This window comes from Anabrus simplex, chromosome 5, assembly GCF_040414725.1.
Source record: "Anabrus simplex isolate iqAnaSimp1 chromosome 5, ASM4041472v1, whole genome shotgun sequence".
NCBI classification, from domain to species: Eukaryota; Metazoa; Arthropoda; class Insecta; order Orthoptera; family Tettigoniidae; genus Anabrus; species Anabrus simplex.
Window position 1 is genome coordinate 124,406,282 of NC_090269.1, and position 72,089 is coordinate 124,478,370.

Genomic DNA, 72,089 nt, shown 5'->3' on the forward strand with positions numbered 1-72,089 from the left:
AGATAGTAGCAATTTGGAAGAAGGTCAGAGGGACCGATTATTGTATGTGGTGAGAGAACACAAGGAAGTATTTTCATCAAAACCTGGCAAAACACATGTGTATGAACACTCATTTTCAGTGTTGGATAAAAGTATATTCGCTGGACCGAGATATCCGATTCCACATAAATATGCTAAAGCAGTAGACAATCAAATTGAAGCTATGTTAGAGGATGGTATTATTGAAGTTTCGAGTAGTCAGTGTGTCAATCTTTTATTGAGTAAAGCGACAGGTCTTAGTTGTAGTAAGATTATTAGTGACAAGTATATTCAGGAATTAGGTACACCTAGGAGGTTATTATCTGACAGCGGATCTCAATTTACATCGAAGAAGTGGAAGGCTGTGATGACAGAGTTAGATATCACAGATGTTTTTTTCTCAATTAGGAATCCGCAAGGGAATATGTGTGAACGCACGATGAAGGAATTAGGTAGGATGTTTAGATCATTAGTTCATGACAAGCACACTGCGTGAGTTGGTTCTCTAGCGTTGATTGAGAAATGGATTAACATGGTTCAGCATGATAGTACGAAATTCACCCCATTAGAGGTTCATTTTGGCAGCAATCCAAGGAATGAGCTGACAAAAGTACTAGGTATTACACAGGAACCTCAGCGGAATTCTCAGATATATGTCAGATTAGCGAGAGAGAATTTGATTAAAGCGGCTGAGAAGCGTAGCAGACAGCAGAAACGTCAGGTGTTAGACGAATTTCAGGTAGGAGATTCTGTTCTGTTACGTGTTCCCATGCTCTCGTCCAGTGAAGAGAAAGTGACGAAGAAATTCTTTTTGTAGTATCAGGGTCCATTCCAGATTCATTGTCGGGTTGGTCCTTGTGCATACAGATTGAAAGATGGTAATCGTGTCATAATATTCGCTCTCTGAGGCGATATATTTCTGCGAATTAAGTGTAATGTCTCCCAGGTGTTGTTTTGACAACATTAAATGTACTTGAGTTAGAAAACGTGAATTCATGTATAGGTTGTGAACCTAGACCTGACACCATTGTAGAAGCCATGAGTAACTTGGGATTTCCTTTTGAAACTGCAGAAGGAAATTAATGCAATGATTTTCTAAGTAGTAATATTTTTTGCAATGAAAACAAGAAATTGCTTGCGGCCATCTATGAGAGGTAAGCCACGTGTGATTACGTGTGTGTGTGGTGTATATATTATTATAACCTGGAACTGCCGAACACTTTGATGGTGAAGTGCAAAGATAGTGTTATTTACCTGTTGTTGTAAATATTATGAATGTCGCTGACAAACTTTCGCAAGAAAATTGGCAGGAATTATTACTAATGTTATCTGGTATCGTTGAAACAGACACTCTACAGTGAGATACAAGATTTAATTATGTATGTTTTTATTAAGTGTGTGTCAGATGTAATGATGTATATATCAACCGTTTTGGTGTAGTGTGTTATTTTCATATATGTTATATTTGTAAATAACAGGAGGGCGTATGTAACCGTCCAGGCTTCTCCAGCCCTACTAATTTAATATAATATCATTTTACGCGATATCATTTGATATCAAGTTTATCCGCCATCGGCAATTATTTGTAAGAACATATTTATTCAACGTCAATCATTTGTAATCAAGGTTTTTGGAATCATATTGTATATATAATAACATCGGTTTAGTATTTAAATTATTATATTATGTAGGATAAGAATTCATTATGTTGTAAATACGGTCAAATATGTTGAGACATAGTTGTTTTCATTTCATCTCATGTTTGTGTATACGGAGGGTTATTCTTGAAGCTTGGGATTTTGCGTGAGTCATGGGTTTATTTTATGACCAAGGCTAGTAAACAGCGACCCGTGCGCGAGGCTTGCAAGCTGGTCAGCTATATCATCGCCATGCCTTCTGGACTTGTCGAGGAAGAAGAGAAAGGGAGTTGATGCTTCGATCTATCGAATCAGATACTTCGTTGTATATGAGTTTTGAGATTAAGCTGTTACCAAGAGTGGGGGTGAGCCCGGATATATACTGATTCTCAACACGAGAACGGGACCTTACAGCCTTACAGCCTTACGACCTTACAACCTTACAACCTAACTACGTGTACTCCATCACTACTACTTCTACTGTGAACATCTACTTTGTACGACGTGATTTGATTTTTGAAACAGTGTGTGGTCGCTCCGCGACATAGTTATTTTTGTACAATGTGCTGTCGCTTCGATACAGTACTTAGGTGCGGTTATGTTATCGGATCTACGAGAAACGAAACAAGCTTATGGCTTGTGTGATATTCAGTAAATATTGTGGACGAAGAACTATGATTAGTTCAAGTCTACGGAATTTTGGTACAAGTCTGTACCGTATAAATAGTATAGCTCAGTTGGACTGAGATTTCTACTACTATGGAAAAATTCATATCTCTGAATTTTCTCCTCATACGATCAAAGCTGATCAGTTTTTACAAGCATAGGGCCAATGTCTAATTTAAAGACTAGGCAAGTAGGGAGTGTTAGTCCAGATAGCCCGTACCATATCAGAGAAGGAAGGAAGGATGTCCATGGAGCAAAGTCTACATCGAGAAGAAGAGAACGAGTAACCACGGAAACCAGATGACGTCAACGAAAGCTGCAATTGGTGAGCTTCAATTAGATAAAGCAAGCAATAAGTAAATTCAGTAAATTAAATTCTAAATTCCTCCACGCTTTAAGGAAACTTTTCCGATTCATCTCATTTTTTTGTATAATAAATTCATTTGTATTTTATATTGCGTTAATTTTTTTCTTAAACGATACTTAATGGTTAATTATTTAAAATCCTACCCCTGTGATTTAAGTATAAGTCTCTATGCTAGTAAATATAAATTTTGGTTTACAGTTTTATTTAAAGTGTAACCATGGCGCCCAAACATTACATAGAGAAATGGGGAACCATGAAATGTTGATTGTTTCTATTTGCTTGGCAATTTGCGGGCAAGTCACAAATAGTTTATTTAATATTCATGTGTCCCAAGATAATAACTTTCATCTCCCCAAGAGTTTTGAAGAGAGGGAACAGTTACAATTGTTGAAATGCAACCATAATCTACAATTGCCCTGATCCAAATTCCTGTAATTTGCCAGATGTGTGAGTTTATCACCTCACGCCTTGAGAATAATTGAGATAATAGGCATGCTCTCCGAATTTTGTTGCTTAATACAGCAACTGGCGCTCAACAAATTTAAAGTATATTTTGTGAAGGAAATGAATAGCAAGTGTAGTGGTAGAAGTAGTAACAATGCTGCTAATAGAAAACATGGACGTACGCGCAGACGGGAAGGTAACAAGTTGACTAGCCTTCTGTATGGTCATTAATAAAGTGCAGTGACAAACTCTTGAAAAAGTGCGCGTCTACTTACCTGAACCAGTATTCAGTAACAGCCAATTGTATGTTGAACTATCTCGGGTAAGATCGTTTGAAAATATTAAGATCGAGATACGCCCGAATGGTCGAAGAACAGAGAATACTGTATGGAGAAGTGTTATACACTACATAACGAATGAATAAATTATTATTTACCGGTATTAAATGTTTATAAGGGTAGGCAAAACAATATGACTACGACAGGCATATCAAGAGGGGTTATCTGACCTGTAGAGCAGCACAGGTCCACTCGTTCTCTTTAAATTATTTCAACAAAAATGGACTTTGACATCTTAGCTCGAACATAATAACGTTTCAGACTTAACAGTCACTGGAGAGGTAATATGAAATTTGGTTCTTTGGTGTATGTCCAAACCTTGTTCCGTTTCTCTACGGGGTCAGATATTGCACCCATATCACGAATTAATGTAAAAATATACGGAATTATTTTATTCAACATTTGGTCGATAGACAGGTAATACTGCGTAGGCTTCACTCAGGCGGCATGTGAGGTCCAATATAATTTTGGGGACCGAAACTTGACCTACAACATGAGTCTTAAGGCACGTTCTGGGACACGGCAAAGTAATTGCACTTGCTAACAGCCCTCTTATAACCTGAGGACACCAACAACTGCATACTTCTGTTGTCACTTTCTCACGGGAATCAGAATGTCCATAGTCATAAAACCGCACCTTCGCACTAACAAAGAGTCAGTGAAAGAGAGAGACAAAGAATAGTATGGAACAAGGATAAAATGATACCAAACACCCCTTCACAACTAGTGGTTGAGTCCATCGAGAACGCTTTAAAATACGCATTTGGTACCAACACCTCAAATAATTTAGTCATTCTTGGATATCTGGACAATGTAAAAGCAGAAGCAGGGTGATCCTGACAGCAGGAGAAAATAGCGGATTTTCCTTTTGTAATTATTTACTTGTATAATAAGTTAAATTAAGAAAGTGCGTCGGCGAAAAACAGATCCCCCCCGCGCTCTGAGTCACGTGTTGTCAGTTTACGCTCAACTACAGTGCATCGTCAAGAGAAAATAGTGCTACGGACGCTTACAAGTCAACTGATAACTCTACGATCGATTTTGTTGTGTCTTCAGAAATACCTGTAAGAATAGGTGTACGACGTGTATGATAAAATTATTTCTGCTGATGAAAGCCACGCGCAAATGCGGATGGATACAAATACGCAAAACCCCTGAGGGCAGGAAGCTGAGCCCAGTGGTGGCCCAGAACATATAAAATAGACCCGCTTACTGCATTCTTCCTCAGAACCTCGGTGTTGTTCAAGAGTCTCATTGTTGCTTCAGTGCGCAGAGTGTGTTGAATCAATTCATTGTGATTCGCCAACACTAAATCTTTTCAGCAGTTGAATAAGTTACATATAAATTTTAAATTTGGCTGTGCTATAACATAAATTATGATTGGAACATTAACTTCGAATTTGCTGTGATAACTCCTAGACAGTGATGGGAACATTCATTTTCAATCGTTCAGGCTGGCAAGGAACGTAAGACTATTAGAGCACAGTGCTCAAAGGAGAGGAGGTATTTAATCAGAATAGGAATTCTAGTGGGACAATAAACGTTACATTTTCTGCTACTTGCTTTACGTCGCACCGACACAGATAGGTCTTACGGCGACGATGGGACAGGAAAGGGCTAGGAGTGGGAAGGAAGCGGCCGTGGCCTTAATTAAGGTACAGTCCCAGCATTTGCCTGGTGTGAAAAGTGGAAACCACGGAAAAACCATCTCCAGGGCTGCCGACAGTGGAGTTCGAACCTACTGTCTCCCGAATACTGGATATTGGCCGCACTCAAGCGGCTGCAGCAATCGAGCTCGGTATAAATATTACAAACATAACTGTAAGAGGTTATCAATTCCATATTTTATCGCACAAACTTTAACACTCTCAAATGCGACAGCTTTTCATGTTGCAAGGACTCACAGACAAATATAACTCAGATTTAGTACTAAGCCGGCGGACGAGAGCAAAATACGGAAGGAAAGACTCGGTTACTAGGATTGTTTGGTCAAGCCCAGGTAGCTGCCAGAAGAGGAATGTGTAATTTACAGGCAATTAATTCAGTCTAGCAGAATTCCCGGAATTGTGAGGTGGCCGACCTCGAAATATAAGCAAACAAGCAGGAACCTCGTGAAGGGGGTAGGTAAAGCCGAGATACCGTTACTTTGGGGATAGGACTTGCCCAGCTCTACAGAAGTGCGGCGGAATATTTTCGTAATGTATTCCTGATCAGTGTATTAGTGATATTTTATGGGAAGCCCAATAATGTCAGTTACAGTGTTAATCTAAGGTATAAAATTTGTAATTATTGTATAAGCACCAAGATCCAGTCACGTGTGTGAGAAAAATAAGTGTACATCTCAATTTTGTCTGGATACAGCAAGTTTATAACCGCGTCTTCCATCTTCAGAGACATGGCTTAAACTAAAATAATTACTGGGACGATGGAGGGAACAGCCTGCAAATCTACAATCAGTAAGTGAATATACCAATCTAAGATGTTGTTTATTTTAATCATGTAGATACAGTTTGTTTAGTACGCGAGCTGTCTAAGATTTTAGATCTGTAGTTGAATGGTCACTTAAGGTTAGTCATGTAGCATTTACGTCGCAGTCGTCACCTTGTAGATAGTCTTGTTTACCGTTCACACACAAGCATAATGATAATTGTATTGTATTGGAGATATTTTTCCACGCCAGCATTTAACTCAGATTTTGTACTACAAGTAACGCCCGACTCGTTGGCTGAATGGTCAGCGTACTCGCCTTCGGTTCAGAGGGACCCGGGTTCGATTCCTGGACGGGTCGGGGATTTTAACCTTCATTGGTTAATTCCATTGGCCCGGGGGCTGGGTGGTTGTGCTGTCCCAACATCCCTGCAACTCACACACCACAGATAACACTATCCCCCACCACAACAACACGCAGTTACCTACGCATGGCATAGCCTATGCTGCCCACCCTCATCGGAGGGTCTGCCTTACAAGGGCTGCTCTCGGCTAGAAATAGCCACAAAAAATTATTGTTATTACTACGAGTAACGTATATTTCATGATGGTGATTTCTTCATTGGGTGATTTATTAAAATATGGTAAGTCCTAGGAATTTTTATTCTCGTGGTGTAATGAAGTAAATGATGGTAATGATAATTTTATTTTCGTGCAGGGAAATAAATGTTTTTGATGTTGTGAATTCATTTGTGTGGCATGTTCTCCCGCTGCTTGCGATTGTGATATTCATGTTAGCATATTGAGATTGTTTGTTGTCCTTTTAATAAGAATAAAAGTAAAGAAGCTATTGTTGCTACATCCAACTGTGTCCGTTATCGGGAAGAATTATGAACATTCGTCGTCAATTTATCCTGAGAGAAATAAAAGAAATATTTCTAGGTCAGCGGTTTAGCTCAGAAACATGTGATCTAAGGTGAGAGTAAAGAAGGAAATAACTTGTACGCCAGCGGTTAAGCTGTGAGATAAGTGATAATACGAATAAAGGTATAATGCGCGGAGCTCTGAATGTGATGAAATAGCGCAAATTGTTTATGTACTCGAGGTAATTAGTGTAATTTAATGTCTTCAACGATATGATTAAGGATAAATAATAAGTGGAGAATTTGGAAGTTAAGAAAATTCTCAATACTACGATGTAAAAGGCTGTGACGTTATACTTTGGGTATGGTATGTCGTATTTGGGTAAGTATGTACACTCAGAATAATCTGGCTATACACCAGAGTGGAAATGGTAAGTCGAAATACGAACAAAACAAACACGATCATAGAAGAATATAACTAAGTCATGAACTTGGACACTAGTCCGACTAACGCAGTAACATAAACAAACAGCAGTCTATGCAAGTATGGCATGCTACGAAAAGGATTTACAGCTCTCAAGAAAATCCATACGTATACAAGTACTCAGATTCCAGTTTCAAAGTGAAGGGTTTTAGCAGAGCGCATAGGGAAGCATTTTACTGTGTCCATTTTTTTTTCAGAGGGACCCGAGGTAAGTACAGATAATTAAAGGACATGGAAATGCGTGTGATAAAAATCAGGGAAAAAGAAGGAACAGTTTTTTCATAATAATAATAATAATATATTACCACAAACACCAAGAAGGATTTTTACAAGCCAAAGAAAGTGGAACAGATAATTAAAGAAACCAACAATATTTTAAAGATTAGACACTTCCGATCTTCAAAAAATAAATGGGACGACCATTTAAGAACACTATTTGCTATTTAAAAACAGCTAGACTCGAAACAAGATGAATTTTACAATAGTTTTCATTGGGAGTATCCTACAAAACGGTAAACAGATCTTACCCATTAATACAAAAAATTTTGGGGGAATTTTAAAAGGCATTAGGCCACTGTACAATCGCAAAAATAGAAGAAAAGAAAAAACCCGGGACAGGAACGTGGGGAAAAAGGGAAGGACGTGCAAAAGAACAGTACCTAAGGCTGGCAACAGGAAATGGGAAAGATGGAACCTACAAGCATTAATAGAATTGAAAATTTCGAACAGAAGCTAGGCGTTAATATGAATACAATTAGTCCTATTCTTGCGTTTGTTCACCAAGTCTTTTAGAATCCAATGGTTCATATCACAGTAATTATACACGTAATAGAAAGCCAAATTTTGAAAAAGGATCGTAATGCAGTTCCAAGAAAAACACCACTGTCAACAGATCAGACTAGCAATATTTTTAGCGTGAACAGTCATTAGCAGCCGTTTCGGCATGATGAAATAAAGAAGTGCAACTTTAAAAAGAAATTCAAGTATGGCAAAGGGAATATAAATTTAAAGTTCGCTCACCCGTCCAGCAGTCCTTGAGCTTCAATCATGAACAATAAACAGCATTTAAAAAGAAACATTGCACACGGACCAGCCGCTAGTGCAAATAAAAGAAAGTCCTCCCTCCACACAAGTCGTCTTCTTCATCCAACTCGCCGATCAAGCCCAGAGCAGGCCTTATTTATATTCCGATGGAAACGTCCAGAAAAGACGAGAGCAGAATGTACACATTGCACAGCGAGGCGGTAGGGGAGGAAAGGAGGGAGGGCAACAGCAGGAACAGTACGAACTGGACGGGCGAAGAGAGCACACACACAGAGGTTAGTAGCAGCATGTCGAGCGTAGCAGACGTAGAATCACGTAGAATAGTAGAAAAATTTGGAGCACGTTATAAGGCCTAAGTTTGAATGATCAGCCAGCACAACTATTTATCCAACATTTTGTTGCGTGATGGATAAATAAGGCAATCTGACATGTGCAGCGTGCATGAGATAGTGTTTTATAATTATATCAAATAGTCTCCATTTTTGACATTTTAGATAGGTTGGGATGTGGCTGAAATGCACTATAATTGGGGTTGTATTAACGTCATCCGAGAGATTTCTCTTGCGCCGTGTTTGATTTTGAGTATTACCCTTCATTCTGCCATGAAATGATATTAGAGTTTTCATAGAGCAGTTGACAGCCATGAAAAACTTAAATATAGGTCATGGTCGCCGCTGATTTCAATGAAGGTATCCACGGACATTGAAATCAACACGCGGTGTAGAATTATGTAAATTACTGTTTACTTAAATTTTGTGTCGGGTTCGACTATGTGCATGAATCGGCGTGTATATAAATTAGTGTAGAATATTTGCATATTCTTGTTCTATATTTTTTATGTATTTTCTTTATTTGCTTTAATTTAGCATAGGTGGTGACTGACTGTGATTTGAGTTGTAGATAGATTTTCTTTGATTAAGACGGAATAATTTTCGCTGTATTTGTTTGAAGGTCAGGGTAATGAGAGCTCGCGTCAACGAAACTAAACATCTCAGAGTCATGTTTTGATTAGATATTAAACGGCAAGCATAATCATTTAGTCATCACTGAACAGCGCACCTTATGATATTTTTTCAATTATGTGTTGAAGTGATTAGAGTTGATTCAGAGATAGTGAATATGTGAGAGATATTTTTTTCATGTCTAGATACGCTAAACTTGGGTCCCTGAGAGACCGAATATGATTAACACTTGTCAGGTGGAAATGTTTTAAATGTTCAGTTGATTAGATACTCAAATCTAACTTGAGGTAATTCACCTCCTACCTCATGATTTTACACAGTGATGTCAACATTAAAATTGTAAACTTAATATAACCATTTGTTGACACTTTTAGTTCTGAGTAACTTTGAAATGTCAGATGGAGACATTCAGCCATCAAAGATCAGTAAATAAATGTAAAGATCGATGTAATTTTATTTTAGATGTGACTGATAAAGGGGATTATTTAATCCCAGGAATTATTGAATGTTCTGAGTTATAGAATTGTTCATTTAACGCTATTTATACTTAATAAAATGTAAAGAATAATTTTGATTTTTAAGTGAACAATTTCACTAAGAGTTTTCATGCAAGATTCAGATGAGTGTGTAGTCTTTGAGTTAAAGTTACAGGTACGATTGGTGTGTGTGTCATTCATTTGTAAATGACGTGATTATATTGAGAATATTTGCATTTGATTAACTACTTTTGAGTGCACTTAATTAGTGAGATAAGTCATTTTAGCCATCAGTATTCTACTTTGAATTAATCTGATACAGAATCATTCGTCTTTGTTTATGTTTGTGGTTGTTTTCACCGTCACTTACACTGGTCACATACACGCTCACTTCCCTTAATTATTATTTTCTTATGTCATAAAATTTATAATCAGCAAATTTTTTATAATAAATTATATACGTATTTTTAACCTCAGTCTGAGCCAGTCGTTCATTTATGTCAATAGTGTAGTTTAGCCTAGTAAACTTACATCGCTATCGCGAGAGCACCCCGACAGTCCAGCGAACGTCACCACCCCTGAGGAAGAGGGCATCAGCGGTGAGTATTTTTATTTCAGTGCAGCCGAGGCAGAACCCAGGATGAAGAGATCGATAGCTGCAGTCGCTAAGGGCGGCCAGTATCCAGTAATCGGGAGATATTGGGTTCGAGCCCCATTGTCGGCAGGCCTGAAGATGGTTCCCCATGGTTTCCCACTTTCACACCAGGCAAATGCTGGGGCTGTACCTTAATTAAGGCCACGGCCGCTTCCTTCTAATTCCTAGGCCTTTTCTATCCCATCGTCACCATATGACCTATCCGTGTCGGTGCGACGTAAAGCAAATAGCAAAAAAAGAACCCAGAATGAAGAGATCGCCGTCGAAATCATCGGGTGAAGGGTGCAATATGAAGGGACACGAATCTACAGTAAGTAGCGAGTTCCTCATCGGAGGGTCTGCCTTACAAGGGCTGCACTCGGCTAGAAATAGCCACACGAAATTATTATTATTAGTAGCGAGTTTACGACCGGATGCCCTTCCTCATGACAGTCTCACCAGAGGAATGATAATTATTTGTTTTACGACCCTATCACATCAAAGCAATTAACGAGATGAAATGAATTACGTGATACATGATAGTAGGAAAGAGACGATGAAATCTGTTCTTGGCGCATAACATACTCCTCTAAAATAGCACCAAGGGCTCTACTCAACCCCCGTGGTGTAGGGGTAGCGTGGCTGCCTCTTACCATGAGGCCCCGGGTTCGATTCCCGGCCAGGTCAGGGATTTTCACCTGGACCTGAGGGCTGGTTCGAGGTCTACTGCCTACGTGATTAGAATTGAGGAGCTATCTGACGGTGAGATAGCGGCCCCGGTCTAGAAAGCCAAGAATAACGACCGAGAGGATTCATCGTGCCGATCACACGACACCTCGTAATCTGCAGGCCTTCGGGCTGAGCAGCGGTCGCTTGGTAGGACAAGGCCCTTCAATGGCTGTAGTGCCATGGGGATTTGGTTTTGGCTCTACTCAAGGTTTAACGTCCCCGTGCGATGGACGAATCACCATCTATAGCTTCATTATGCCCTCACTCAGTATGAACTATGCTGAGATACTTGGATCTCATTGCAGGCTTTTCACTCTGGTCATTAGAAATTGTGTAGCACCACCTCTCTTCCCCTACCTGCCAACATTCTGATGCTGAACATTTTTCAACGAACAGGACTCGAACCGGCTAGCAACGGTGTCACCATATAGACTTGCCGCCGTCACAGTCATAGTCAGAAGGCGGGCTAAATTGGATTCTTTAGTGTGCCAAAAATCTTCCAATATGGGTCTCTCGCATTTAAGAAGAAATGTACTGCTACTTTAAGCATAATAACTTTACCAGGGATGAAATATAATTAGAATAATGGTGTTATTCCTTCCCAGCAGGAGTCAAACGTTGACCTAGAAAGTGACATTTTTCCAGCTTCATAATTTCCAATAATTCTTTCAGCAGACAACATATTGATCTCAATATTACAATCATTAGCAGGACTAGGAGAGCATGGCAGGGTGCAAGACTACTCCCTGCGAAGCTCATTACTGCCTCCCGACACAGGGTTGAGGAGAAATCTTATCTTCACATTACAAATTACCAGCTTTCTTCGTTATATCCGGAATATAATTATGATCAACTCTGCAACGCTCCCTCCAACTTTTTAATGAACACTTGCAACATGTATTTATGATGACACTTTATTGAGTTTGCTGAATTCGTTCGCGGATAATATATACGAGCACGAGGAATGCATTCATAATCAGAGTATATCATGTAATTTTAAAGAAACAGATGGGGTAAAGCTCTGATAATAAGAATTTCAGTCGCGCTGAACATTGCTTGTTAAAAGTAACATCAAGCTGTTACTATGTCATCAAGTATCTTTTGAAAACACTATTCTGGAATTTTGTTTTGTGATTGCAGGTGAAGAAGGTTTGGATTTTCAACACGCACTCAATTTAGCATCATAAAACGTTAATATTATCTCCACGTTTAGATCGAAAGCTGCAACACTCGGAGAACTAATGCTCAATCCATGGTATCTGAGATTGGATTTTGACGTAAACATGTCTTATGGCTTGTTACCGTATTTTTGTGGTAGGTAGAGGTGAAAGAAGGTGCGGGGGTGAACGGGTCTCAGGCTACGAAATTAAAGTTAATTTAAAATTTAACAAGGTTATATTTTCTTTCCAAAATTCAGAAATAACACGAATGGCAGGTACAGAGTAGCAAGGCAACAAAAGTACAATTACAGTATTTACAGGATTTGGGCTTCGAGCCCCGCACTCGCAATTCTTGGGCAACTAGCCCAACTTTACCTCAAAACAAGATTTAACAGAGGGGCAGAAAACCCCATTCATGCCCAGGAGCACTTGCTCTAAATTACACAGAAAAGCCTCCTCGAGGCATACAACACTCAATTTTCGAGAAAGAGCCACTCGCTCTCAACTTTAAGCCTATCAAAGGCCACACCAAACTCCACCTTCAAGTTGTCTTTTAAGGACATATACAAAGGGGTAAAACACCCAACCTACTGAGGCCTATTAAGTGAGAAAAGGGTTAATTACATGCCCTCAAAAATAACAATTTGAGAGGAGGCGATCTGCACTCCTAATACATTTTGTTTAAAACCTAATCTGGCTCTAGGCCGCTAATGCAAGGGCTAATCCCATACTACAGAGGTGACTTTAGAAAAGAACAATTTACATTACATTAAGGAAGAATCGGTTGTGAGAAATAAGTTCACCTCAAAACAATATGAGTGGGAGCTCGAGAGGGTTAAGCACTCTCTATCCCAATATGTAACTTTAAAAGAGAATAGATGCTAAGGGTCGTTACATTTTAAAGAAAGTTACATGGTGGAAACGCTTCGGACCCGCCCCGAGAGTTAAACTGCTGAGCTAGCAAGAAAAGAAGTTATTATACGGCCATTACCTGTTTGTTAAACTGTTGTCCGAAGAAAGAGGCGCTTCCCGCCCCCTGCTATGTACTTTACACACTGAAAGATGGTACTGAAGTGGCCCGGAGACCCTAAAATCAGCAGTTTATATACTCTCGCGGAAAGTTCGAGGCGTTTGAGGAATGAGAACACCCTCCCACAAAAACTTTATTGGCTAGGGTTAAGCAATATATCCCCTCTGGGGAAGATACACCTGATTGGTTATAAATTAATTAAAGAAATTCGGGATTGGCTAAATTCAAAACAAGGGGAAAGAAAGGGTTATACAGCCAACTTAAACAATAACAGAAAGAAATTTAACAAGAAACAAACTTTTGAAATAAAAATTTCTCCAAAAACAGTTCTTTCACTTCGCACTAGGGTGCACTATTGTAGTTCTTCAGTAGTGTCCTCTAGAAGAGAAAGTTCACACTTCTTACTACAGGTAAAACAAAAATACATCGAAAACGACCCAGTTCAGAAACTTCAAAATTTCCAAGTAGTGACATCTTCTGAGAAACTTGAAAATTAACACCTTAAATAAAGTTCAGACTTCCTCCAGTAGGGGAGTTTCAACTGGCGCAAAATTTGAATTAGCGGCGTGGGGGTGTACCGCCCGGTACATGGCTTATAACTGTTAGGTTCCTCAATCTATCGATACTAATTTATGAAAAAGAATACATTTAGAAAATACCTGGAAAAGGAAACATATAACATAATTTTCCTTGGAAAATAAATAAATAATTTCACTGAAAGAGAAAACGCATAACTTGATTATACCCGAAAAAGAAGTAAATTAACTGGAAGAGAAAACGTATAACAGAGATTTAACTAAAAAGAAATAACTTATTTCACTTGAACAGAAAACGTACACTAGAATTATACTTGAAAAAAAAAATAATTTAATTCATTGGAAAAGAAAACATATAACACCATTATACCTGAAAAAGAAATAACTTAATTCATTGGAAAATAAGACATATAACAGAGTTATACCTAAAAATGACTTAATTCTCTGGAAGCGAAAACCTAACGGAGTTATACATGAAGAAGAAGTAACTTCATTCCCTGGAAGAGAAAACACAGAACTTAATTATACCCGAAAAAGAAATAACTTAATTGACTGGAAGAGAAATCATATAACAGAGTTAAACCTAAAAAAAGAGATAACTCAATTCACTTGAAGAGAAAACATATAACAGAGTTATACCTAGAAAGGAGTTACTTAATTCACTGGAAGAGAAAATATATAACAATATTAGACCTAAAAGAAACAATCACTTAATTCACTGGAAGAGAAAACATATAACGGATGTATACCTGAAAGAGAAATAACTCAATTCACTGGAAGAGAAAGCATATAACAGAGTTATATCTGAAAAAGAAATAACTCAATTCACTGGAAGAGAATACATATAACAGATGTATACATGAAAAAGAAACAACTCAATTCACTGGAAGATAAAACATATAACAGACTTATACCTGAGAAAGAAACAACTCAGTTCACTAGAAGAGAAAACATATAACAGAGCTATACATGAAAAAGAAATAACTCAATTCACTGGAAGAGAAAACATATAACAGACTATATATGAAAAAGAAATAACTCAGTTCAGTGGAAGAGAAAAATAAGAGAGTTATATCTGAAAAAGAAATAACTCAATTCACGGGAAGAGAAAATATATAACAGAGTTATACCCGAGAAAGAAGTAACTTAATTTACTGGAAGAGAAAACATATAACTGAGTTATACCTGACAAAGAAATAACTTAATTCACTGGAAGAAAAATTCATTAATTAAAGTACACAAACAGAAGAACCTAACAGTTAAAAAATAACTGCGTTCAAACTGAAAAGAAATTATTTCAAGCATCACAAATGATGGCTTATGGGGTCATCTGAAAATCTGCGTCACGAAATAAGGATATGATATAATGAGACGCGATGTTACCTAGCAACCGTACAGGCTGTGGTGATGTATCGATGGATGGCCATGATTGAGAGACGTATAGAACCCTCTTTTATTAAAAACGCCTCATCTCGTCAGACTCTAGAAAACATTTTATTATATTCATGGTTGTTTCATAGGCACCGAGTCAGTTTCCCGCTTTTGATGCACTGAATCCCACAATTGTCGACTCCAAATTCTATACAGTTTGTCTCTCGAAAATGATTCGTTAGTTTATTACGAGTACAATGCAATTGTGAAAATTAAATATTCATTGCATTTTCCCACAACAGTGACTTGCGTGCCCTCGGCAGTTCTATTGACAGTAGATACAAACCTGTATCGTAGATCCTTGCTACCGGAAAAAATACAGAATACAACCCTTTCAAAAAATCAGCATTTATTCGATTTCAAGATAAAGCCATGCAGCAAAAACTACGATTATTAGAAAAACTGTCAATTGCGCCAGTGTAATGTGTCATACATCCACACGTGACTGAGCATGGCAGAGGCGGAACATAAACCTCCTCCTTCACAAAGCGCCTAAGAAAAATGCAGCAAGGTGTGAGGTCAGGTGAATGGGAGGCCACACGAGAAGTGCGTTATCGTCGTCGTTTCCCGCTGTGCGACCAATCCGGCGTTACGGGTGGTTTTTATCATGTGCTTGGACTCCATCTTGCTGAAGATGGAGAACTCGTGGTCATCGTGAATTCGCAGGATGAGCCATTGTTGCATTAGATCGAGATAAGAGCCGCCAGTGCCTGTTTCCTCGGTAAAAATAAAAAGAATGGGCCGCAGAAATCGGAGAGTCACGGATGTGTTTAACAATGGCATGCGAGCTCAGTACCGTATATATGGCCAATATGCCTATTTATCAGGTCTATCTAATGGAAAGTTGCTTAATAAGAAGAGTATTAGCGAATCTGTCCTTATCCTCATCCATGAGCTCTTGGAAAACGGAACAGACTTCTTTACGGAGCACAGAGCCGTTCGGCGTGAGTGCTTTCAGTGGTTCATGTGTGTGTGTGGTTTTGCCCGCAGACGTTGCCTAGAATACTAAATGATTCGCTGAGACGTACGTAGTAGTGATGGGATAATCGAATACAAAACCATCGCTTGTTCGATTATTTCATTTAAATCGATTATTCGATTACTTTTGACATTCGATTATCTTTCGAGTATTCTTTCGAATGAATTAGGCAATCAAATAGTGAATATTTTTTTCATCGGATTATTTTTCGATTATTCATTCTGAGCCGAATTCGAAATAATGAGACAGTTGAATACTGTAGTGAATACTTTCGAAATAATGTTATTGAGACAGTTAATTCACTAATTTAGTTTCAACATTTTGAGATACGTTTGGAAAAAGGCGTATTTCTGTTATATGCTTTCTCTTCCAGTGAAGTGAGTTATTTTTCTTTCAGGTATACATACGTTATATGTTTTCTCTTCCAGTGAATTAAGTTCGCTTATTTCAATTGATTATCCATCCGACACACTTAAACCGAAGAATTGATTCACGACGCATCCAAATATTTTATGCGATACAACTGAACGATATTTCTGAAACGCATTCGATTATTTTATTCGATTATTTATTCTATTATCTAAGTAATCAGATGGAGGTTATTCGAATAATAAAAGAATTCGATTATACCATCACTACAACTGAACTATATTTGAAACTCATTCGATTATTTCATTCGATTATTTATTCGATTATCTAAATAATCGGATGGAGGTTATTCGAATATTAAGAGTATTCGATTATGCTATCACTACAACTGAATGATATTTGAAACTCATTCGATTATTTAAATATTCGATTATTCCATCACTAATGCGTAGGTTCCTACTGGACCGACTAGTAGATATCTGGAGACTCCGCTGGTACACTTCTCTCACTCACTCCATCGTATCCACCGATGGTATAGGCCGTCCACTTCTTTTCTCTTTAGAGAGACATTCAGCACTCTCTAATCTGCTAAACTAATCGTAAATAATCTTCCTCGATGGGAAGTTAAGAATGCCAACGTATTTGACTAAGGCGCAATTGTCTACTACGCGCACAACAGATTTGCAATGAGATTCGCATAACTATTATCGATCTGAACTATCAAAACCCCTAAAATTTACGCTACTCACCTACATAGCTGTAGAACGACTAACCCGATGAGTGCTACGCCCACCTATAGACTGACTGACGCGGCCGGTCCAGCACCGCGACGCCCGTCTATAGACGGTGCGCGAGATTTTTTTAGTTCCTCAGTTATCTCTTCAGTGCTAGTTTGATCTCTGACATGTTCTGCCACCAGTTGGGCATTATGTAGAACTAATTGATTAGAGATTATAGCTTCGGGAAGTAACTTACAGAGGTTTTAGTAGACGTCTGTGGAGTTCATCTGTGATGTAAACAAACATGGCGGAACAACAATCTAGTTGCTCTTGCAGCGATGTTATTTAGGATCACAGTATCTTTCAGTTTATAACCACAGCGAAAAGTGATGATGGAGATGATGATTTTAATGAATTATTAAGCGGCCGAAAATATTGTATGTGAGAGAGAAACAGAGCCTCCTTCTAAAGGAAAGAAGAGAAACCACGGTGAGTACAAAAGCTATTATATCACTATTTTCGTGGCGGACGGATTACTTTATTCACCAGACTTTCAAGTAATTTTGACAGGCTCTGAGGGCCAAGTAGTGTTTGATGACAACCCGAAAAACATTGATGTTTTAAAGACTTTTGTGCCAGCGGATTTGGTGCAGATAGTTGAACAAATCGGCATCACAAACAACCAGTAGAATATACTTAACTGTCACCACATTCCAGGTTTAGAAAGTATTTTAAAATATCAACTTATATACTTCTAGGGCGATACATGTATTAGTTGCCTTCAGATTTTAGGAAAAAATATTATTTTGAGCTCTTCACTTTGTATAAAGATAATGCACGCATGTACACTTAAGTATAATTTTGTTTTCTCTCAAAGTAATATTGAAGATACGTGTAGGATTTTCCATTTGCATTTCAATTTATAAAGAACAAATATTTATAAACATGTTAATCTAATCACCTCACTGATAAGTTAAAATTGAGGCTTCTACAATTTTTTTTTTTTACATTCGAATGGAAAAACTCAGTACTGAGGTACCAAACAGTAAACTGGTAACTCAGCACTTAAAAGGCTAGGTGACACTTGCGCTTATTCAAATACACTGTTTGGATTCTAACCCACTTATAAAACTTCCTACGGAAACTTGCTTGCTTGCTTACTTACTTACTTACTTACTTACTTACTTACTTACTTACTTACTTACTTACTTACTTACTTACTTACTTACTTACTGGTCGGCGCTACAGTCCGTGTAGCCTATGTCCTTGGCCTCCTTAATCACCTGTCTCCATTTGTCCCAGTCCTCGGCTTTCCTTATCCAGCATTTAACTCCCATCTTTCTAAGGTCGTCCTGAACATCATCAATCCATCTCTTCCTGGGTCTTCTTCCTTTCGGTTTTCCTACAAAGACTTCTTGACAGTACTGGTTTCTGCCATTCTCTGAACATGACCAGCCCACCTAATTCTTTCCTGATTAATTTTAACAACAATATCTGATTGGCCAAACAATCCTTGCAGCTCTGCATTTGTCCTAATTCTCCATCCATCCTGATCTCTAACTGTTCCAGACATCTTTCTCAATATCTTCCTTTCCCACCGTAACAGCCACTGTTCTTCTCTAGCAGTCATCACCCAGCATTCTAAGCCATACATCACTATAGGTCTTAATACTGTTTTGTATATTTATAATTTCCGTATTCCTACTGACATTCCTCGCTTTAAACATATTTTGCAAGGCTTAAAATCATCGGTTCCCACTTATTATCCTTTTCTGTAATTCCACAGAGGTTTTATTGTCTGCAGTTATTATTCGGTCTAGATATTTCAAAAGTTTAACTCTTTGATATTCCTTCCCATCTATTCACACTGTGGTCCTTCCTCTTGCTCCCTCTGTACCTCGCATCTTCATATACTTTGTTTCATTTATATTCACTTCTAGCCCTAAGTCCCGTACGTTCTCTTCAAACAAAGCATAGTTCTCGTCAAGAGCTCTTTCGCTTCGTGCAATAATTGCCACATCATCAGCATATGTTATCACTTGTACAAATCTGGGTTGATGGGTGGTTGGCATATTACATTTTCCAGAGGTAAATTAAATAGGAGTGTGAAGAGGACATCCCCCTGTCTCAGCCCCTTTTAACTAAGAACGCCTCTGACAGATCCTGTTCCACTCTCACCTTGCGTTCTGTTGTTTTCAAGATCATTTCTCTCAACCTAACCAATTTCCTTGGGATTCCAAACTCTCTAATAATTTTATAAATTTTGCCTCTATCTAGACCGTCATATGCCTGTTTGAAATCAACATACAGCGACGGAAACTGCGCTGCACAATATCACTGAATTTATTCCTGCACACTCTGCCACAGCAAATGTCTTCTCTACAGCTGTCACTATTCATTCGCGGGAAATTTAAAAAATCTTCGAGAGTTTCTGTATCAATTGCCATTTGCTGCATTGCTTTATCTTTAAAAAGGAATACATGCTGAACATTTGAATGTGTTACGTGTTTTATAACAACTCTGAATGATCTATATCACCATAGCTCAGTTCAAACTCGGAAGGTTGTCTGTTCAGATCCCACTGATGTCTGGTTGGCCTTTTTGCTCTCTACTTAACATCTTTGATGTCCGGCTCCATGGCTAAATGATTAGCGTGGTGGCCTTATGTCCACAGAATCCCGGGTTCGATTCCCGGTTTTATCTTTCATTGGTTAATTCCGATGGTTCGAGGGCTGGGTGTGGGTGCCGTCTTCATCATCATAATTCATCATTGGTTGGGCCCCATCCTCACAGACGCGCAGGTCGCCTAAACGGCGTCAACTCAGAAGACCTGCACCAGGCCTCTTTGGAGGCCACACCCCATTATTATGATTATTATTATTATCATTGTTGTTACTATTATTATTATTATTATTATTATTATTATTATTATTATTATTATTATTATTATTACTATTATTCCTTCGTTATGCCCATTCAAAAAGCGTATTTGAACTTGTTCGCTGGCCTAATGGTTTTCGCTTTCTTATCCACCCAAAATCTCTTCATGAAGGCATAGTGTTGCATCTTGCGTTCAACGGACAACTTCCGAGCAGTTTCCTTTCGAGATTTATCCACGATTTTCATTTTGTTAAGTACTAAATGTTCTGAACATGACCTAAAACGTTGCAAATTTATTTTGAGTATAATCCGGTCGTGATATTAATTTCTTTTTCAATATCATTACAAACCTGAGATGATTTAGGTACTTACAGTATATAAAATGACTACTCCCTCTGAGATCACAACGAATATTTTAGCGTTAACAATGTTTCTTGCTAGTGGCTTTACGTCGCACCGACACAGATATGTCTTATGGCAATGGAGGGATAGGAAAGCCTAGGAGTTGGAAGGAAGCGGCCGTGGCCTTATTAAGGTACAGCCCCAGCATTTGCCTGGCCTCAAAACGGGAACCACGAAAGACCATCTTCAGGGCTGCAGACAGTAGGATTCGAACCCAATATCTCCCGGATGCAAGCTCACAGCCGCGCGCTCCTAACGGCACGGCCAACTCGCTCGGTCGTTAACAATGTACCGGATAGCGTATTTCTGTAGGGGATCACTGTTGTGTAGTGAAATGAATCCGTCTCCAAGTTTCAACTTGGCTAGTCGTCCATGATAAGATGACTCGTTGTCTTAAAATCTCGTGACATCGAAAAAATTAAAGAAACAATCCGAAAGAGTTTCTCAAACGACAAGTTTCGAACATCAGAGTAGATTTTATTGCATACCTACTAAAGATGAGGTTAATTATATCACCTTCAAAGCAAGGTTCAGAAGACGAAGCTCATTTAATATTGTAAAGCAGTGGCACAGTCTTTCCTCTGTTCACGAGATACCAAGTTCAATTATGGGTGAGGTCGGAGAAAATTGAAGATGTTCAAATGTGACACTTCGTATCACTAGTCTCAAGTACGTTAAGAAAACTCCAGTGGTACAAATCCCAGCTCCTTGGCTGAGGGTCATTGTCATGCATTTCAGTTCAGAGGACCCTGGATTCGATTTATCTCTGGATCCCTACAACTCGTAGGCCTACACAACACACAACTCTATCCTCCACCAAACAGTTTTCCATACACGGAAAAAGCCGGCCACCTTACAACGGCTTCAACAGGCCAACAATAGCCACACGAATTTTGTATTCTTCTTCTCTTTATACCACTTTTCCCACAATTGTGGGGTCGCGGGTGCGAACTGTGTCTCACGTGTGGATTTTGCCCTGTTTTATGGCCGGGTGCCCTTCCTGACGCCAACCATATATGGAGGATGTAATCACTATTTCGTGTTTCTGTGGTGGTTGGTAGTGTAGTGTGTTGTGTGAATCTGAAGAGGAAGGTGTTGGGACAAGCACAAACACCCAGTCCCCGATCCAGAAGAATTAATCAGAGGCAATTAAAATCCCAGACCCGGCCGGGAATCGAAACCGGGACCCTCTGAACCGAAGGCCTCAATGCTGACCATTCAGCGAATGAGCCATACGAATTTTTTATTAGCGGCGCAAAATTCTGACATATTCGTGACTCTTAAAATCCATGACAATTAATGTGAAGTTAAGAAAGGTGCATTGTATTTATAACACTAAATGAGTTAAGTGACAAAACAAATTTTCCAGTTATTGCTACAAGAAGTATTTACTCTAAATCATTGAAATATCAGCTTGTGTTACGAAAATTACCCGTCGGGTAGTCGTTAAGTAGATATGTTTCTACACGGAATACAGATTACTACTTTTCGGGCCATAAGCCAACATGACCATACCACATGGCCTACCTAGCACATCTGGACAAAAATGGCGCTGCAACCTTCGATATCTGTCTGTCTGGTAGGTCATCAGCCCAGAGGCTCTTTGGATCCTCAAATAGCACCACCAAAGGTTATGCGGTTATAAGGAAACCGCAAAAACCAATGGCAGCACCGAAATGAGGCGTACTAGGCAAGACAAGGAGTGAGGTAGGTTGCCATTGCTTTCCTCACTGGGTCAGAAAGTGCTATTGCAGCACGACTGACCCTATGAGCAACACTTTTCATAACACTCAGATGCACTAGTCGTGCTCTGAATGTCATTACTCAGCGCCACCCATACCCCAGCAGCTTCCATATTGTCACAGCCATGGATGAGACTGGGACTTCGGTGGAAGCTACACTTTACTCTGGCCTGTGCCAAGAGATGGATACAAAAGTACTGCATCCATCAAGAAATGGCAGCAGGCAACTTCGATATCTAAGACTGCAATTACTGTAGTCAACCTATTAGTATCCATGACTCACTTCAACATGCACCAGTGATGCTGTATTGCGGCTTGATTGTGAGCATTGTGGAGATTGAGTGAGGCACGTCTGGCAGTCATTATTTGGATGGCCGAATACCTTAATCGTGTTATCGTCAAGCACTTCTGATCAAAGCGACCGCGGCTCGAACCATGGCCAATTAAAGTGGATTTCATTTGTTATGATAAGCCACCTCCTGTAGCTTTTATTCCACGTAAAGATTAAGGTCCCAAGGCTATAATAATTATATCAATAATCACATAAATCAGTTTCCGAAAGCAAGACGCCACTTGAATGGCAATTTCAATGTTCAGTTCTTACTAACGGATTGTCCCGTTCCATGGGTAAATGGTTAGCGTGCTGGCCTTTGGTCATAGGAGTCCCGAGTTCGATTCCCGGCAGGGTGGGGAATTTTAAGCATAATTTGGTTAATTTTGGTGGTACGGGGGCTGGGTGTATGTGTCGTCTTCATCATCATAATGTCATCCTCATCACGACAAGCAGGTCTCCAACGGGCGTCAATTCAAAATACCTGCATCTGGCGAGCCGAACTTGTCCTCGGACACTCTCGACATTAAAAGCCATACGCCATTTCATTTTACCAACTGATTAAATACAGTCAGCGCTCCTATCAGTGAAACCGAAACCCTCTATAGACGGATTAGATAATTTAGCCGAATGGTCACTCGGAGCTATCTGTAGACAGATGGGGTGGAATGCTATTTGTATGTATTTATCGTATGGCTTTTAGTGCGAGATTGTGCGAGGACGGGGACTCGCCTGGTGCAGGTCCTTTCCTATTTGACTCCCATAGGCGACCTTTGCGCAGTGTTGCCAGGTCTACAAAAAATCCGTACATTGTACGTAAACATTTCGTGATATTTAATGAAAATTTCGGTACTTTCTCGAGCACCGAAATGTTATAATAAAACTGACTTAAAGAATGCAAAAGTCATGTGACGGTATGAGAGAAATATACAATTCCACTCACCCGTATCCTCTGGCCACTCTACACGTCTTCTTCTTCTTCTTCTTCTTCTTCTTCTTCTTCTTCTTCTTCTTCTTCTTCTTCTTCTTCCCCTCATTTCTCCTGCTGATTCATCAGGCAAAGAACATGACTGTGTGAACATTTTAAGTCGTAGGAGAATGCAGATTTTGTATTATATATGCTGGTCGGGAATTTCCCTTCGAATGATGCAGTCAAGTGGGAGTTTTGAATTCAATAAGAGGGGAGAGATTACGTAATTCGAGCCGAAAATGAATGCAGGGAAGTACCTATGGAGTAATATTGTCGATGAAACGTCACGCAGTGAGAAGAGCAAAGAGTTTTCGGCACAAATATATTGAAAATGAAAACCTACAACCTGTTTTCCAGTCATTGGCGGGGTCAGGGATGTAATAAATTAAACATATATAGGCTGTTATTACAATGGGGTCGCCACTCCCAAGGTGATTTATTAATGAGTGATAAATGCTATGAAATGATAATAGAGAATGCTGCTGGAATGAAAGATGACAGGGAAAACCGGAATACCCGGAGAAAAACCTGCCCCGCCTCCGCTTTGTCCAGCACAAATCTCACATGGAGTCACCGGGATTTGAACCACGGTATCGATCGGCACAAATATATTATGTGCCATTAATCATTGTTATTCATTTTCCTTAAAAAAGATTCGAAGGAATTTCGGGAGATTTTTCTGTTTTTAGGGTTTTCTGGTGTGTTTCAAAAGGAAATCGGGAAATTTTGTGAAATTTCGGGAGACCTGGAAACACTGCCTGTTCATCTGGATGTGGAATGATGATGATGATGATGATGATGATGCTGATGATCTAGGGAAATAGTGAAACCCAGTGTCGGCACTTAGCCTACTCCTATCGAACAACATCAAAGTTTCTGCTCATGGCTTAACGTCTCCATCCAACAAACGAATCACCATCAACAGCGTCATATGCCCTTACTCCATATGAACACTGTGGTTAGATTTCGAATTGAATGCAGGCATTTGGCAAGCAATCTAGTGATTAAAAATTGTATACCACCGTCACGAGTTAACCCTCTGCATTTGAAAAGCCTCGCAGAATTTCGTCTGCCTTAAGTAAAATACGGACCAACCATGGCACGTTCGCAAATACTCTCAATAAGTGGGATAAATTACGATCTAAAAAATGTGACTGCGGAGCTGACAAGTAGACCATCTGCCACATTATGCGGGACTGAGGCCAGGACCTGTAATGAAGACTTCACGGACTTCCTGGTGGCAACTGATGATGTCATAAAATATGTCACCAATTTAGGTATATTAGTGTAGTATTTTAAATATAAAAAAGTATCGTTCATTTTGCATGCCTAATTGTAATCTGTAGCCACACGATAAATGACACATAAGTGTATACATCTCCTACCCTGCCGGCCAACATTCATATGATATTAGTAAACTAATATACCGGGCGACATGGCCGTGCGCTTAGAAGTGCGCAGCTGTAAGCTTGCATCCGGGAGATAGTGGGTTCAAACCCTGTCACCAGCTAAGGATATGGTTTTCCGTGGTTTCCAATTTTTAGCCCAGACAAACGTTTCGGCTGTACCTTAATTAAGGCCACTAAGGTTTCCTTCCACTCCTAGGCCTTTCGTGTCCCATCGTCCCCATAAGGCCTATCTGTTTCGGTGCGAGGTAAAGCGAATTTTAAAAAAGTAAACGAATAAGCTTGAATAGAGTTTCTGAGAGTAGGGCACATTATAATATGAAGACAAAGTCGCAATTTTTAGAGGAAACTTTTTTACAATTTATTTTACGTTACACCGACACAGATAGGTCTTATGGTGACGATGGGATGGAAAAGGCCTAGCAGTGTGAAGGAATCGGCCGGGACCGTAATTAAGGTACAGCCCCAGCATTTGCCTGGTGTAAAAATGGAAAATCACAGGGAACCATATTCAGAGCTGCTGACAATTGGGTTCGAAAACACCATCTCTCGCATGCAGGCACAGAGCTGCGCGCCCCTAACCGAACGGCCAACTCGCTCCGTAAGAGGAAACATTGAGGCAAGTAATCGTTTATAGAAAGAGGAGTTAGGGACTTGAATAATTTCAATAATTCTTTGGAAGCATTTCAGAATCTGTTAGGTAAACAACTGAAAAGGTAATCTGCTTCCAGGGCGACAGCCTTAAATACAGAGGTAGTTGATTGATTGAGTTATTTTACGTACCGACATTAACGACATGGCATCCTATGGACTTTTTCTTCTTCAGAAGTCTGCTGAACTCGGTCTGAATCGAGCCCTCGAAGTTGAATACAAGAGGCTGGCATGCGGTTGGCGTCGGCCTTCTTAGCAATGTGACGAATGGATAATAATGGGGATGGGAAGTCCATTTTGCTCTAGATGTCTCTTATCCCTGGCCATGAATTCTTCAACGCAGGAGGCAAGGGAAGTCAGCAGCGGTAACCTGACGTTGTTACATAACCATGTGCAATCCGTGCAGCTCTACTAGTGTTTATAGCTACATAAATAACTTGAACCCGCAGTGCATATTATGTCGAGCGGCAAGCAAGCTGGCGGGGGCGTATAAATCAAGAGCAACATGCATAAGCGTGAAGATGCATTATTTTACTGATAAAATGTGCGTGTGTTTTTTGTGGGCCGTGTTGGGTTAAATGTGTGGAAAACTGAGCCATCACTCGTCAAGTTTATAAGAGCGCTGTTTTATAGTCTTAGTTCAGCAGTAGAGGACAAAGGGACAAACATTATACGTTCGAGCTTAGAAACAGTGGAATTAAATACTGAACTTCCTAGGCACACGCACTTTGTCACAACGCGTGGGCATATATCGCATTAAAACCAAGACAAAGAAGAGTTTACTATTCATGTAAAATGACCGCATAGGATTGTAGTCATGATTTTTGTTAAATTTGGCAATTTATTTGTGTTGGTTTGCATTCATTTCTTTGATTGCTGAATTTCGACAGGGAGAGCAAAAATCTCTAAGATACGTGCTTAATGATATCAGTCAAAGACATACAGTGATACAAGAATGATAGAAATGGGAGTCGATGGAGATCAGAAGGAAAAGAGCACGATCATGTGCCTGGTTTCCACAAAATATAATATCAAGTTACGGTTGCTGAGGGCATTTCGTCTCAGCCAAATGCAATGAATAGCCGGTTGATACCAAGTGCAAGTGATACCAACTCCGTATAAGACAATACTTCGCTGACAGCCACGATCCTGTTTGTTGTGGTAACCACCGAGTCCGCGGGCAGCGTTGTGTGCTGACGTGTGTGAGCAGACTTGCACCATGACTAGCGAATGAGTAAAGTCATTGCACTGATCACGAATGCTCAATTCACCTAATTCCAAAACGAGGTCGTTCCGTATCGAGCGATTTAGCCGTGCGGTTAGGATCGCGCAACTCTGATCTTGAATTCGGGAGTTGATGGGTTCGAACTCCAATATAACCAGCTCTGAAGATGGTTTTCCGTGGTTTCCCATTTTCACCCCAGGAAAATACAGGGGCCGTGCCTTAATTAAGGCCACGGCTGCTTCCTTCCCCACCCCTTTCCTATCCCATCGTCACCATAAGACCTATCTGGGTCGGTGCGACATAAAACAAATTTAGAAAATATCCTTCCGTGTTGTAAAATCGTTCAGAACGATGGGATGTGTAAGCTCTTTTAGAGGACGGATATTGAATCATATTTTATAGCATAGTGATAAGAACTAGGTTAAGGTTACGAAGTAAAATCTAAATTACACCAATCGTTCGTCCACTTTATATTTTATAGCAAATGCAGACGGTAAAAGTTAAAAGTCTGCATTAATCATTTTGAGGACTCCGGTGATGACAACATTGCGTTGTGTAACTCCACTTTCCTATTGATCATCTTCTAATACAAAGGGTGGTGCTTTTCGAACCGCTCATAGGTAAAATTCCGTCGTTTCCTTGTAGACTTCGTTTCCATAAACAGCTAATATTGGACATGTGAAGAAGATATTGCATGGCACTTTCAAAACATCAACGACATTGTGTTTTTCCAAACTCGAGCTTTCACAGACAGAAGAAATTTATTAGTAAATAACTATTTCAGCATGGGCTGAAGGAAACAGTGTGTGAAAACATTTATTTGGAATATGTATGGTTGTGAAAGCTGAACACTTGCAAGAAGACAAGAAATAGGGTTATAATAATAATAATGATAATAATAATAATAATAATAATAATAATAATAATAATAATAATAATAATAATAATAATAATAATAATAATAATAATAATAACAATCATAATAATAATAATAATATAATACTGTATATACCAATACTTGAAAAAACACCTACTTTCTAAGAGACATAAAGAAAAACTAACTGGATCTCAACCCTTTAACATCAGAATATACAATCTTCTCAAAGAACTAAACTTCAGCCTTCCACCCGTTTTATTTCCACACAACTCACTAGATACCCCTCCATGGAAAGCTCATTCGCCTCCAATCAACTGGGAATTGAACAACAATCTTAAAGCTCAAACTGACACAGCGAAATCCGAACAGTTATTTAACGAAATTTGTAATAGACACTCATCATATTGTGCAATTTATACTGATGGATCAAAATTCAGTGAGAGAAATGGCTGTGCAGTGAAATATAAAGACTATAGTAAGCTATACACATTACCAGATCTTTTCACAGTTTTTACAAGTGAACTGTATGCTCTTAAACAGGCCATGATTCATATATCAAAAGCAAGCTACAATAACTCATTCATAATATTCTCTGATTCCAAAAGTTCATTAACTTCAATACAAAATCCATCAACAACACACCTCCTTGTTAAAGAAATTATAATGCTGTACCAAAAGATCAAGATTGCAGGAAAAAATGTAATTTTTATATGGATACCATCTCACAGAGGAATACCAGGCAACGAATCAGCTGATCAAGCAGCAAAAGAGGCTACTAGTCTTCCAATCAACGACCGTCAAATTGCCACGCCACATTCTGATATCATCGCTTATATCAAAATCAAACTACACGAACAATGGAAAATGAACTGGCTTAAAACTTCCACTAGCAACCTCCAAAAAATTAAAATGATATCTACGAGAACATATCCTCTCCAAAACCTCACCAGACATGAACAAGTCTTAATCTCCCGACTAAGGATAGGATACACGAAGATCAACCACAACTATACCTAGAAAAGAAACAACCTCCTACCTGCAGTAAATTTAACTGCTCTCTCACTGTCAAGCATATCATCTCAGAATGTCAACTGTATGACCATTGGCGCCAACACCACAACAACATCCCTAAGGAAATGGAACTGACACTGGCTTCTCCAGCACTGAGTCATCAAGTCATCAACTTCATCAAGGACACTGGCTTGCACTCCAAAATCTAATTACATTATACTTATTTATTTTTTCCTTTACATTTTATAATTACAATATTATTATTATTACTATTATTCTGTAATCATATGTAATAGTCGCGGTAAGACCTCGGAGTTAAAGCGACTATAAACAACCCTAATAAAATAAAAAAAGAATTAAGAAGATCAGAAGAAATTACAATAAAATTGCTCTATTTCTTATTAATACACTACAACGGAATTTTCTCTTCTTTTCTTTCCAGGTAACATGTAAATAATAGGATAAAATATCCATAATACCTCAAAAAGGCAAAATAGGCAAAGGAAGCTAATATAGCCAAAAAAGGCAAAATTAAATCTAGTCCCACCACTCCCGAACGTACGGAAACATGTTTATCTCTGTTTGAGATTTCGATATACTCGCCCAGATAAAACAGGCATTTCGCCCAGGCTATAATAATCCAAAGACTGGACAATGGACTTACTAAAAGTAGATTTAAATATGCTTCCTCACCAAAAGTCAAGAATAATTGGATAATCGAAATTGCAAATGGCCTTCAAGATATCAGCATAACAGTTGAAATTATATGGAAGAGGCCTAGCATTAGAACGTTGGTGAACAAAAATCATTTTGCTGAAAATCCCAAGATGAGAAGCACCGGGAGGGTGGAGAGGTGGTGGGGAGAGAAGAAAATATTAATCTGCTAAATAAGTTCAATAGCGTTTCCTTAGTTGGGCACAACGTGCTTTGTTTTGTTATGTTGTGTGAATATGCAGTTTTAGGACAAACACAAACACCCAGTCCGCGAATCATAGGAATTAACAAGACGCAACAAAATCCCCGACTCGACCAGGAATAGAACCTGGAGTCGTCTGAACCGAAGGACTCAACGTGCGTACAAAGGAATATTAAGAAGTAGTATACGGAGCTGCGCATGTGAACATTAAAAACAGTGCTTTGTAACCCATTGCTTCACAAATAGGAAAGTTTCATATGAAGATAAATCAATTTGCAGTCCTAATTATTTAAACAGTCATACAGAAAAGGTTAAATGGTTATTCTATGGCCTTCATGATTGTGGAATAAATATTCAAGTGTGCTTTCCTTCTCAGTACGAAAGTCTGATAATACTGATATTCTTTGCACTATCTTGCACCATTTTATATTTTGAAATGTGTGTAATTTATTCCATATTTTTATAATGTTTAGCCCTGAAGTATACACATACTTAGCCATTTTACTACATATACGTCCTAGTCATGCTAATGACTAACACAAACCAGTTCTCTACAACACCTATGACTTGAAAATGCGAAGTAGGCATACTTTATGCTTGTATGGCCTGCGCATTCCCCAGACATGAATACAATCGAACGTGAATGAGACATTTATCAAACTTGATCTGCTACTATACAGGAGTTCAACAATACTGTTGTAGTGAAGTGGGACCGTTGGCATGATGAGTCACCTGTTGCAGAATTTGAAGTTGCAAGAACTCACGGGGGTAAATTTCTCATTTTTAATGCATCATGATCATCTTGACGGTCATTCCTATTATCTGCCATCCGCGGAGGCCGGGGTTCTATTCCACGAATTGCCAAAAACATAAGATTGGCCGGCGGGCTTGTATACAGATCACCTCCTTTGCTGGTGTAATTTGTTCCCGTCAAGAAATCAAAACCTTTAGAAACGATAAACTACCGGAGTGGATGGAGCATGGTCCTTTCATGAAGTTTCTTGTAAACAATGCTGTTTGAGGTCCGATCTTACCGCGAATCGGGTGTCATGATAAAGTGGCAAATTAAATCCCAGAATTTTCTTTATAATATTATTCCCAATTATGATGGTGTATATTTTACAATAATGGTAGATTATTATTTTATACTAATGTACCTATATATCCATACTTTATCTCCACTCGATCCCATTCTATATTCATGAAATAAATTTAAATAGCAAATATTACCTGTTTACGTATTTTAGTAGCCAACGGCCGTAGCCGTGTTGAAACACCGGACCCCGTGAGATCTCCGAAGTTAAGCAACATTGGGCGTGGTCGAGATTTTGATGGGTTGCCATGCGCTGTTGGTGGGGGGTAAGGGAATGGAGGACTGGCCAACCTACCGTACGTAAACTCCGGCCCAGGCACACTCCTCCGGAGGTTCGGAGCTGCCTTCGGACAGAATACACTCTTACCTTACGTACTTTAGTAATCACTGTATTAAAACATAATTCTTCCCTCTTAGTGTATATAGTCGCAGTGTCATACGCGATACTTTTTGGCGTTACAAAATTTCAAACCACTCGTAAGAAACATACGCTATTTTACAATACCTTTATGAAGATTTATGTTCGAATTTTCTTCCTCTGAAGTCAGTACATAGGTCTGTGGAGAACAAATATACGTAAGAGTATTTGCTAACTCACAAATAACTAATATGATCTTCCTGAATGAAAAATCAAACGGCTCTGCTGGGTGATCTGTTTATTGCGGAAGGTATCAAAGGTATGATTACGGTTGTTAATTACAACTACGTCCGACTCCATGGCTAAATGGTTAGCATGCTGGCCTTTGGTCACAGGGGTACCGGGTTCGATTCCAGGCAGGGTCGGGAATTTTAACCATAAATGCTTAACTTCGCTGGCACGGGGGCTGGGTTTATGAGTCGTCTTTATCATCATTTCATCATCATCACGACGTGCAGGTCGCCTACGGGAGTCAAATCAAAAGACCTGCATCTGGAGAACCGAACTTGTCCTCGGACACTCCCGGCACTGAAAACCATCCCCCATTTCTTTTCAATTACAACTACGTAGCCATACTTTGGACAGTTTCCACATCGTATGATCCTAGAGCCCGGATGTTCATGACATGTCATATTTTATTTCTTTATGTTATTTGCATGGAAATTACAAGTCAAGCATTGTTTTATCTACGGCGAATAAAATTATGCATTTTCACGTGTCGTATAAAGTCATATTTTGGCACTTTTAACGTTTTGTCATTTTCCGGTAAATATTTATATCAAGGTGAAATTTTCCCGTGAAATTTCATATTTTGCCATCTTTTTATTACATTTCCGCATATCTGCTTTCAGTCGTGTCAAAGACGGACTTTTCACATCTCCTAATTGTTGTCTGTAAATTCATACAGTTATCTATCTTAGAAATATAAAATTATGTGAATTAGTAGGGTAAGCTGTAATACTATAAAAAGAGACAGAAAGGTGAGCCTCAATTGAATTCTAATCATTTGAAGTATTTAAGATATGGCCCAATAACATCCTGCGATATTGAGCGGTGTTTTTCCCGTTACAAGTCAATGTTGCTTGAAAATACACGATCGTTCCTATTTGAAAGCTTTTAAAATATATCTAATTTTCTATTGTAATTCTTTCTGATCGCCCATCAAAATGTTGCATGTATTTCATTCTGTGCGAAGTCGAGAGTTATCTCTGGAATGAGTAGTTAAATAAATTAAAATATATTTAAAATACTCTTATTATGTTTTATTAGTTAATGTTTTAGATTTTAAAAGTATTTTTTCAATATAATGTTAATTTAAAAAGCGGCAATATTATGATTTTAAAAATGTGACGAAAACATTTAAGTCATATTTATTGTCATATTTTAATACTATTTTAGGTCATAAATGCTTGCATATTTCTAACAAAGGTCATAAACATACGGACCTCATTTGATCACTATGTTTTTTGTGCAGTTGATATTTTCGTAGGGAAATTGATCTGAAAGGTGTCCAAGATAGGATGATTTGTCCTGCATGGTAATTAGTCTACAATATGGAAAAAAGGATTAGAAAGATGATGGCCTTCTCTGGCTGATAATGAGTTGATAGAAAACATATTGTGGCACAGAACAGAAAGTGAATTTAAGATGATGTGTATTTGTAAAACACCTGACACCATCAAACAGAATATTACATAGCAATATGGACTGGGGCTGTGTCGTTCAAGAGGCAGCTACTGCATTTTGTTCGTGCACAAAGAGAGATTCCATGTTTTCAAACAAACTCATCACTTCATTAAGGCACTAAAACCTTTTGTGATAATATGCTCCTATGCTTTATAGCAAAAGTGTACACATAGAGTTTGTATAATCAGCCCAACACTCCATCAGCCAGTCTATAGATCGATATGCGGTGGCAGTCGAGATATTTCCCCCAAATAGATTTTGTTTGTCCTGTGGTGAACTGATATCAGGTATAAGTCTCACCGTGAAGTGTATGAATGGAAGTGTAAAAGGAACTAATCAGCGAAGTTATTTTGCTTCTTTAATCCAGTACAGGCTTCTACTAGCTATATATATATAGGCTATATAATAAATTATATATATATATATATATATATATATATATATATATATATATATATTTCCCTTTCCTGAGTTCTTACCAAAGTAGGTTTAAAATTTTTTTACAATGCTCTCTTTTAATATTTAAGTGCATTCCCTTTTTCACGAATTCTTTAAAAGGAACCGATCCCACTTTATTATTATCATCTCCTAAAGGCGGTGCTTTGTCACTGAAAGCATTTCTTAATAATTTTTACATATGGTAACCTCCAGCACATCTTTAATGAACCCTTTATGCTGTCTCCTCTTTTTTCTTTGCTAACCAAAATTTTGCCTTCATACATACCGGTTATGCAGCTGCTATGTCTCAACAATTGGCCAAAATGTTTTGTATTTCCTCCTTTGGATATTAGCTATGAAACTTCTTTGTTAATTTGTTCTTGTTCCTGTTGGGTAATTATGTTTTAACTCTATTATCACACTACTATAAGTGTCCATTCTTTAGCAAAACTAGATATATTTTGGAACAACACTTAAACTGTAGTACAGTAATGTTAGTCAAACCTATTTTTAGGATACTTCACAAGATCTGTTGTTTGAATGATTTTTTTTAGTTTATGCAATTTATTTTAGAACAAGTTGAAGAATAGTTTTTCCTTTTCCCCCCAGTTTGGTTAATTTGTGTGTGTAATCACTCACTTCACAAATTTTGTATTATATGTTTTACTATTTAAGGTGACTAGTAATAACCTACAGCCCTTATATGCCAGACAAAATAGGGCTTCTTCATACATAATAAATAAATAAATAAATAAATAAATAAATAAATAAATAAATAAATAAATAAATAAATAAATGATCATTGCCAAAAGGATATTTCTAATTGCGATGTATTTGTTAGTACTAATTTACTTCTTTTCTAAAAAGAAATCTGTTTCCTTTCTCGTAAGTGTTTGCCACAACTAAATTGGCACTGCACAACTATTTCTCTCATTGAATTTTGATCCATCAGTATAAATTGCACAATATGATGACGATCTATTACAAATTTCATTAAATAACTGTTGGGATTTCGCTGTGTCAGTGAGCTTTAAGACTGTTGTTCAATTCCCAGTTGATTGGAGGCAAATGAGCTTTCCATAGAGGGGTATCTAGTGAGTTGTGTGGAAATAAAACGGGTGGAAGGCTGAGGTTTAGTTCTTTGAGAAGATTGTATATTCTGATGTTAAAGGGTTGAGATGCAGTTAGTTTTCCTTTATGTCTCTTTGAAGTAGGTGTTTTTAAATTGGTGACTTGTGCCAGCTGTCTTGAGTGCGTATGTCATACTCAGCGGTTTACGTCTGATTTCAAGTGGTGGTTCGTTGGCTTCAATCTCTATACTAGCTATGGGGTTGGTGCGATGGGCTCCTAGGGCAATTCGAAGAGCTAAAGATTGGATGGTGTCAAGGATCCTATGCGTAAAAGGTCTGGCAGAACAATATACTGTACTGCCATAATCCAGTTTGGCTCTGATTGTGGCTCTGTATGTGTTCATTAGGACATGGTAGTCTGCTCCCCAGTTTTTTACTGAGATAATTTTCATGATATTCATTCTTCTTTGACACTCGTCTTTAAGATTTTTAAGGTATGGGGTCCAGGTGAGCTTGTTATCAAATAGGTCCTAGAATTTTGATAGTTTTAACTGATTCCATTTTATGGCCTTCCATATATAATTAAGGGTTAAGGATGGTATGTTTATTTTTGGAGAAGAGAATACATTTGGTTTTAGTTTTAGAATATTTGAACCCTGTGGTTTTAGTCCAGTTTTCAATATTTACAATTGATTCTTGTAATAGGAGTTGAGTCGTCGTAATGCTTTTCCCTGGGCAGAAGATTATCAAATCGTCAGCAAAAAGGCAACACTTAACTGGTGATTGGATGTTAGAGATTATACCTTTAATTGCCACAAGAAACAGTGTTGCACTGATAACTGATCCTTGTGGGACTTCATTGTTGATTACTACTTCCTTTGACAGCATTCCATTTACTCTAACTTCAATTTGTCGCATTTGGAGAAAATTGTAAATGAAATATAGGATATTTCCAGTTATGTGTCATTAGTACTTTGATTATATAGTATTTCCATACCATGTCATATGCCTTATTAGTATCTAAACTGACTGCTGTTAGGTGTTGGTTATTGAGGAACGCTTCCTGTATTTCAGATTCCAGACTTATCAAAGTGTCGGTTGTGGAGTGTGCTTTATGGAACCCGTTTTGCACATTACTGAAGAAATTTATGTGCTCGAGATACCAGCGTAATCTTTTGTTGACTATTTTCTCCATGAGTTTACACATCGCAATCGTTAAAGCAATAGGGCGATAATTTTCTGCAATCGAGTTGTCTTTCCCTGGTTTGGGTATTGGAAATACAACGGCATTGCGCCATTGATCAGGAAAAGTCTTAGAGCTCCATATGTGGTTGAAAATGGCCAGAAGATAATTTATTGCATTTAGTAGAAGCTGTTTTAAAAAATTCAGGACTAGATTTGCCACATTTGTCAAGTTCAATAATTATTTTCTGTAGTTGAAAAGCATCGTTTAGATTATAGTTGGGGTCAGAGATGGCTTTCCCTAGATCAACGGTTTCACTGGACTTCTTTGTACGGAGAAATTCGGGATCATAATTTTTGTCACTAGAGATCTCGGCAAAATGTCAGCTAATTTTTCAGCGATGTTTTGCGGTTTTTTTATGAAGGTTCCATCATCCGAGTTTCTGAGGGAAGTAATGTAGAAGTGATTATATTTGCCTTTTATTCTTTGAAGTTTATTCCATATTCCTTTTGTGGGGTTTGGGAACTTAGCGAGGAGACAAATGATAGCCATGAATTCCTTTTTGCTGAGTTTAATTTCTTTTCGACCGATTGCTCTACATTTCTGAAATTGGGCTTTATTTTCAGGTGTGGGTTTTCCTTTGTAGAGGTAGAAAGCGTGATTCTTATTCTTAATAGCCTCCTTACAAGTGTCATTCCACCTAGGTACTGTTTTATTAAAGGAATTTGAGATTACTTTTGGAACACTCATGTCCGCAGATTTAACAAGAACTTATGTGAAATCTTGAACAATGGTATTTATGTGCTTAGAAAGGAAATCATTTGGAGGGGTTAATTTTTTAAGTGATTATTGACTGTCTGGCCTAAATTTCATCCAATCTGCCTTATTTAAGTTCCATTTAGAATTGTTAATAAATGAGCAGTTGACAGAAGAATTTTCGTTATTGATTGGTATCGGGAAGTGGTCACTATTTCCTTGGAGTGTTGAATAAACAGACCAGTTGAAGAGGGTTGCTATGTCCGGTGTGCAGATGGTTAGGTCTATACTACTACAGGTGCCGTGGGCTATGTCAAAGCGAGTTGGAGCAGTAGAGTTCATTAGAATTAAATCAAATACATCAAGTATCTTTTCTATCTCTTTTCCTCTTGCATCAGAACTATGGCTACCCCATAACGTGTTGTGGCTGTTGAAGTCACCTACCAGGATGAATCGTTTAGGTAGTTGGTGGATAAGGTTTCGTAGATCGTCACCTTGAAACAAATAACTCTTTGGAATATAAACATTTCAGATACATAGAGAAGGTGGTAGATGGACTGAAATTGCTACAGCTTCCAAATTAGCGTTAACAGTAATTTATTTGGCATAGATATTGTTTTTGATATAAGTAGCTAGTCCTTCATTCGCATGATTCACATTAGTTCTGTTTTTGTGGTAGACACTGTAGAGTCTTAGATTGGCAGCAAAGTCGTTCTGAAAGTTTGTTTTTTGGAGACAGATATCAGATGGTTGGTGTTTATTTATTAGGAGTTGTAGATATTCTAACTGTGATCGATAACTGGTAATATTCCATTAGAGTAATGTTGTCATAATAATGATCAAAAGCAGAACGAGCTTTATCTCTATTATTATACTGGGAAGGAATTGTCGTCACTGGAATAGTCTGGCGTTACATTGATATGCGTTGGGTCTTCAGTTTGACTGGCGGATTTCAGTAGATTTTTTTACTATTCGAGTGCTTTTGTTTTTTATGGTTTTATCGGTATAGTAAGGATAGAGTTTTTGAAGGGCTTTGGCAAGACCTTCTATGTCTTGTGTGTAGTTTGAAGCAATTGCTGATATGTCCTTGGCACCAACTGTATTTTCAAAGAAGGATTGGAGGTGTAGATAGCTGAGGGGGAATAGTGATGGGTCGGCTTCCAGAACTTGTTTTACTGGCAGGAGTATATCACTTATTGATTTTTGCGTGCCTGTCTTGTGTTTCTTGGAAGTGTGATTTGTCTTACGGTTTTCGATTTGTTCAGGAGAGGCCAGTATGGATTTGTTGCTATCAGGAGGATTTGGATTAGTTGTTTCAGTACTAGCTAGTGAAATTGGCCTCTTACATCCAGGAAAATTCACTGTTGTAGGGGTGGCGTGTGTTTCTATAGGTGCTGCAATTTCTCTCTCAATTTGAATTCTGGAAGAGGTAGGATCATTACAGACTTGGCTAAGTGCTAAGTCAGGGTTGGTCAGTGAAGTGGCTTCATGAATAGGCCTATCTTTTGGGAGAGAGCTAGAAGTACTGATGTCTGTTTTGGGGTTTTCGACCTCTGACTTTGGTGAAATCTCTTGGATCTGAGGAAAATGATTCGAAGAGGATTCATCTTTAGGAAGTGATACGTTGTTAGGACAATATTTGGCCAGATGTCCTTCGGTATGGCAAAGAAAACAAGTGGGTGAGTCGGATGATAGGTAAATCCAGTAGTTTGTACCATAGTATTCGAGATGAAGGGATTCGGGGAGTTTATCAAAGTCTTCATTTTGAATGTAGGCTACGCTTGTCTTTGAAGGCTTAAAATGTGGGAGAATCCTGGAATTGACAAACCTGCTTTGATTGGAGTAATCCGAGACATGATTTTCACACCAAGTTTTAACAATTCCTCTTCATTAACATAGTTTGGGATCACAGGACAGACGTTAGATAATATAATACGCTCGTTTTTTGTTAGAAGGGGTCGTATTTCCAGTGATACATTGTTTATTAACATCTTAGTGTTTGTCAACATCAGATCTTCAACAGTTTTCTTACTAGAGAGAAAGATGCACATCCTTCCGTTCGATATACGTGAAACAAACCGATTGTTGCTAGGGGTTGTAAGTATCCCTATAGCTAGCACAGAATCCTTGATACTGATCCCATCATGGGATTCGATTACAATAGCTTGTTCTTTGGAGGGGTACGGCTGTATTGCAGCAGAATGGCTTAACCTTGAATTACGTTTCTTTACTAGGCCTACTTGTGACGGTTGTCATTTGGTTACCTGATGCACTTGTTAGGATGTGGAGGGTTATTTACGGTATTGTTATTATTTGTTGGCTTACTTGGTGTCTGTTGAGGAAAAATATCATTGATTTTTTCATTCATTGAATTCGATAGATATCAACAGAGGTGGCCATTTTGAGTGGGTCAACAAAGGGTTTTAGGTTATCTGTATAGTTCTTCACTTCTCGCAAAGACCACGGATATAATGTCAGGTATCTTACTTACATGAATGTAGTAGGTGATCTAAATATTTAATTCTGATCACTCTTACACTAATGTAACGATTACGAACGTCTATTATATAGCAAAACTTGAGCAAGATAATTACTCGCGAACATCATCAGTCACTGCCTTCTTCTTAATTCTGTTTACCCTCCAGGGTTGGTTTTTCCCACGGACTCAGCGAGATATCCCACCTCTACCGCCTCAAGGGCAGTGTCCTGAAGCTTCAGATTCTGGGTCGGGGATACAGCTGTGGAGAATGACCAGTACCTCGCCCAGGCGGCCTCACCTGCTATGCTGAACAGGGGCCCGGCCCTGTGGGGGATGGGAAGACTGGAAGAGACAGACAATGAATAGGGAAGGAAGCGGCCGTGGCCTTAAATTAGGTACCATCCCGGCATTTGCCTGGAGGAGAATTGGGAAACCACGGGAAATCACTTCCAGGATGGCTTAGGTGGGAATCGAACCCATCTCTACTCGCTTGACATTTCGAGGCTGAGTGGACCCTGTTCCAACCCTCGTACCACTTTTCAAATGTCGTGTCAGAGCCGGGAATGGGACCCGGGCCTCCGTGGGTGGCAGCTAATCACACTAACCACTACACTACAAAGGTGGACTTATTATAATATAATAGATAAAAATAGCATTTACGTACTTTTGTACTACACAAATCTGACTACACAAGAGTTGGCGAGTCCCGTACCTGCTACATCAGATTAACTAAGTTACTAAAATATTATCATGCAGATGTGCTGGTTATATTAACGACATTTTCAAGTGCCTATTTTCATTATCTTACTGCCAATTTCTTAAATGTTAAGTACTTATTTGCCTGCCTAATTTAGTAAAAATAAATGCCTGAATTTCCGGGCTCTAATTATTATATTTCGAATGAGAAATGAAGATCGTGTTGTCACCACACTCTCAAACTGTTTTACAGATCCGTTTAGACGTGTTTCCAGAAACCTGAAAATCGAATTCGTCTTAAGCACTCAAGTGGGAGGCAGAGTCTGATTGCTGTGCCTGTACGAGACAGCAAATCTTCTAGTTGCTGATTGCGAAGGGACGAGCAAACGGAAACCCATAAAAGTCAAGAGCGATCAAGTTTTAGTGGATGACCGTCTCTGCCACTTCATTGGACGACCTCTGAAGACTTTTTATTGTTGAGGTTTTTAAGTCGGTTTAACATTTAATGCTACTCCACCATAAAGGCCAGGTCAGTGGCTCACATTATTGGCCGAGAAGTCAGTCTGCCGTGACACCTCAGGCACTGTAGAATACTGCTCTGGAGTTGCTCACGCGGTTTGGGTCACGCAGCTGTAGGCATGCACTCGGGAGGTGGTGGGTTCGACGAACACTGTCGAAAGTCCTGAAGATGGTTTTATGTGGTTTGCCATTTTCAAACCAGGCAATTGATGGCCTGTATCTTCATTAATACCGCGAATATTTCCATTCCAGTCCTAGCACTGTTCTATCCCAACGTTGGTGAGGTCAGTCGGTGTCGGTGCGACGTAAAACAAATAGTAATAAGCTCACCGTGTAACCCTGCCTCTGGACTATTTTCAAGTAATGGCTGTAATATTTTTTTATGATTATTACTCATAGTGAATATGTCAATAATAGCTTATAGACTTCACTTGACCCCATGTGGGTAGGGGACAGAGATGCAGAATACACCCACGGTATCCCCTGCCTGCCGTAAGAGGCGACTAAAAGTGGACACAGGGTCTCTCAACTAGGGAGCGTGGGTTGGCGACGAACCACGGGGCCCTTAGCTGAGGCCTGGAATTGCTTCCACTCACTTGTACCAGGCCCCTCACTTTCATCTATCCTCCCCTGGTCAACTCTTGTTCTTTCCTGACCGCGACCGTATTAGAGCATTCGAGGCCTAGGGAGTCCTTCACTTTCACGCCCTTCGTGGCCCTTGCCTTCCTTCGTCCGTTACCTCACTTTTCGAAGTGACGGTTCCCTCCTAGTTTCTCTATCTCGCAATCCCCTGTGGGTGGAGAGCGCAGACGAAGAATGCACCCACGGTATCCCCTGCCTGTCGTAAGAGGTGTCTAGAAGGGGCGATCAGGGATTGATTGAATTAGAATCATGAAACTACTTGTGATAAGCACTATCATAGGGGGAGCTCCATGGGTCGCCTTTACTTGTAAGTAGTACCACTATGTTAGGTAGAAGCAAACAGCGCTTCACTGTGGGTTTACATAACCTCTGAATAGTACCACTATATGCAGAACATCACGGGCTTACGTTGCCTGTGATGTGTACCATTACGTGAGGAACACCACGGGATAGTACGAGTCCCTGTAATTAGTACACCTATGTGAGGTGCAGCATGGGTTTGCGTTGCCTGCGAATGGCGTCATTCTTCGAGAAACACCGTACGGTAGGTCTGCGTTACCTGTGCTACGTACAATATTTGTGAGTAGTACCATAATGTTTGGAACACTGTGAGTTTACGCTGCGTTTGATTAGTACCGCAACTTGAGAAATACCATGGTTCTACTTTATTAGCGATAAGTAGGCCTACCATTATGAGGGGCCGTTGACCTGGATTTTCAACCCCTTTATACAATAAGCATCATAGATTAAGTATTGTGCTTTGGAAGCAGTCCCTTGGTCAGTAATATAGTTTCTGGGAAGGTGTGGCATTGCGGGTCGGATCTACTGATTGTTTAAAATTCATATTTATCCATTCATTCTTCATCAACACGTTTTTAATTCTGGTCAGTGGATGAATTTTGGGCTTTTAAATTGTCATTGCATTTCGCCTCATTTCGTACTATTAGGAGCCGATGACCTAGAGGTTAGGCCACTTCAAACAACAAGCATCATCATCAGACCTCACTTGAACTTAACGGCAAAGTTGATTTATATCAGAAATCCCTCGATAAAATATGTTTCACTACAGCTTTGCTGTAAGCATGCGTATACTCTCCTTTTTTGCCGACATTCTTTCCCCAGTTGCCTCATGTCGGTATTGTGTATGGTTTAACAGTTTTACGGTCGGATGCCCTTCCTGATACCAACCGTATGTGAAGGGATGTATGCAATATTACGAGTTTCCATGGTTGTTTTGTGGTATGATGTGTTGTATGTAAATGAAGATGAGTGATAATACGAACTTGAATACCGATCTCCCGTGTTAGACGAATGTCAAGTTGTGTACAGTTTATTTCTTGGAGAGAGTAACTTCTGAGAATTGTTGAACGACATCATTTGTATATAGAATATTCTTGTTTCAGTACGAGGAATTTTAAACGCATTGCATTTAAACAGTATCTGGAAATGTCACAAGGGAAAATTAAAATTCATATCTCTTATCTTTCCCTCTTCATATTCACTGTACAATACCTACATATTATGCGCGATAAACCGAGTGTGAGAAGGTTAATTCTCCGGCATTTTCTGCGATTAACTTACCAGTAGCACGAACTTTCCCTTTCGTATAATATAGAAAGTGTGTTGCACACCATCAGTTAAGCATTTTGGTCTTACACCCAACTGTTCTTATTAAGTAGGTGCGTGTATTCCCGCATCGACATACATTTAAATCTATTTTAAACTATGAAGCAAATGAAATTATCTTTCGAGGTAATCAAGGAGAATATCTGTATAAATAAAATTATACTCGTTATTTCGACAATTCACTTCAAATTTTTGCCTAAGCTTCGTTTTTATTTCAGATTAGGCATGCAAAATTCGAATTCAGATTCACTTCAATTCTTGCCTGTTCGTTTGTTTGCTTTTTTACTTGTTTGTATGAGGCCACTTCGCAGGAAATCGACTTAGCAGAATTTTTCGAAACTCAGTATGATTTTAAGTTCAGAGATTGCACTAGGCTATATAATATTCGATTAATATACAGTGGATTGGCCATATAAAGTGGGTCAGTACCTCAAATTTCAAATTTATCCATTTACTTTAGATTTTTTTAAAAAGGGTACCTAGGCTAATAAAAGTTGTACAATAGTTATTTACGCCAGGGCGAGTGAAGTTTTTAAATGGCGGAACTCATGTAGTTCAACGTTCCCGCCGCAAGGCGGAGCTAGTATTAGTTGGCCTTACAAGCGACTGCAGTACTGAACACCATAACATGAAATAGCTAGAGGTTCTGTACTTCATTTAAATGCACATTAATTCAATTATTATTGGGAGCGCTATATAACGCACTAAAGTAATGTTTACAGAAATAAATGGTAAAAATGCAATGCAGCACACACACAATTAAAAATGCTTATCTCTGTTTGAAAGAAACTTTCAATGCTTTTCTTGCTGCTTTGAAAGATTACCTGTACTTCGCCTCTCTTGATATTTCCTTTCCCCGAAAAATAAAATTTTGGGAAAATATAATAGCAGATGATCCTATGAGCAGCACGAATTTCAAAACACTGGAAGGTCGTAAATCATCTCTCCACAGTCCGAAAATATTTCACCCCACAATGCGCCTTCTCCTTTCAGCTTTTCTTCCATTGTAGGGTCTATACGTTTCATCACGTCATAGACGGCTAACGAAGGATATATGAGGCATTTAGAGTCCCTACCACCAAAGTCCCGTAGTTTGGAAAGAACGCTCACATCACTGAGTTTCAGAATAACATTCTAATGATTTCACACACTCACTACAAGGTGCAAGTTTCTTTGCCGCTGTGTGAATCAAGTAGCCACATAAATCATATGGGAGATTATCGCCTGCTCTAGCTGAACTGTTATTATTAACTGACAGATCTATGGGACTTAGGTCCGGTCCAATATCTGTCGGTGTAATAATGTCCCTTATCTGTTCATGAGTCAGCCTCCGTGGTTTGGCGGCAGCGCGCCGGAATCTCACCGCTGGTGTCCGAGGTTCAAATCCTGGTCACTCCATGTGAGATCTGTGCTGAACAAAGCGGAGGCAGGACAGGTTTTTCTTCGGGTACTCCGGTTTTCGCTGCCATATTTCATTCCAGCAACCCTCATCAATATCATTTCATTTCATCTGTCATTCATTAATCATTGCCCCAGAGGAGTGCGACAGGCTTCGGCAGCCGGTATAATTCCTCTCCTCGCCGCTTCATTTATTCCATTCCTGACCCGGTGGGATGACTGGAAATAGGCTGTTGATTTTCACTTTCATCTGTTCATGAATATTTTCCTTTAAAGCCTCTACACACGACCCAATCTGCTGGGCCCAATCTGCAGGGTAGTTGGCACGATAAATCGGGTGCTTCTCTCCACACGGCACAATCTGCTGGGCCCGATCTGCAGTACGCTGGCTCGCTCTGGCCTAGTAACACGCGTGATCATGGCTCCTTCATTTTCTAAATTTCAAAAATTGCATTGACTTTGTTGTCATTGAAGTCGATACGAAAGAGAAAACAGTGGGCTAAAAAGTGGTTAATACAGAGAGAGAAATTTAGTCATACAAATATTATGAAAGGACTAGAACCATTCGATTTCAGAAACTTTCTACGAATGGATATCGACACTTTCAATGAACTGCTCTACCTGGTGGTGCCTTTAATAAAGAAACACGACACTGTTATGAGGGAAAGTGTGAGTGTTCAAGAGCGATTAATCGTGACTCTTACCGGGCGAGTTGGCCGTGCGGTTAGGAGCGCGCAGCTGTGAGCTCGCATCCGGGAGATAGTGGGTTCGAACCCCACTGTTGGCAGCCCTGAAGATGGTTTCCCGTGGTTTCCCATTTTCACACCAGGCAAATTCTGGGGCTGTACCTTAATTAAGGCCACGGCCGCTTCCTTCCCATTCCTAGGCCTTTCCTGTCCTATCGTCGCAAGACCTATCTGTGTCGGTGCGACGTAAAGCAACTAGCAAAAAGAAAAATCGTGACTCTTATGATTTTTAGCTAACGGAGCGAGTTACAAATATTTGCAATTTCGTGCCGCTGTGTCCCACAGCTTTTGTCTAAAATCATTTCAGAAACATGTTGGGCTATTTACAATAGTCGGAATGGGCACATAAAGGTAAGTGATTAAAATATATAATTCTTTAATGTAAGAGTATTTATTTCCGAAAACCGTAAAAGTAGTTAGTGGGACGTAAAGCAATTGTTGTTATTATTATTGTACCAGGCGGTACACCTCCGCGCCGCTAATTCAAACATTGCGCCAGTTGAAACTCCTCTACTGGAGGAAGCCTGAACTCTAACAACCATGTTAATTCTAAAGGTTATCAGAAGATGTCGCTATCTGTAAATTTTGAAGAGTTCTGAACTGTGTCTTTTTTCGATTTATTTTTGTTTTCTCTGTAGTGAGAAGTGTGAACATTCTCTTCTAGATGGCACTACTGAAGAAATACAACGGTGCACCCTAGTGCGAAGTGAAAGAACTATGTTTTGAAGAATTTTAGTATGCATAAGTTTGTTCTTTGTTAAATTTCTTTCAGTCATTATTTAGGTTGGCTGTATAACCCTTCTCTTTCCGCCAGTTTTGAATTCCACCAATGAGTAATTTTTGTAATTAATTTTCCACCAATCCTAGATGTCTTCTTCAAGTTTTGACTTGTAATGTTTTGGCCGTCCAATAAAATGCTTGTGGGCGGGTGTTATCATTCATGAAAGGTCTCGAATGTTCCGCGAGGGTATATAAACTGCTGATTTTCGGGTCTCTGCGCCACTTCAGTAACATCTATCATTGTGTAAATTATGTAGCAGGGGGCGGGAAGCGCCTCTTTCTTCGGGCAGCGGTTCATCAATAAGGTAATGGCCTTTTAATAATTTCTTTTCTTGCTAGCTCAGCAGTTTAACTCTCGGGGCGGGTTCGATACCCTTTTACCATGTAACCTTCCTCTAAAATGTAAAAGACACTTGGTATAGATTCTATCTCTTTAAACTACATATTGGGATAGAGAGTGCTTAACCCTCTCGAGCTCCCTGTCCTATTGCTTTGAGGTGAACTTATATTCACAACTGTTTCTTCCTAATGTAATTTAAATCATTTTCTGATATAAGTCACCTCTTTAGTATGGGATTAGCCCTTGCATAAGCGGCCTAGTGCCAAATAGGTTTTAAAGAAGTGTATTAGGAGTGCAGTTTCGCCTCCCCTCAAGTTGGTATTTTGGAGGCCATGTAATTGACCTGTTTCTTTACTTAATAGGCCTCAGTAAGTTGGGTATTTTTACCCCTGTGTATATGTCCTTGGAGGACAGCTTGAACGTGGAGTTTGGTGTGGCCTTTGATAGGCTTGAACTTTGAGAGCGGATTGCTCTTTTTGAAATTTGGTTTCTGTGTGCCTCGAGCAGGCTTTTCTGAGTAATAGGGAGCGAGTGCTCCTGGGCATGATTGGGGTTTTCTGCCCCTTTGTTAAACCTTATGTATAAGTAAAGTTGGGCTCATTGCTCAGGGATTGTGTTTCTGGAACTCGAAGCCCAAAATACATTAATAAACTGTAATTGTGTATTCTTACCTTGTTGCTTCTGAATTAAGTTCCTGTTGTACTTGTTATTTCTTAATCTCGAAAAGAAAATATAACCTTGGTGAAATTTTAAATTAACTTTAATTTCGTAGGTTGAGACCTGTTCATCCCAGCACCTTCTTTCACCTCTGCTAATCCACCAAACCACGGTAACAATTATAATAATAATAATAATAATAATAATAATAATAATAATAATAATAATAATAATAATAATAAATAATAATAATAATAATTATAATAATAATAATAATCATAATAATAATGAACTCGCACAGAAAGTTCGATTACAAAAACTCATAAGAGCATATTGGAGAACCCGTGACATCTACAACAAGAAATGCATGTCCATACATACAAAAATCAAACATTATAATACGGTGTTTAAACCTGAAATGCTGTATGCAAGTGAAATCTTGGTTGTTAATAATAAAGGTGACCTGGAAAACATCTTGAAGGAGGAAAGGAAGATCTTGAGGAAAATTCTGGACCCAGATAAAAAGGAAGAAGGGTATAGACTCAAATCACGCAAAGCTACGGAAAGACTGTCCAGTGTCCAACCTTGCCGCAGACGTCAGGAAACGAAGACTGAAATTCTATGGGCACGTTCACAGACTATCGTCTTCAAGGATAACCCACAAGATTTTGACATATACTGAAAAACTGAAGAACGTACCATGGATACAAGATGTTAAAAATGATCTGGAAAAGGCCCAGATAGAACCATCAGAAATACTGGACAGAAACATTTACCGTCACAAGATACATAGATGGGTAGTAAAGCCAGAGAATGAAGTCCCTAAAAGATCGGGGACTAAGAGGTCAGAAGAAAGAAAACAGGCACACAGTGAAAGAATGAAAGCAATATGGTCTGTTAGGAAGGCGAATCATAAATGTAGTGCGTGATCCAACAGGGTCCATACGCAAATAATAATAATAATAATAATAATAATAATAATAATAATAATAATAATAATAATTAATGAACTACTAATCTAACTGAATCTCCTCACTGCACTCTAAAACACGTAAAGCCGCGTATACACTTGAGCATTCGCCCCGAATGAGCATGCGTTTGCCCTGTTTTGCACAGATGAGTACAGGGCGAACCGAATGGATCCGCATGCCTCAGCCCGATCCGAATGTTGTCGGTACCTCAAAGTAAGCACGTGCTCTGTTCGTGCTCAGTGTGGACGGCTGATGACGAGTGCGGTAGCCCGAACAGTATGAGCCGACTGCTTCCGCCTATGCATATGCGAGCTAGGTCGTGCAAGTGAAGTGAAGGAAGAGTGTGAAAGATAATTTCAAGTTGAAATGGAATTGTCCCAGGATAATTCTCATATCCTCCTGTGGTACTACCACAAGTATCCCGTTCTGTGAAACCTCAAGGACGAGTTCTATTACAATACCTTAAAAACATCTCTCTTCATACAGTTTTCTTTGCCACCACCGCTTTCTCCTTTTTGTTTTCAAGGAATGCAATAAATATATATAACAATAACTAGCGACGAGCAATTTTCGATTCACCTTTGTAGCCTCTAGCCACTATACTACACCTAAACACAGACGGTGTTCTCGGTCCGCACGAGGTCCGAACACAGTGGAAACTTGCTCAACAGATTGGCATGCGGGTCGTGCTTGTGCAACGCATGCTCATTCGGGGCGAATGCTCAAGTGTATACACGCCTTAACACGTGCTAGGTGGCGACGAGGCAACTGTTAGCTTATCGGCCGACTTCCGGAGTGTAAGTTGGGAGATTGTGTGGTCGGCCCAACCAACCACCCGACATGAGTTTTGTGGGCCCATCCGGTCCCAACAAACCTACACACCACCCAATCTGCAGGGACCCTGCAGATCGGGCCCAGCAGATTGGGTCGTGTGTAGCGGCCTTTACCTTCCTACCTCTATGTCTGTCATCTCGTGCAATTGATCTTATCTGTTGCGCGAAGGATGACAGCTTGTGGTCAACAACATCCTCGCATTTTGCTGTATGGGAAAGAATTCCTTTCACTGGAATTTCTATACTGTAGACTAAAGTAGCTTGGTACTCCCGAGAAAATATGTGGCACAGAGTTCTCTCATAACTCCCAACTGTCACGAACCAAATCCACTGTTTTTCCATCTATATTGAAGGTATCCACCTTGATTAGAATGTCCTCACTAAAATGCATGTCACACACTCGATCGTTCAAAGTTAACAGTCTATAGGCGGGTACAGACATGCGCGCCTAACTCTGTAACGTAACCACGTCGCGCGCCAAGGTTAAACGGGGCAATGTTACGCACCGCGGTTGCGAGGTAAACTTTTCTACCCCGCGCCGCAGGTCGTAACGCGTAACCTACCAGCGTTCCGCCAGTTGAGACAGTGCAGCTTTGAAAGATGGACATAGCGGCAGCAGCCTATATTTATTTGCATTATGCAACCAAACGGAAACGGAAACTTAGGCGATGGTGGCAAACTCAGCTATATTCACATAGAACTACACATGGTGGTTCGAATTTGTTGGCTGACATGAAGTTTCAGACAGTTAGTGAGCATTATAAAAATTTTACTAGAATGTCACCTACAGACTTTGAATACCTCATCAATTTGATAGGGCCTAAAGTTGCTAAGAAGGATACCACATTCAGAGAGGCTATCTTGGTGCAAGATAGACTGGCAGTGACAGTAGGATTTCTAGCAACCGGTGATTCATACACTAGTCTGCAGTATCTTTTCAAAATATCCAAACAGTCGATTAGTGATATCGTACCGGAAGTGTGTCAAGCTCTGATTGAAGCGCTGAAAGAAAATATAAACGTAAGTAAGGAATTTATTGCTGGGATATTCTATGTTACATACATCAAACATTATCTATTTTAATTGCTTATTCAACACAGAAACACTACTTTGTAAGTCTAATCAAGTCCTGAAAATCCATATCCACATCGTGGGAATTACTTATTGTATTTGACTCAGTGGACAGACTGGAGTTGGAGTGAGGAGAATTGGGTGTAGTAGTAGTATTCGGTGAGGATAGGGAAGGAGTGGGTGTTGAAACAGTGTAACCTTGAAAATGTGATGGGGTCGGCAGCTGATGAACATTATGCTGTGCAGCATGATGGGGATATTGGGAATATGTAGAGTGAAAAGGAGAAGGGAGTGGATGGGATAAGTAGTCATATTGTCCCCGGTCTGCACGAAGTAAAATGTCCATCATAGCATGTTGAACTTCGGCTCGAGTTATTGGTGAATATTTCTGCATTTTTTTGGCAACCAAATTCCCGAAGATTTGGTATTCGTCCTCCTCTTGACGTTTGCTTGCAGATGCCGCCAGTATTTCAAATGCCTTTTCTAGTCTCTCGTCCTCAACTCGTCTTTTCCGCTTATGGGAAACAGGCCGCGGGGGACACGATATAGTTCCTATGGTGCTTTCCGCATGTTGTGTATCTTCTTGTTCTTGTTCGTCGTCTGGTGCCAGCATCTGTATAAAGAAATATCATGTATAGGCTACACATACATATTTAACATATATGTTACTACTACTACTACTACTACTACTACTACTACTACTACTACTACTATTATTATTATTATTATTTTATTTACAGATTCCTACAACAGAACAAGGATGGCAGGCTGTGGCACAAAGCTATGAACGCATATGGAACTTGCCTCATTGTTTAGGAGCCCTGGATGGCAAACATGTAGTCCTACAAGCACCTATTAAGAGTGGTAGCGAGTTCTTTAACTATAAATCTACGTTCAGCATCGTTCTTTTCGCACTGGTAGACGCTCATTACAACTTTTTATTTGTGGATGTTGGTTGCCAAGGCAGAATTTCGGACGGTGGTGTTTTCAAGCATTGTCAGTTGAACAATAAACTGCAACAGAACAGCTTGTGTTTAGCAAAAGCGGAGCCCTTAAAAGGACGACAAATTCCAGTTCCATACTTTTTCATCGGGGACGATGTGTTTGCTCTTAGTGAGAACTTAATGAAACCGTATCCAGGGATTCATCCGAAGTATTCATTAGAACGGCGTTTCAATTATCGACTTTGCCGAGCACGTAGAGTGGTGGAAAATGTGTTCGGTATTATGTCGGCTGTCTTTCGAATACTTCGAAAGCCAATGCTGCTACAGCCTGACAGGGCTGAATTGATTGCGATGGCAGTGACTCATCTACACAATTTCTTAAGACGAAGCCCGGACTCAGTCAATCTTTACAATCCACCTGGGACATTAGATCATGAAGCAGATGGACAATTAAAGGAGGGAAACTGGAGAGCCGACACAGATAACATGACGTCATTACTTCCTATCAGAAATGTGCCACGTAGATCAAGCTCATACGAGATGAGTTAGCACTATTTTTCCAACATGAGGGACAGATTCCGTGGCAAGATAATTACGCGTGAATATTTTCGTGAAATTCACATGCTATAGGATATGAACACTTTGCTGTTACTCTACAACCTGCTGAATAGTTGAAACATGAAATGGATCTAGCCACAAAAGTGTGCAGTGAAGAAACAACCATTTAATGCACACGGTGATCCACATTAGCCTCTACCATTCTTGATCACTGATAACTACTGACCCCAAAAAATGAACACAGGTGCAATCAGTTATGAACTTACATAGTGTTATCAAGGACATTACGCAATTAGAAAGTATTATATAAGAATCATTTTTGAAAAAATGTTTTTATGCGTGTTGAAGAATCAAAAACGGGAAAATAAATGTGTTATTAGTTTCACTTTTAAAATTTTAACTCTTCATTTATTATGTGTTTACTTTGCAGTAAAAATGTACTATACTTACAGTGCTTAAACCATCTCGCGGCTTGTCTTTGTCCCATAGGAACTGCAGACTCTTAAAAGCAGACCATGTGCTCTGATACACCTCGTCAGTTGCTGAAAATGAAACAATGCATAGGCTATATTCAAACATCGTAATATAGTATACCGTACACACTGTTTAAAGTGGAAAGCTTAAGAATGCGCCGTCGCATTTAAAGTCTGATGCCATATTTTATAAGTAATATTGCATAGTTTTATTTATACACACCTGACCCTGTTCCCATGCTCTTCTTTATTTTGCCTTTCTCCCTTCGGAGTGAAGAAAGCAAGGACGTCATTTTCTTCCGGCATTCCTCGGCTTTTGTGTTCAGTTCAGTCGCCAGCTCCTCCCATGCATCATTTCTTAACATTTTACTGAAATGCCTGGGATGGCTAGCTAGCCACAAAATTTCCTTAGCTCTGTACATCTCAATAAAATGCAGTGTGTTTTGCTCGGTCCACTCCATGTTTACTGATCAAGCAGACAGAGGCGAATGCGTGTTATGCGCCGAGGTCCTGTGTACGTCCAAGCTTGCTGTAACTTCCGCGCGCGCAGCTCTTTGATGTGACGCGGGAAAACCGACAAGCAGTGGAACGCAGCGAACCTCGTTCCGTATCGTTCATGTTGCGGGCTAAGGTTGCGCGACGAGGTTACGCAGTACCGTCCAGACAGGAGCGCGACACGGTTACGTTACGATGTTCTGTTACAAGTCTGGACGCGCCGTATCACTGCTTGGAATGTTTCTGTTTCATTAACTTACACAATTTTGCTTAGGTCTAAACAAGTGCCTACAATCCCCTTTACTATACCCAGACTTTCAGTCTGCATGCTTACGATGATTGTTACACTTAATAACACTACTCAATTGACACGTAAACAATATTTCACCCTCCAGTACAGTTTGTCGCGCTACACAACAGTGCGCTCAACAGCTACTCGTCCAGACCAAACTATGCGTGCAGCGCGTGGTGTTGAAAAATGGAACTGCATTCTCTGGACAACGGAGCTTAAAAGGCCCCAAACACGATCAAGCAATTTGTGCAGCAAAGGGTTTTGCACAAATTTTTTATGGTGTATGGCACGGAATAACAAGTTGCACAACTGTTTGAAACAAATCGGGATAGAGTGAACAAATTTACACAACACACTCTGCTTGACAAGCGGTTTGAACGTCTATGGCAGTGTTTGACGACAGTTGGACGTGTGAAGACATTTCCTGTATCTATCTGAGTCCGGTTTAGTATGGCGTCAACAGAAAATATTAATAAAGAATTTTGGCGAGAGTTCATTTCAGTTTATCGCCAGTTGGAAAGTGAAGAGTGAGGTGTATAAAAATAGGAATATGAAGGATGCGGTGTATGAGAAACTGGTGAAGAAGATTAAGGAGATTGATCCCAAAGTAGATAGGGCCCTAGTGCGTACCAAAATTAATACCGTAGAAACTTACGAAACTCAATAACAGCAAACAAGCAATAAATATAGCGGCGCAAGCAGATTCTGTGTCCGACATCCTCTCCCAAGAATTTAAAAAATGAACTGAGTTTTGCACAAACCATTGTAACGAACGTGTATGTACCAAAGTTTGCCCAAACAGGACGTTGCATGAACCCTTTGTTGGGCAAATTGTTTGATAGTGTATGGGAGGGGGGCTTTATGGAAATTCCAATACTTGATAATTTATTGTTTTACGTTACGATTCAGATGTGATGTTTTAAAACGAGTAACGTAAACTTATCACCTTAGTGGCTGTTGCGTACAATATCTTATTACATACTACGATGAATTTACTTATTTTGAGAAAATATTTAAGGTGACACTCCGGAGATAAAAATAAATTTTTACCTAATGCATGGATTTTCACGAAACTTTAAGGGAATGTCACCTACATAAAAGTAAAGATATAACGAACACTTCTTTTATCTACAATTAATAGTTTTCGAAAAGAATTTTTTGAATGTTTTACTTCCATTTTTTCATGAAATGTAATCAACATGTTAATGTAAATTTGTAATTAGGTAGATAATATTTCTTTTAAAAGCACTACGTATAGATTTATCTACTAAGTTTTGTGTAATTTTTACCTTCTAAAATTTTGGACTTAAAAATTCCTACTAATTGAAAACATTCTGCAATCAAAAATTCCATGCTCAGTTTTCTTAATATAGCTGTGATACATATAGGCCTACCATACAAACTTTGTTACATTTGACAGAATATTATGGGAGTAAAATAGGATTTAAGTATAAAATTACAATGATTACAGTGATAAATTGCTTGAATTCAGCTTAGGCCCTAATCATTTCGTGACTAGAAAAAACCCCAATCCTTTCAATTTCAGTCATAAAAAATTTCACCAAAATGACCAAAATATCGATTGTTGTCTCCGGAGTGTCGCCTTAAGTATAAATAATTTGGACAGGCTGCCAGATAAATCATCCATGTTTGACCCATTCAATGACGATTTTTGTGTTTGTGTTGCTATGAAAGATGATATAGATGTGTACGTGTAGTTTTGTGGTAATAAAACACAACAATTAATGTTATATGAAGCACTGAACAGTCCACCTTGCGCTCTTGACCGTCTCCTAAGAGCAGCCGCCATCTTGCGCAAGCACCCTAAACCGTCTCATAAGGAGCTGTGTATAACCGCCATCTTCTGCAATTGGCATCGGGAAGGGCATCCGGTCCTAAAACTCAGGCTAGGCTCCTCCATGAGGTTAGGTGTGCTCTCTTATCCTAATCTCCGTTGCCCTACTACTCAAATAACATCTCGAGAATACCCATTGCCCTACTACTCAAGATAGCATCGGGAAGAGCATCCGGCTGTAAAACTGAGGTTTGGACCCTCCATAAGGTAAGGCTAGCTCTCTTACGCATAAAAAGTTAGGTTAAGTCCCTCCAAGTTGGCGGATGTGAGGTTAGGCTCGCTCTCTTAGCCAGCGCAGTCAATGCGGCGGAGCCCTCTCCCGAGAGCGTGTGGAGTTGGAGGCGGCGGAGGCCCCTGCGGAGGAGCATGCAGTGGCGGTGGAGGCCTCTCCCGAGAGCCGGAGGTGGAGGTGGCGGTCGAATCCGTAACTTATACTACTCACATTTAGGGCTTAGCCGACAAAATTAACAAAAACTCAGCCTATCACCCCTGGTAGACTAAAGCAGAACATTGCACAAGGTAATTATTATTATTATTATTATTATTATTATTATTATTATTATTATTATTATTATTATTATTATTATTATTATTATATAATTCGCTGGGGCCATCAAGGACCACGTTAAGTCTTGTTGCCCAAATTTCCGCATTCTTTGTGAGTGGGCCTGCTTACGCTCCTCTGTCCAAGGGGCACCCTGTCTTCTCTTCGGTTGCTCGTCTCGGTTTAGCCCGTTCGTCAATATTTTCTTGCGGAAGAGATCTCTGTTAAGGGCGTCTTCAGCTGGGATATGTAGCATTTGCAGGTCTTCTTTGGTATTTCTAAACCAGGGAATTGTGGTTTTGGGGTTTGAATCAAAAAAGTGAAAAATTTCTTTAATTAACTTTCTTCCGTCCATTCTTTTCAGATGACCGTAAAATCGTGCCCGTCTTTTTCTGATTGTGTCGGTAATTTTCTCTATTTTGCTGTAGACTTTCTTGTTGGATCTCTTTTGATGGATTCCATTTCTATACTTTGATCCCAAGATTCCTCTCACAATTTTGCGATCTCTTTCCTCCAGTTCTTCAAGGAGTCCTTTGTTGGCATTTAGAGACAGGGTTTCGGCTGCATATAGAACTACTGCCTTCAGAACTGTTTCATAGTGACGTATCTTGGTGTTTTGGGAAAGGCATTTTTGTTGTAGATTGGGCGGGATGTCTGATAGGCTATTTCCAGTTTCTGTACTCGCTCCTGAAGTGCTTCTTTGTCCAGTCCATTTTTCATGATGATCTCACCCAAGTATTTGAATTTGTCTACACGGGTGATGTCTTCGTATTTTGTATGGAGTTTTGGTGGAGCCTCTTTGATGTTAGTCATTACTTCTGTTTTCTCAAACGATATCTGCAAACCAGTTTGTTCGGCAATTTCCTTTAAAATTTCAACTTGAGCTCTAGCGGTTTCTATGTCGTTCGAGAGAACAGCAATATCATCGGCAAATGCTAAGCAGTCTGTTGCGATCCCCTTGGATTTGGTTCCTATTCTCAATGGACTGTAGTTGGTTGCCTGTAATCTCACCCGCCAGGTTCTGATGATCTTTTCAAGAACACAACTGAAGAGTATAGGAGATAGCCCATCACCTTGTCGGACTCCTGTTTTGATGTCAAAGGAATGCGAGAGACATCCGTGGAACTTTACCTTGGATTTTGTACCGGTCAGGGTGGCTCTAATTAAGGCCAGCAGTTTCAAATCAACTACAAATTCATTTAAGATGTTTAGCAGGACTTCCCAGTCAATGGAGTCGTACGCTTTCTTAAAGTCCACAAAGACAGACACATACTGCTTGGACCTTAGTGTACAATATCTGATGATCGTTTGAGATTTTGGATCTGTTCAGCTGTTGAGCGACCTTTTCTGAACACTCCTAGGTATTCACCTATTTGATGTTCGACTTGTGCTTCCAAACGCTCCAGGATGGCAAGTGATAGAATTTTTTGAGTCACGGGTAGCAAAGATATTCCTCTGTAGTTGTTGATGTTCTTCATGCTGCCTTTTTTGTGTAATGGATGTTTCAAAGCTATTTTCCAATCTTCGGGTAGGGTCTCCTTGTTCCAAATTTCTTCTATTTGCTTTTGCAAGATATCAAGTGATTCCTCTGGGGCATATTTCCATAGTTCTGCTACTACTGAGTCTTCCCCGGCGCTTTGTTATTTTTGAGACAGGCAATGTGGCGCTTGATTTCATCTCTGTCTCTTTCGGGTGGTCTGGAATCTGAGTACCTGAGTAAGGGTTCGTTGGTCTCAATGGCGCTTTGCGGTTTAGAGCAATTAAGTAAATTCTTGAAGTAGTCTGCCAGAATGCTACAATTTTCTTCATTTGACGTTGCCAGTGTGCCGTCCTTTCGCTCAAAGCATAGAGATGGTGGTTTATAACCAGTGAGTTTGCGTTTGAAGGCTCTGTAGTACTCTCTGCTTTCATTCTTCCTAAAGTTTTGTTCTATCTTTTCAATGAGAGACTTTTCGTATTTACGTTTCTCAGTTCTGAACACCCTAGCTGCTTGGGCACGTTGGGTTTTGAAGGTTTCCCGATCATTTTCTGATTTCGTAGAATAGTACTGTTTCCACGCATTGAGTCTTTCTTGGAGGACTGTTTCGCAGGTACTATTCCACCAGGCATGCTTTTTGCTTCTCTTGATTTCTGCAACGTCTTTAGCGGCCTCAACAAGGAGACTTTTGGCGTTGTTAAAGTCACAGTCATTTGGTCTAGCCTTCTCCTGGAACTCCTCGACCCTTTGCCGAAGTTTATCATTGTCGAAGCATGTGATCTGTTTGATTGTCTTCCTTGTGTTTGCGGGAATTGGTTTGAATTTGATAAGAGACATATAATGATCTGAGGCCACATTGATGCCATTCTTTACCTTGACATTCATAATCTCAGGGCTGTTTCTCCTGGAAATTGCAACATGATCAATTTGGAACTCTCCGAGAGCTTGGACGGGAGAACGCCAAGTCATTTGCTTTCTGGGTAGATGGCGAAAGTGGGTCGACATGACCTGCAGTTTGTGATTTTCGCAAAATGGACACCAGTCTCTTGCCGTTGGGGTTGGTTCTTTTGTGAGCAGGGTAATTTCCTATAACTTTCTTGTACTTCTGTTCACGACCTAGTTGGGCATTGAAGTCACCCAAAAGAAGCTTGACATGGTGTTCGGGGATTTTGTTTAATTTTTCATCCAGTAGGTTCCAGAAATTATCAACGTCTGGATCAGACTTGTTCTTATCGTTTTTAGGAGCATGTGCGTTATCTAGGGCGTAGGTTTTGTTCTTGCATTTAATTGTGAGTATAGACAATCTGTTATTCACAGGTTCGAAATTTGCAACCGATTTAAGGATCTTGGTTCTAACAGCAAAAGCGGTTCCAAGCATCACAGCTCCATTGAGGATTCCTCTTTGCGCTTTGCTCTTGAAAAATCGGTAGCCTTCGGATTCAAAAATCTCATCATCTGGGTAATTGTTTCCTGTAGGGTCATTATGGATATCTGAAATTCGTGAAGAGCTTTGGTGAGGGTTTTCAGCTTGCCAGTTTGTGTAAGTGAATTTATGTTGAAAGTTGCTAGAAAGAATCCGAATGAGACTCGTGCGCCGTGGCGTTCACGACGAGGGATTTATCCGAAGATTTACCCCCTGGGGTATGTTTCTTGAAATGTTGTGATATCATGCTTTTTGACTTGACTTTGCTTTGGACGGGTACCCATCCTTTTACAACTAGGGTTGTTAGCCCTAGAGGTTGCCTCAAGATGTTTTCTGGCTTCTGGTCATCTACCAGTCTTCGCCATAACCCTGGCAAGGGACCAGCTTTTTTTTCACGGTGGTATTTTATTTCCCTACTACCCTCTGACTCTGCTGGCGGAAGAGCCAGCGACCTTCCCCAATTCCAATGGGACGCGCCCGATGGAGGTAACCGGTAAATCCCCACACTATTATTATTATTATTATTATTATATGCCAACAGCCGTAGCCGTGTTGAAACACCGGATCCCGTGAAATCTCCGAAGTTAAGCAACATTGGGCGTGGTCAGGAGTTTGATGGGTTGCCACGCGCTGTTGATTGGGGGTAAGGGAATGGAGGAGCGGAAAGGAACTGGCCACCCTACCGCACGTAAATTCCAGCTCAGGAACACCTCTGCGGAGGTTCAGACCTGCCTTCGGGCAGAATAACCCTTACCTTACCTTATTATTATATTGGACCAGGGGTACAACTTTTCCGGCTATTTCAACTGCTCGCATTCTCTAATGCCGTCTATGCCAACGGACTTGAACTTGTTAACTTCCAAATATTTTGTCGTCTACCGCTAGATGTCTAGACCATCGATTTGTAATTACTTGATAGATTAATGTTTATTTTTAAGTTTTTAAACCTGGCCCTGAGGAATTTTTTAACGTACTGAAGTTGTCAACACTTCAGCTGGTTCCTCCTTGATTATAATCAACCGATCAGATTCTTGGAAATACGCTCTCTAGCCAATTAAAACTGGGAGTGTGTAAAGAAAACCAGCCTATCAGTAAAAAGTTGTGGAAGTTTCCCCTTAGGGTACTATAAAAGTAGGCCACTTTAGGGCCGTATTTTCTGAATTGCTCCAGTGCTTGGGAGTGCGTCGTATCCGAAGGAAGACAGGAGCGATGCCTGCGTGGGGAAGATCCTGCGGCACAAGGTAATGGCAGAATTTACCTAGACATGTGATAGCTTCTGCGGATAGTTTGTGGACAAGATTTCAACCTCTTTTCTTTTAATGTAGTTTTGTAAACTGGTGGCTTCAATGTGGAATTTTACACATTCCATTCCCTACTGGGAAATATGTAATTGAAGGGAACAAAGAACCTTATATTTCCAATATTCCACAACCACACGGCATACTCTCGCAAATTCACTTCACCAACTGTACAATAAACACTTTGTATTTGAAAGAAAGCAAGGGTATGATAACCTTCTATCAAAGCTTTGAAAACATACTACATTGTCAAGGTTTCTGATCTACTCACGGAAAATCAAAAACCCAGCGCATGCGCTCTGCACTCTGTTCAGTAAAATCAACTGTCAAGCGACATCACGACAGAAATTTGTGAATATTAAAAAAATTGAGTTATGATTATCGCCCTGCATAAGCAGTCGAGTAGTATAATTGGAGAGTTCTGGCGCCTCCTCCCGCGGGAAATTAGAACTCTGGCGGGAAATTTGAATTTTGGCGCGAGATTTGAATTTGTAAACAAAGCCACGTGCTTTTTGACAGCTGTCATCGACAACAACGCATCGCTAACCTCACTGCTGCCATCTTGACGGGCCTAAACCTCAGTAGTGCCAACTTAAACTAACTAGCGCGGGGTAAACAAAGCCACGTGTTTTTTGACAGCCACGTGCTTTTCGACAGACAACAACGCATCGCTAACCTCAGTACTGCCATCTTGACGGGCATAAACCTCAGTAGTGCCAACTTAACTTAACTAGCGCGAGGTAAACAAAGCCACGTGCTTTTTGACAGCCACGTGCTTTTTTGACAGCTGTCACTTAACCTAACTAGCGCGAGGTAAACAAAGCCACGTGTTTTTTGACAGCCACGTGCTTTTTGACAGCTGTCATCGACAACAACGCATCGCTAACCTCACTGCTGCCATCCTGACGGGCCTAAACCTCAGTAGTGCCAACTTAACCTAACTAGCGCGAGGTAAACAAAGCCACGTGTTTTTTGACAGCCACGTGCTTTTCGACAGACAACAACGCATCGCTAACCTCAGTACTGCCATCTTGACGGGCCTAAACCTCAGTAGTGCCAACTTAACTTAACTAGCGCGAGGTAAACAAAGCCACGTGCTTTTTGACAGCCACGTGCTTTTTTGACAGCTGTCACTTAACCTAACTAGCGCGAGGTAAACAAAGCTACGTGTTTTTTGACAGCCACGTGCTTTTTGACAGCTGTCATCGACAACAACGCATCGCTAACCTCACTGCTGCCATCTTGACGGGCCTAAACCTCAGTAGTGCCAACTTAACCTAACTAGCGCGAGGTAAACAAAGCCACGTGTTATTTGACAGCCACGTGCTTTTTGACAGACAACAACGCATCGCTAACCTCAGTACTGCCATCTTGACGGGTCTAAACCTCAGTAGTGCCAACTTAACCTAACTAGCTCGAGATAAACAAAGCCACGTGTTTTTTTGACAGCCACGTGCTTTTTGACAGACAACAGCGCATCGCTAACCTCAGTACTGCCATCATAACGGGCCTAAACCTCAGTAGTACCAACTTAACCTAATTAGCGCGTGGTAAACAAAGCCACGTGCTTTTTGACAGCCAGGTTTTTTTTGACAGCTGTCATCCGCCATCTTTAAACCACAGAGCACTGTGCTGCCCTCTTTATCGTAGTAGATGTAAATTCGTCACCTGTCATCGGCAGTGCTGCCATCTTAACGGGCCTAAATCTTAGTGCTAACAACTTAGCCTCACTAGCGCGAGATTAGAATCGGTAAACAAATCCACGTGCTTTTTTGACAGCTGTCATCCGCCATCTTTAATCTATAGAGCACAGTGGTGCCCTCTTTAGCTACTTACCTTTGGAATGTGGTGGCGGATAATTTGAAAAATGCTTTTTGACAGCAGCCATCTTCAATCTAGAGAGCACCGTGCTGCCCTCTTTAGCTAGGTACCTGTGGTGGCAGGCAATTCCACATGACAGCAGCCATCTTTAATCAAGAGAGCACCGTGCTGCCCTCTATGTGGTGGCGGCAATTTGTAAAATTCTACATGCTCTTGTTTGGAAACAAACTCACGCGCTTTTTTGACAGCCGTCATCCGCCGTCTTTAATAAACAGAGCACAGTGCTGCCCTCTTTAGCTAGATACCTTTGAAATGTGGTGGCGGCAAATTCCACGTGCTCTTGTTTGGAAACAAAGCTATGTGCTTTTTTGACAGCTGACATCCGCCATCTTTAATCTATAGAGCACAGTGCTGCCCTCTTTAGCTACTTACCTTTGAAATGTGGTACGTCACAGCTGTCATCCGCAGTGCTGCCATCTTAACGGGCCTAATCCTTAGTGCTACCAACTTAACCTTACTAGCGCGAGATTTGAATCGGTAAACAAATCCACGTGCTTTTTTGACAGCTGTCACCCACCATCTTTAATCCATAGAGCACAGTGGTGCCCTCTTTAGCTACTTACCTTTGAAATGTGGTGGCGGATAATTTGAAAAATTCTTTTTGATAGCAGCCATCTTTAATCCAGAGAGCACCGTGCTGCCCTCTTTAGCTAGATACCTGCGGTGGCAGGCAATTCCACGTGACAGCAGCCATCTTTAATCAAAAGGGCACCGTGCTGCCCTCTTTGTGGCGGGGGCAAATTCCACGTGCTTTACAAACTCACGTGCTTTTTTCTGACAGCTGTCATCCGCCATCTTGCATCACAAACCTCAGTGCTGCGCTCTTTAGCTAGTTACCTTTGAAATGTGGTGACGGCAATTTGAAAAATTCTATGTGCTCTTGTTTGGAAACAAAGCCACGTGCTTTTGACAGCTGTCATCCACCATCTTTAATCAATAGAGCACTGTGTTGCTATCATGCGGGCAATTTCGTCAGCTGTCATCCGCCATCTTTAATCTACAGAGCACCGTGCTGTCCTCTATGTAGTAGCGGGCAATTTGAAAAGTTTTGTTAGCTGTCATCCGCCATCTTTAATCAAGAGAGCACCGTGCTGCCATCTTTAGCTAGATACCTTTGAAATGTGGTGGCGGCAATTTGAAAAATTCTATGTGCTCTTGTTTAGTAAACAAAGCCACGTACTTTTTTGACAGCTGTCATCCACCATCTTTAATCAATAGAGCACTGTGCTGCTATCATGCGGGCAATTTCGTCAGCTGTCATCCGCCATCTTTAATCTACAGAGCAACGTGCTGCTCTCTGTAGTAGCGGGCAATTTGAAAAGTTCTGTTAGCTGTCATCCGCCATCTTTAATCAAGAGAGCACCGTGCTGCCATCTTTAGCTAGATACCTTTGAAATGTGGTGGCGGCAAATTCCACGTACTCTTGTTTAGTAAACAAACTCACGCGCTTTTTGTCAGCTGTCATTCGCCATCTTTAATCTATAGAGCTCAGTGCTAAACTCTTTAGGTACATACCTTTGAAATATGGTGGGGGATAATTTAAAAAGAAAAATTCTACATCAGCCATCTCTCGACGCTAATTGCACAAGATGGTGGCTATACATGACTCCTTAAAGGTGCTTATGCAAGATGGCCGCTATACATAGGTTCTTATGAGATGCCCTTGGGATGCTTGCGCAAGATGGCGGTTATACAAGGCTCCTTATGAGACGCCCTAGAGATGCTTGCGCAAGATGGCGGTTGCTCTTATGAGGCGGCTTAAGGGCCCTTGCACAAGATGGCTAGAGATGCCCTAATGATGCTTGCGCAAGATGGCGGACGCAAGATGGTGGCTATACACGACTCGTTATGAGACGCTTTAAGGGTGCTTGCGCAAGATGGCTGCTGCTCTTATGAAGAAAGCTAGGTTAGAGGTCAACGTGTCGTGCTAGTTCGATTCATTAAATTTGGAGCTTAAATGCATAATGTTAAATATCTCGAAAACGGCGCATCGTAGAGCAAAACGGACAAAATTTTTCTACCCAATACCTCGGTTCGCAGTATGGGGAACATGATATCATAAGAAAAACATAGTCTAATGATGAGATCAACGGTGAGATCAAAGATGGCGGATGACAGCTAACAGAACTTTTCAAATTGCCCGCTACTACAGAGAGCAGCACGGTGCTCTGTAAATTAAAGATGGCGGATGACAGCTGACGAAATTGCCCGCATGATAGCAGTACAGTGCTCTATTGATTAAAGATGGTGGATGACAGCTGTCAAAAAAGTACGTGACTTTGTTTACTAAACAAGAGCACATAGAATTTTTCAAATTGTCGCCACCACATTTCAAAGGTATCTAGCTAAAGATGGCAGCACGGTGCTCTCTTGATTAAAGATGGCGGATGACAGCTAACAGAACTTTTCAAATTGCCCGCTACTACATAGAGGACAGCACGGTGCTCTGTAGATTAAAGATGGCGGATGACAGCTGACGAAATTGCCCGCATGATAGCAGCACAGTGCTCTATTGATTAAAGATGGTGGATGACAGCTGTCAAAAACACGTGGCTTTGTTTCCAAACAAGAGCACATAGGATTTTTCAAATTGCCGTCACCACATTTCAAAGGTAACTAGCTAAAGAGCGCAGCACTGAGGTTTGTGATGCAAGATGGCGGATGACAGCTGTCAGAAAAAAGCACGTGAGTTTGTAAAGCACGTGAAATTTGCCACCGCCACAAAGAGGGCAGCACGGTGCCCTTTTGATTAAAGATGGCTGCTGTCACGTGGAATTGCCTGCCACCACAGGTATCTAGCTAAAGAGGGCAGCACGGTGCTCTCTGGATTAAAGATGGCTGCTATCAAAAAGCATTTTTCAAATTATCCGCCACCACATTTCAAAGGTAAGTAGCTAAAGAGGGCACCACTGTGCTCTATGGATTAAAGATGGTGGGTGACAGCTGTCAAAAAAGCACGTGGATTTGTTTACCGATTCAAATCTCGCGCTAGTAAGGTTAAGTTGGTAGCACTAAGGTTTAGGCCCGTTAAGATGGCAGCACTGCGGATGACAGCTGTGACGTACCACATTTCAAGGGTAAGTAGCTAAAGAGGGCAGCACTGTGCTCTATAGATTAAAGATGGCGGATGTCAGCTGTCAAAAAAGCATATAGCTTTGTTTCCAAACAAGAGCACGTGGAATTTGCCGCCACCACATTTCAAAGGTATCTAGCTAAAGAGGGCAGCACTGTGCTCTGTTTATTAAAGATGGCGGATGACGGCTGTCAAAAAAGCGCGTGAGTTTGTTTCCAAACAAGAGCATATAGAATTTTACAAATTGCCGCCACCACATAGAGGGCAGCACGGTGCTCTCTTGATTAAAGATGGCTGCTGTCATGTGGAATTGCCTGCCACCACAGGTATCTAGCTAAAGAGGGCAGCACGGTGCTCTCTAGATTAAAGATGGCTGCTGTCAAAAAGCATTTTTCAAATTATCCGCCACCACATTCCAAAGGTAAGTAGCTAAAGAGGGCACCACTGTGCTCTATAGATTAAAGATGGCGGATGACAGCTGTCAAAAAAGCACATGGATTTGTTTACCGATTCTAATCTCGCGCTAGTGAGGCTAAGTTGGTAGCACTAAGATTTAGGCCCGTTAAGATGGCAGCACTGCGGATGACAGGTGACGAATTTGCAGCTACTGCGATAAAGAGGGCAGCACTGTGCTGCGTGGTTTAAAGATGGCGGATGACAGCTGTCAAAAAAGCACGTGGATTTGTTTATCTCACGCTAGTGAGGTTAAGTTGGTAGCACTAAGGTTTTTATTCCCGTCAAGATGGCAGCACTGCCGATGACAGGTGACGAATTTACATCTACCACGATAAAGAGGGCAGCACAGTGCTCTGTGGTTTAAAGATGGCGGATAACAGCTGTCAAAAAAACACGTGGCTGTCAAAAAGCACGTGGCTTTGTTTACCACGCGCTAATTAGGTTAAGTTGGTACTACTGAGGTTTTAGGCCCGTTAAGATGGCAGTACTGAGGTTAGCGATGCGTTGTTGTCTGTCAAAAAGCACGTGGCTGTCAAAAAAACACTTGGCTTTGTTTATCTCGAGCTAGTTAGGTTAAGTTGGCACTACTGATGTTTAGGCCCGTCAAGATGGCAGTACTGAGGTTAGCGATGCGTTGTTGTCTGTCAAAATGCACGTGGCTGTCTAAAAACACGTGGCTTTGTTTACCTCGCGCTAGTTAGGTTAAGTTGGCACTACTGAGGTTTAGGCCCGTCAAGATGGCAGCAGTGAGGTTAGCGATGCGTTGTTGTCGATGACAGCTGTCAAAAAGCACGTGGCTTTGTTTACAAATTCAAATTTCCCGCCAAACATCCAAATTTCCCGCCAAAATTCAAATTTCCCGCCAGAATTCAAATTTCCCGCGGGAGGAGGCGCCAGAACTCTCCCATTATACTACTCAGTCGTATGCAAATCACCTATAATTTTTCGCTTCGCTCGTTTTATAAATATACTCGTGTCTCAATTATTGTCATTATAGGCTTGTTGCATTATGTACTATTATTACAACGTGCCGGAAACTATCGATTGAATTTAGGCAAGATCGAATCTCCCATCTTGTCAACGGAAGTGCTGTTACTAACTGAAGGGGTCGCTGAGATGAGATCATTGACCTCTGGCGTTATGAGCTCAAGTTGGCGGGTTCGATACCGTCTCAGTCCGGTTGTATTTAAAGGTGCTCAAATACGTCTAATTCGTGACGTTAATATTTTCCGGCAAGTAAAAGAACTCCCGCAGGACAACACCTCGGAGTTTCCCAAGACTGTAAAACCACTGTAGTTATCGGAAGCAAAACTGTAACATTATATTTTATTATTATTATTATTATTATTTGCGCCACTGAGGATGGGAAAATGAAAATTAAATGAAAATTCTTCTCAGTCTCATTAATGGTCATTAATATACTAGTATTAATAAAAAGGCAGACGTCTTACTACATTTTTGTGGCTTGCTGATAATTTTATTGAGTAAACAACATATCTGTGTAACCTTACACCATTATTTCCGGTACGAAGGTCCCCTTCTAGGAAGGGCACGGAAAGGAAAGGGACAGTGTGAATATAATAAGATTCACAATGTCACTACCGAGTTAAATTAAATTCCTCCACGCCGTTTGGCAGTCATTAAACATTCACATTCGTGACCTGGCATTACAACATCAGCTTACAGCAATGGCCACTTCATTTCTATTAATCAAAGGTATTTCATTATATTAAATTTCTGAAAGCATTCTTTTGTGTGCAATAGGATTGTTAACATGAACGTTTCCTGGATATTAATGTGTTCAATTTCTAACTAATAAGGCGACTCCCTGAAATGTGTCTGACAGATTTCAACGAAACTTGGATGAAAGATCAATTAGCATATCTTTCGATGGCAATAATCATTATGCCGTAAAATCAACTGTAGTATTATAATTCATTCCTTAAAAATATCTTGGTGACTAGGAGCAGTTATTTGATGGTGTAAACTTACCTTGCGTAGTCTATGCATAGTAGAAATACTGCATCCTCCTCCGTACCGAATTCTCTTTTTGCATTCAATGTGTTATATTTGACTAAAATAACTTCCAATCATACACAAGCGAAAATTTCGCTGGGTTGTTGTATAACATGTAGCATATACTGTATGCTATATCAGAACTTAGACTTGATTTTCTACCATGATTACTTATTTGTTTCTTATATTGTACTGTAAGTAAAACATAGACGATTACTAGCTCAGAAAGAAAGATAAGAGAAGCTTTTGAAATGTGATGATACAGAAGAATGATGAAGGTGAGATGGGCAGATAGAATCACGAATGAAGAGATACTGGATAGAATTGGTGAGAGGATATCGATTTTGATAAATTTGACCAGAAGAAGAGATAGAATGATAGGGCACATGTTAATACACCCAGGAATTGTACAGTTTGTTTTGGAGGGAAGTGGCAAGACCTCTAATAGTACGTCGTAACTACTGAAGAACTCGTTCTGGAGGGTTTCCTCCACCGTAGTTGATTCCTGGTTCGGAAGCGCATACGCCTCCGGCCACTTCGTGAAACAGTCACTGACGAGGAGTATATAACGATTTCCCGCGTCACTGGTAGCGAATGGTCCAGCCACATCAATTGCTACTCTCGAGAGAGGGGCGCCCACGGTGTAAGTTTTTATTCGGCCTTTGCGTCTACGGCTAAGTCCCTTGCTGGCAGCAAACTCGTTGCCTCTAATGCAGAAGTCTTCCACATCCGATCGGCAACCTACTCAGTAGAACCTCTCTCGTAACTTATCCAAGGTCTCCTTAATTGCGATGTGCCCTCCCGAAGCTCCACCATGAACTTCTTTCAGGACTTCCGCCACGGTACCTCATGGGACATCCCCCTGCTCCCGTTGCTGTTTTCCCAGACGCGCTTTAGCAGTCCATCTCTGGTCACCAGCGAGTCCCAGTGTGAACAGTACGACATAGTTTTGGAGCTGAGGTCATTGACGTTTATCCATCCAGGCCTCGGTACAACGATGATTCTTCCACTCGGACAGCAGACCGATGTCTTCGTCATCCCTCTGCGTCCGACTCGTTGGCCGAACGGACAGCGTACTGGCCTTCGGTTCAGAGGGCCCCGGGTTGGATTCACGGCTGGGTCGGGGATTTTAACCTTAATTGGTTAATTCCAATGGCACTGGGGATAGGTGTATGTGCTGTCTTCATCATCATTTCATCCTCATCACGAGGCGCAGGTCGCCTACGGGAATCAAATACACTGACTGACAGAGCAAATGCAACACCAAGAAGGAGTGGTCAGAACTTTATGCCAATTGCAGGGTAGACTGACGTCACTGAGGTATGCTCATGATGTGAAATGCGCCGCTGTGCTGCGCACGTAGCGAACGATAAATGGGACACGGCGTTGGCGAATGGCCCACTTCGTACCGTGATTTCTCAGCCGACAGTCATTGTAGAACGTGTTCTCGTGTGCCACAGGACACGTGTATAGCTAAGAATGCCAGGCCGCCGTCAACGGAGGCATTTCCAGCAGACAGACGACTTTACGAGGGGTATGGTGATCGGGCTGAGAAGGGCAGGTTGGTCGCTTCGTCGAATCGCAGCCGATACCCATAGGGATGTGTCCACAGTGCAGCGCCTGTGGCGAAGATGGTTGGCGCAGGGGCATGTGGCACGTGCGAGGGGTCCAGGCGCAGCCCGAGTGACGTCAGCACGCGAGGATCGGCGCATCCGCCGCCAAGCGGTGGCAGCCCCGCACGCCACGTCAACCGCCATTCTTCAGCATGTGCAAGACACCCTGGCTGTTCCAATATCGACCAGAACAATTTCCCGTCGATTGGTTGAAGGAGGCCTGCACTCCCGGCGTCCGCTCAGAAGACTACCATTGACTCCACAGCATAGACGTGCACGCCTGGCATGGTGCCGGGCTAGAGCGACTTGGATGAGGGAATGGCGGAACGTCGTGCTCTCCGATGAGTCACGCTTCTGTTCTGTCAGTGATAGTCACCGCAGACGAGTGTGGCGTCGGCGTGGAGAAAGGTCAAATCCGGCAGTAACTGTGGAGCGCCCTACCGCTAGACAACGCGGCATCATGGTTTGGGGCGCTATTGCGTATGATTCCACGTCACCTCTAGTGCGTATTCAAGGCACGTTAAATGCCCACCGCTACGTGCAGCATGTGCTGCGGCCGGTGGCACTCCCGTACCTTCAGGGGCTGCCCAATGCTCTGTTTCAGCAGGATAATGCCCGCCCACACACTGCTCGCATCTCCCAACAGGCTCTACGAGGTGTACAGATGCTTCCATGGCCAGCGTACTCTCCGGATCTCTCACCAATCGAACACGGGTGGGATCTCATTGGACGCCGTTTGCAAACTCTGCCCCAGCCTCGTACGGACGAGCAACTGTGGCAAATGGTTCACAGAGAATGGAGAACCATCCCTCAGGACACCATCCGCACTCTTATTGACTCTGTACCTCGACGTGTTTCTGCGTGCATCGCCGCTCGCGGTGGTCCTACATCCTACTGAGTCGATGCCGTGCGCATTGTGTAACCTGCATATCGGTTTGAAATAAACATCAATTATTCGTCCGTGCCGTCTCTGTTTCTTCCCCAACTTTCATCCCTTTCGAACCACTCCTTCTTGGTGTTGCATTTGCTCTGTCAGTCAGTGTATAAAGACCTGCGCCTGGCGAGCCTAACCCGTCCTGGGATATCCCGGCACTAAAAGCCATATGATATTTCATTTGTCATCCCTCTGCGAATTAATCCAGACTTCGTGACTCCACCTTTCCAAGAGCTACACGGTGGTCCCTAGGCAGGGAACGTCATGTTCACCTTCCCTCTTGGAGCAGAACTTGCACACTTCGGGACAAGACATTCAGGACACAGCGTCGGCGTTGGAATGTAGGTGACCCTTGCGGTGTTCGATAAAATAATTGTGCGGCTGCAGTTTCTCCAGGCATTATGCGAGCTGTTCTTACAGGTTCTTGAAATTTAGAAGCCAATTGTGTGATGCATGGTCTGTTCTGATGAGGAATTCTTGGCCATACAGGTACTCATGGAAATGTTCGATGGTCTTCACAATGGCTAGCAACTCTTTCCGGGTGATGCAGTAAATTATTTCCAGTTTAGAGAGGGCGTGAGAGGATTCGTCGTGCTGACCACACGACACTTCTTAATCTGCAGGCCTTCGGGCTGAGCAGCGGTCGCTTGGTCGGCCAAGGCCCTTCAAGGGCTGTAGTGCCATGGGGTTTGGTTTTGGTTTGGTTTTTGGAGAGGGCGTTACTGAAGTATGCCACTACCCGCTCTTCATTGTTCACAGCTCGGGACATAACGCCCCCTATACCGAATTCGCTGGCTTCCGCGTCGAGCACTAATTTCACCTCAGTTCTTGGATAGACCAATACCGGTGCTGTGCATACGGCGTACTTCAGGTGGTCAAAATATTCTTGGCATTCCTCTGTCCAAGTGAGCCGTTGATGATTCTCCGTAAGACGATACAACGGCCTGGCAATGTTGGCAAGTCCCCTGACGAATCTACGGTAGTAGGTGCAGAGGCCCGGGAAGCTTCGAAGTTGAGACTTGTCCTGAGATACTGGTCACTACCTCACCGTCATGATTTTCTCAGGAAACGTTTGGACTCCTTCCTCCGAGACGATATGGCCGAGGTACTATAATTCCTTCCCGAAGACCTGGACTTTCTTCGGGCTCAACTTCAGCTGGTCTGCTCTCAATTTCGCAAGAATCTCCCTCAAATTCTTCAGGTGCTCGTCGAAGGTGCTTCCGAGAACGATGACGTCATCCAGGTAAATCAGGCACGTCTTCCCGGGCAGCCCAATTAGCACAGTCTCCATCAGCACCTCAAACGTTGCCAGGGCCTGGCACAACCCGATTGGCATTACCTTCAATTGCCAGAGACCATGTCCAATTGAAAACGCAGTCTTCTCTCTGTCTTCAGGGTGAATATCTACTTGCCAGTAGCTACTCTTCAGGTCCAGCATAGAGAACTACTTTGACCCCGATATCCCATTGAAAGTGTCATCAATCCGAGGCGGCGGGTGGCTGTCATTCTTTGTGACGTCATATACTCTTCTGTAATCGACACAGAATCGAGTAGAGCCGTCATTCCTCAGCAAGCCCGAAAAGTATAGATTTGACACTACTTTCGATGATTTCAATATCTCACCCCCACACCCCTCCCCCTCCCCACCCTAAGGGTTCCTGGGCTGTCTTACCCCCACGTGGTTTGTCTCCTGATACTAAAAATCCGGAGTGTACAATTCATCTCGGCGACCCCGAAAACTATGTATTCGACAATATTTTCGTTTATTTTTATATATCACTCCCCCCCCCCCCTCGCCTCCCACCAAAAAGGGAGCTGAACTTTGACGACCTCGGCGACACCGAAAACTATGAATTCGACACATTTTTCGACTATTTTTATATATTGACTCCCCTGATCCCCCACCCCTAAGGGAGCTACGGATGGCTTACCCCCAGAGTGCTCGTTTCCAGATAGCAAGTCATAAGTGTACCAAGTTTGGTTGAAATTGCTCCAGTGGTTTAGGAGGTGATATGTCATTTACACACACACATACATCCATTTTATATATATAGAAGAATTAGAAGAAGCTCGTCAAGAATATGAAATGTGCATGAGGATATCAACAGAATGCTTTAAGACCTTCTGAGGAAGTTCTCACCTACGATCCAACATAACGATACGTTAATAAGAGGAGTAATGCCCTCCAGAGAAAAACTACAAATTACTGTAACATACTTTTCAACAGGTGTCAGGTTTAGATGGTTGCAAAATACATTTAGAATGTCAAAACCAAGTACATTAGAATTCCATTAGTCCGGCATCCAACAGTATCGAACGCCCGATGGACCGGCACCATTCCAGGATTTTTAAATGTTATTATGTCTTAATAACGATCTCTCGTGAACAATTAGATGCATTATTTTTCGAAACCAATCGAAGTGTATTTTTTTGTTTCAAAGTGAATAGTGCAAATGTATCTGATACAATCCATTTGTTATGCATTGACTTACTTAAATATCTCTACAGTATCTCTGGAAATATTCAGTCTGGATGGCTGTGTGCTATACTGAGTACTTGAAAACCAACCATTTGATAAAATAAAAAAAAAAAAATTCCAAAAATTGAATACATGGGCCGCTTTCAAAAACGAATGGGAACATGCCTTCAAAAATTGAAGCGGAGAGAAGAAAGAGAGAAGTTGTAGATGGAAAGACTCTAAATGCTAAAGGAAGACTTACAGATAAAAACATCGATGAACTTCGGAATTATTATGGAATGGCAATAAGAAACAACACGTTTGAATAGAGGAGTGTGTGATTAAATTAATGATTCTGCTGATCAACATTTTACTGCAAAACGTCGTGTAACAGCTGTTTTCGCTGTACGCCTTAACCTGTATCGTAGTAAGAGGTGTAGGCTGAGTGAACCTCAGGGCCATATGCACCTCCGTAAGTGGAAATCTCGTATCTTAAATTTTACGACTTCCTGACAGGGATTCGAACCCACGTCCTTCCGGGCGAAACGAGCACACCTTTACCGCCTCGGCCAGGCAGCCCCTAATAATAATTTCGTGTGGCTGTTTCTAGCCGAGTGCAGCCCTTGTAAAGCAGACCCTCCGATGAGGGTGGGCGGCATCTGCAATGGGTAGGTAACTGCGTGTTATTGTGGTGGAGGATAGTGTCATTTGTGGTGTGTGAGTTGCAGGGATGTTGGGTACAGCACAAACACCCAGCCCCCAGGATATTGGAATTAACCAATGAAGGTTAAAATCCCCGACCCGGCTCGGAATCGAACCCGGGACCCTCTGAGCCGAAGGCCAGTACGCTGACCATTCAGCCAACGAGTCGGACGATTTTTATAAATATTTCTAATAATCAAATATTGAAAGATAAAGTAGGCCTACAACATACTTAAAATTTATTATATTTTAATCATTAGGATAGTTAATAAGCAACTTCTAGAATGTTGGTTTTTGGTAGAACTGTTTTCTGGGTCGACGTACACGGCCTCCTAAAAGGTTCGCAGAAAAGCAGTAATTGCGTGTGATGTAACATTATGCAGTTAGGTTCCAATCTTGAGAATCTGAATTAGGTGATGATGTCTCCAGTCTCTAGTCGTGAGCATCAATGGTTAAGCTACGGGGAGGTGG